At 43.7% G+C, this 72,089-nt stretch overlaps 4 non-coding genes across 4 annotated transcripts; all 4 read right to left on the reverse strand.

The window, feature by feature from the left end:
- Positions 1–18,488: 18,488 nt before the first annotated feature.
- TRNAF-GAA (transfer RNA phenylalanine (anticodon GAA)) lies at positions 18,489–18,561 on the reverse strand. The gene has a single exon. It is a non-coding gene; the product is annotated as a tRNA-Phe (tRNA).
- A 12,761-nt stretch (positions 18,562–31,322) lies between these two features.
- TRNAF-GAA (transfer RNA phenylalanine (anticodon GAA)) lies at positions 31,323–31,395 on the reverse strand. Its single transcript has one exon. It is a non-coding gene; the product is annotated as a tRNA-Phe (tRNA).
- Positions 31,396–58,466: 27,071 nt separating this feature from the next.
- TRNAF-GAA (transfer RNA phenylalanine (anticodon GAA)) lies at positions 58,467–58,539 on the reverse strand. The gene has a single exon. It is a non-coding gene; the product is annotated as a tRNA-Phe (tRNA).
- Positions 58,540–59,510: 971 nt separating this feature from the next.
- TRNAF-GAA (transfer RNA phenylalanine (anticodon GAA)) lies at positions 59,511–59,583 on the reverse strand. The gene has a single exon. It is a non-coding gene; the product is annotated as a tRNA-Phe (tRNA).
- Between the last annotated feature and the right edge of the window lie 12,506 nt (positions 59,584–72,089).

The raw sequence follows: 72,089 nt of genomic DNA on the forward strand, positions 1-72,089 counted from the left end.
TCCTTTCATGTTGTGATTGATGCCTGTCTGCTGGCCATCTATTTCCACAAGTTCCTAGATTTCCAGCATAGTTTTCAGTTTCTCCCCTGATTTTTACTTTCCGTTTCTATGGACTACACATCAAAAAAGTCATTTTTCTTTCAAATGCGGCTAGGTCTTGTTCCCACGGCTTTCATTGGTATATTGCAGGTGAGCACAGCAAAAATGAAACATGCTGGACTTTTCTTCCCAAGGCTCTGCAGAACTATGCGTTGGTGTACAAATGTCCTATGAAGAAGAAGGGATATTTTGACTTGTCCTTGCACATTGGCTGAGAAAAGCATAAACTGCGGGATGTTGCACAATTGCGTTTCTGCTGAGCCCCAGACCTTAGTCTGCTCTAAACAACTTTCTCAAACTCCTGCTTGGTCTTCCTTTTCTTGTCAGAAAGCGGTACACCAAAAGGAGCAGGTACAGTTGCTGAAACCCGGGATCGAACCAGGGACCTTTAGATCTTCAGTCTAACGCTCTCCCAACTGAGCTATTTCGGCCTTTTCTGCCTAATCTTGATGACAATTCTGGGGTACCATGTGCTGGTGTGAAGGAATGACAATGACGAGTGACATTTTTATGTCTATGCATTTAGCCGGAAAGGAAAACAGGCAGCAAGATACTTTACTTTGTTCCAGGTGAAACTAAGCAACCACTCTGTTAGGAACAACAGGCACATGAGAAGCGAAAGAATCAAACACGCACTGGCCTAATTCATGGGAAAGTCATATAATCAAAGGTAGGGTTATCCCTGTTAAGGATACAACAATTGCCGAAACCCAGGATCGAACCAGGGACCTTTAGATCTTCAGTCTAACGCTCTCCCAACTGAGCTATTTCGGCACTTTAGAAAGGGTTTGGCCAGGAGACACGTGGCACCGTGCGTCGACTCGAAGGGGTCATTGAGCCCTTAAAGGAGGTTTATAGTCACAGCATCCACTTTTATTTGATAACATCAGCATTGTACCCACAGTAAAAACAATAGTTATTTTGACAAGCTCGGTTCAAAAATCTCCTTTCATGTTGTGATTGATGCCTGTCTGCTGGCCATCTATTTCCACAACTTCATAGATTTCCAGCATAGTTTTCAGTTTCTCCCCTGATTTTTACTTTCCGTTTCTATGGACTACACATCAAAAAAGTCATTTTTCTTTCAAATGCGGCTAGGTCTTGTTCCCACGGCTTTCATTGGTATATTGCAGGTGAGCACAGCAAAAATGAAACATGCTGGACTTTTCTTCCCAAGGCTCTGCAGAACTATGCGTTGGTGTACAAATGTCCTATGAAGAAGAAGGGATATTTTGACTTGTCCTTGCACATTGGCTGAGAAAAGCATAAACTGCGGGATGTTGCACAATTGCGTTTCTGCTGAGCCCCAGACCTTAGTCTGCTCTAAACAACTTTCTCAAACTCCTGCTTGGTCTTCCTTTTCTTGTCAGAAAGCGGTACACCAAAAGGAGCAGGTACAGTTGCCGAAACCCGGGATCGAACCAGGGACCTTTAGATCTTCAGTCTAACGCTCTCCCAACTGAGATATTTCGGCCTTTTCTGCCTAATCTGGATGACAATTCTGGGGTACCATGTGCTGGTGTGAAGGAATGACAATGACGAGTGACATTTTTATGTCTATGCATTTAGCCGGAAAGGAAAACAGGCAGCAAGATACTTTACTTTGTTCCAGGTGAAACTAAGCAACCACTCTGTTAGGAACAACAGGCACATGAGAAGCGAAAGAATCAAACACGCACTGGCCTAATTCATGGGAAAGTCATATAATCAAAGGTAGGGTTATCCCTGTTAAGGATACAACAATTGCCGAAAACCCGGGATCGAACCAGGGACCTTTAGATCTTCAGTCTAACGCTCTCCCAACTGAGCTATTTCGGCACTTTAGAAAGGGTTTGGCCAGGAGACACGTGGCACCGTGCGTCGACTCGAAGGGGTCATTGAGCCCTTAAAGGAGGTTTATAGTCACAGCATCCACTTTTATTTGATAACATCAGCATTGTACCCACAGTAAAAACAATAGTTATTTTGACAAGCTCGGTTCAAAAATCTCCTTTCATGTTGTGATTGATGCCTGTCTGCTGGCCATCTATTTCCACAACTTCATAGATTTCCAGCATAGTTTTCAGTTTCTCCCCTGATTTTTACTTTCCGTTTCTATGGACTACACATCAAAAAAGTCATTTTTCTTTCAAATGCGGCTAGGTCTTGTTCCCACGGCTTTCATTGGTATATTGCAGGTGAGCACAGCAAAAATGAAACATGCTGGACTTTTCTTCCCAAGGCTCTGCAGAACTATGCGTTGGTGTACAAATGTCCTATGAAGAAGAAGGGATATTTTGACTTGTCCTTGCACATTGGCTGAGAAAAGCATAAACTGCGGGATGTTGCACAATTGCGTTTCTGCTGAGCCCCAGACCTTAGTCTGCTCTAAACAACTTTCTCAAACTCCTGCTTGGTCTTCCTTTTCTTGTCAGAAAGCGGTACACCAAAAGGAGCAGGTACAGTTGCCGAAACCCGGGATCGAACCAGGGACCTTTAGATCTTCAGTCTAACGCTCTCCCAACTGAGCTATTTTGGCCTTTTCTGCCTAATCTTGATGACAATTCTGGGGTACCATGTGCTGGTGTGAAGAAATGACAATGACGAGTGACATTTTTATGTCTATCCATTTAGCCGGAAAGGAAAACAGGCAGCAAGATACTTTACTTTGTTCCAGGTGAAACTAAGCAACCACTCTGTTAGGAACAACAGGCACATGAGAAGCGAAAGAATCAAACACGCACTGGCCTAATTCATGGGAAAGTCATATAATCAAAGGTAGGGTTATCCCTGTTAAGGATACAACAATTGCCGAAAACCCGGGATCGAACCAGGGACCTTTAGATCTTCAGTCTAACGCTCTCCCAACTGAGCTATTTCGGCACTTTAGAAAGGGTTTGGCCAGGAGACACGTGGCACCGTGCGTCGACTCGAAGGGGTCATTGAGCCCTTAAAGGAGGTTTATAGTCACAGCATCCACTTTTATTTGATAACATCAGCATTGTACCCACAGTAAAAACAATAGTTATTTTGACAAGCTCGGTTCAAAAATCTCCTTTCATGTTGTGATTGATGCCTGTCTGCTGGCCATCTATTTCCACAACTTCATAGATTTCCAGCATAGTTTTCAGTTTCTCCCCTGATTTTTACTTTCCGTTTCTATGGACTACACATCAAAAAAGTCATTTTTCTTTCAAATGCGGCTAGGTCTTGTTCCCACGGCTTTCATTGGTATATTGCAGGTGAGCACAGCAAAAATGAAACATGCTGGACTTTTCTTCCCAAGGCTCTGCAGAACTATGCGTTGGTGTACAAATGTCCTATGAAGAAGAAGGGATATTTTGACTTGTCCTTGCACATTGGCTGAGAAAAGCATAAACTGCGGGATGTTGCACAATTGCGTTTCTGCTGAGCCCCAGACCTTAGTCTGCTCTAAACAACTTTCTCAAACTCCTGCTTGGTCTTCCTTTTCTTGTCAGAAAGCGGTACACCATAAGGAGCAGGTACAGTTGCCGAAACCCGGTATCGAACCAGGGACCTTTAGATCTTCAGTCTAACGCTCTCCCAACTGAGATATTTCGGCCTTTTCTGCCTAATCTGGATGACAATTCTGGGGTACCATGTGCTGGTGTGAAGGAATGACAATGACGAGTGACATTTTTATGTCTATGCATTTAGCCGGAAAGGAAAACAGGCAGCAAGATACTTTACTTTGTTCCAGGTGAAACTAAGCAACCACTCTGTTAGGAACAACAGGCACATGAGAAGCGAAAGAATCAAACACGCACTGGCCTAATTCATGGGAAAGTCATATAATCAAAGGTAGGGTTATCCCTGTTAAGGATACAACAATTGCCGAAACCCGGGACCTTTAGATCTTCAGTCTAACGCTCTCCCAACTGAGCTATTTCAGCATTTTAGAAAGGGTTTGTCCAGGAGACACGTGGCACCGTGCGTCGACTCGAAGGGGTCATTGAGCCCTTAAAGGAGGTTTATAGTCACAGCATCCACTTTTCTTTGATAACATCAGCATTGTACCCACAGTAAAAACAATAGTTATTTTTGACAAGCTCGGTTCAAAAATCTCCTTTCATGTTGTGATTGATGCCTGTCTGCTGGCCATCTATTTCCACAACTTCCTAGATTTCCAGCATAGTTTTCAGTTTCTCCCCTGATTTTTACTTTCCGTTTCTATGGACTACACATCAAAAAAGTCATTTTTCTTTCAAATGCGGCTAGGTCTTGTTCCCACGGCTTTCATTGGTATATTGCAGGTGAGCACAGCAAAAATGAAACATGCTGGACTTTTCTTCCCAAGGCTCTGCAGAACTATGCGTTGGTGTACAAATGTCCTATGAAGAAGAAGGGATATTTTGACTTGTCCTTGCACATTGGCTGAGAAAAGCATAAACTGCGGGATGTTGCACAATTGCGTTTCTGCTGAGCCCCAGACCTTAGTCTGCTCTAAACAACTTTCTCAAACTCCTGCTTGGTCTTCCTTTTCTTGTCAGAAAGCGGTACACCAAAAGGAGCAGGTACAGTTGCCGAAACCCGGGATCGAACCAGGGACCTTTAGATCTTCAGTCTAACGCTCTCCCAACTGAGCTATTTCGGCCTTTTCTGCCTAATCTTGATGACAATTCTGGGGTACCATGTGCTGGTGTGAAGGAATGACAATGACGAGTGACATTTTTATGTCTATGCATTTAGCCGGAAAGGAAAACAGGCAGCAAGATACTTTACTTTGTTCCAGGTGAAACTAAGCAACCACTCTGTTAGGAACAACAGGCACATGAGAAGCGAAAGAATCAAACACGCACTGGCCTAATTCATGGGAAAGTCATATAATCAAAGGTAGGGTTATCCCTGTTAAGGATACAACAATTGCCGAAAACCCGGGATCGAACCAGGGACCTTTAGATCTTCAGTCTAACGCTCTCCCAACTGAGCTATTTCGGCACTTTAGAAAGGGTTTGGCCAGGAGACACGTGGCACCGTGCGTCGACTCGAAGGGGTCATTGAGCCCTTAAAGGAGGTTTATAGTCACAGCATCCACTTTTCTTTGATAACATCAGCATTGTACCCACAGTAAAAACAATAGTTATTTTTGACAAGCTCGGTTCAAAAATCTCCTTTCATGTTGTGATTGATGCCTGTCTGCTGGCCATCTATTTCCACAACTTCCTAGATTTCCAGCATAGTTTTCAGTTTCTCCCCTGATTTTTACTTTCCGTTTCTATGGACTACACATCAAAAAAGTCATTTTTCTTTCAAATGCGGCTAGGTCTTGTTCCCACGGCTTTCATTGGTATATTGCAGGTGAGCACAGCAAAAATGAAACATGCTGGACTTTTCTTCCCAAGGCTCTGCAGAACTATGCGTTGGTGTACAAATGTCCTATGAAGAAGAAGGGATATTTTGACTTGTCCTTGCACATTGGCTGAGAAAAGCATAAACTGCGGGATGTTGCACAATTGCGTTTCTGCTGAGCCCCAGACCTTAGTCTGCTCTAAACAACTTTCTCAAACTCCTGCTTGGTCTTCCTTTTCTTGTCAGAAAGCGGTACACCAAAAGGAGCAGGTACAGTTGCCGAAACCCGGTATCGAACCAGGGACCTTTAGATCTTCAGTCTAACGCTCTCCCAACTGAGATATTTCGGCCTTTTCTGCCTAATCTGGATGACAATTCTGGGGTACCATGTGCTGGTGTGAAGGAATGACAATGACGAGTGACATTTTTATGTCTATGCATTTAGCCGGAAAGGAAAACAGGCAGCAAGATACTTTACTTTGTTCCAGGTGAAACTAAGCAACCACTCTGTTAGGAACAACAGGCACATGAGAAGCGAAAGAATCAAACACGCACTGGCCTAATTCATGGGAAAGTCATATAATCAAAGGTAGGGTTATCCCTGTTAAGGATACAACAATTGCCGAAACCCGGGACCTTTAGATCTTCAGTCTAACGCTCTCCCAACTGAGCTATTTCAGCATTTTAGAAAGGGTTTGTCCAGGAGACACGTGGCACCGTGCGTCGACTCAAAGGGGTCATTGAGCCCTTAAAGGAGGTTTATAGTCACAGCATCCACTTTTCTTTGATAACATCAGCATTGTACCCACAGTAAAAACAATAGTTATTTTTGACAAGCTCGGTTCAAAAATCTCCTTTCATGTTGTGATTGATGCCTGTCTGCTGGCCATCTATTTCCACAACTTCCTAGATTTCCAGCATAGTTTTCAGTTTCTCCCCTGATTTTTACTTTCCGTTTCTATGGACTACACATCAAAAAAGTCATTTTTCTTTCAAATGCGGCTAGGTCTTGTTCCCACGGCTTTCATTGGTATATTGCAGGTGAGCACAGCAAAAATGAAACATGCTGGACTTTTCTTCCCAAGGCTCTGCAGAACTATGCGTTGGTGTACAAATGTCCTATGAAGAAGAAGGGATATTTTGACTTGTCCTTGCACATTGGCTGAGAAAAGCATAAACTGCGGGATGTTGCACAATTGCGTTTCTGCTGAGCCCCAGACCTTAGTCTGCTCTAAACAACTTTCTCAAACTCCTGCTTGGTCTTCCTTTTCTTGTCAGAAAGCGGTACACCAAAAGGAGCAGGTACAGTTGCCGAAACCCGGGATCGAACCAGGGACCTTTAGATCTTCAGTCTAACGCTCTCCCAACTGAGCTATTTCGGCCTTTTCTGCCTAATCTTGATGACAATTCTGGGGTACCATGTGCTGGTGTGAAGGAATGACAATGACGAGTGACATTTTTATGTCTATGCATTTAGCCGGAAAGGAAAACAGGCAGCAAGATACTTTACTTTGTTCCAGGTGAAACTAAGCAACCACTCTGTTAGGAACAACAGGCACATGAGAAGCGAAAGAATCAAACACGCACTGGCCTAATTCATGGGAAAGTCATATAATCAAAGGTAGGGTTATCCCTGTTAAGGATACAACAATTGCCGAAACCCGGGATCGAACCAGGGACTTTTAGATCTTCAGTCTAACGCTCTCCCAACTGAGCTATTTCGGCACTTTAGAAAGGGTTTGTCCAGGAGACACGTGGCACCGTGCGTCGACTCGAAGGGGTCATTGAGCCCTTAAAGGAGGTTTATAGTCACAGCATCCACTTTTCTTTGATAACATCAGCATTGTACCCACAGTAAAAACAATAGTTATTTTTGACAAGCTCGGTTCAAAAATCTCCTTTCATGTTGTGATTGATGCCTGTCTGCTGGCCATCTATTTCCACAACTTCCTAGATTTCCAGCATAGTTTTCAGTTTCTCCCCTGATTTTTACTTTCCGTTTCTATGGACTACACATCAAAAAAGTCATTTTTCTTTCAAATGCGGCTAGGTCTTGTTCCCACGGCTTTCATTGGTATATTGCAGGTGAGCACAGCAAAAATGAAACATGCTGGACTTTTCTTCCCAAGGCTCTGCAGAACTATGCGTTGGTGTACAAATGTCCTATGAAGAAGAAGGGATATTTTGACTTGTCCTTGCACATTGGCTGAGAAAAGCATAAACTGCGGGATGTTGCACAATTGCGTTTCTGCTGAGCCCCAGACCTTAGTCTGCTCTAAACAACTTTCTCAAACTCCTGCTTGGTCTTCCTTTTCTTGTCAGAAAGCGGTACACCAAAAGGAGCAGGTACAGTTGCCGAAACCCGGTATCGAACCAGGGACCTTTAGATCTTCAGTCTAACGCTCTCCCAACTGAGATATTTCGGCCTTTTCTGCCTAATCTGGATGACAATTCTGGGGTACCATGTGCTGGTGTGAAGGAATGACAATGACGAGTGACATTTTTATGTCTATGCATTTAGCCGGAAAGGAAAACAGGCAGCAAGATACTTTACTTTGTTCCAGGTGAAACTAAGCAACCACTCTGTTAGGAACAACAGGCACATGAGAAGCGAAAGAATCAAACACGCACTGGCCTAATTCATGGGAAAGTCATATAATCAAAGGTAGGGTTATCCCTGTTAAGGATACAACAATTGCCGAAACCCGGGACCTTTAGATCTTCAGTCTAACGCTCTCCCAACTGAGCTATTTCAGCATTTTAGAAAGGGTTTGTCCAGGAGACACGTGGCACCGTGCGTCGACTCAAAGGGGTCATTGAGCCCTTAAAGGAGGTTTATAGTCACAGCATCCACTTTTCTTTGATAACATCAGCATTGTACCCACAGTAAAAACAATAGTTATTTTTGACAAGCTCGGTTCAAAAATCTCCTTTCATGTTGTGATTGATGCCTGTCTGCTGGCCATCTATTTCCACAACTTCCTAGATTTCCAGCATAGTTTTCAGTTTCTCCCCTGATTTTTACTTTCCGTTTCTATGGACTACACATCAAAAAAGTCATTTTTCTTTCAAATGCGGCTAGGTCTTGTTCCCACGGCTTTCATTGGTATATTGCAGGTGAGCACAGCAAAAATGAAACATGCTGGACTTTTCTTCCCAAGGCTCTGCAGAACTATGCGTTGGTGTACAAATGTCCTATGAAGAAGAAGGGATATTTTGACTTGTCCTTGCACATTGGCTGAGAAAAGCATAAACTGCGGGATGTTGCACAATTGCGTTTCTGCTGAGCCCCAGACCTTAGTCTGCTCTAAACAACTTTCTCAAACTCCTGCTTGGTCTTCCTTTTCTTGTCAGAAAGCGGTACACCAAAAGGAGCAGGTACAGTTGCCGAAACCCGGGATCGAACCAGGGACCTTTAGATCTTCAGTCTAACGCTCTCCCAACTGAGCTATTTCGGCCTTTTCTGCCTAATCTTGATGACAATTCTGGGGTACCATGTGCTGGTGTGAAGGAATGACAATGACGAGTGACATTTTTATGTCTATGCATTTAGCCGGAAAGGAAAACAGGCAGCAAGATACTTTACTTTGTTCCAGGTGAAACTAAGCAACCACTCTGTTAGGAACAACAGGCACATGAGAAGCGAAAGAATCAAACACGCACTGGCCTAATTCATGGGAAAGTCATATAATCAAAGGTAGGGTTATCCCTGTTAAGGATACAACAATTGCCGAAACCCGGGATCGAACCAGGGACTTTTAGATCTTCAGTCTAACGCTCTCCCAACTGAGCTATTTCGGCACTTTAGAAAGGGTTTGTCCAGGAGACACGTGGCACCGTGCGTCGACTCGAAGGGGTCATTGAGCCCTTAAAGGAGGTTTATAGTCACAGCATCCACTTTTCTTTGATAACATCAGCATTGTACCCACAGTAAAAACAATAGTTATTTTTGACAAGCTCGGTTCAAAAATCTCCTTTCATGTTGTGATTGATGCCTGTCTGCTGGCCATCTATTTCCACAACTTCCTAGATTTCCAGCATAGTTTTCAGTTTCTCCCCTGATTTTTACTTTCCGTTTCTATGGACTACACATCAAAAAAGTCATTTTTCTTTCAAATGCGGCTAGGTCTTGTTCCCACGGCTTTCATTGGTATATTGCAGGTGAGCACAGCAAAAATGAAACATGCTGGACTTTTCTTCCCAAGGCTCTGCAGAACTATGCGTTGGTGTACAAATGTCCTATGAAGAAGAAGGGATATTTTGACTTGTCCTTGCACATTGGCTGAGAAAAGCATAAACTGCGGGATGTTGCACAATTGCGTTTCTGCTGAGCCCCAGACCTTAGTCTGCTCTAAACAACTTTCTCAAACTCCTGCTTGGTCTTCCTTTTCTTGTCAGAAAGCGGTACACCAAAAGGAGCAGGTACAGTTGCCGAAACCCGGGATCGAACCAGGGACCTTTAGATCTTCAGTCTAACGCTCTCCCAACTGAGCTATTTCGGCCTTTTCTGCCTAATCTTGATGACAATTCTGGGGTACCATGTGCTGGTGTGAAGGAATGACAATGACGAGTGACATTTTTATGTCTATGCATTTAGCCGGAAAGGAAAACAGGCAGCAAGATACTTTACTTTGTTCCAGGTGAAACTAAGCAACCACTCTGTTAGGAACAACAGGCACATGAGAAGCGAAAGAATCAAACACGCACTGGCCTAATTCATGGGAAAGTCATATAATCAAAGGTAGGGTTATCCCTGTTAAGGATACAACAATTGCCGAAACCCGGGATCGAACCAGGGACTTTTAGATCTTCAGTCTAACGCTCTCCCAACTGAGCTATTTCGGCACTTTAGAAAGGGTTTGTCCAGGAGACACGTGGCACCGTGCGTCGACTCGAAGGGGTCATTGAGCCCTTAAAGGAGGTTTATAGTCACAGCATCCACTTTTCTTTGATAACATCAGCATTGTACCCACAGTAAAAACAATAGTTATTTTTGACAAGCTCGGTTCAAAAATCTCCTTTCATGTTGTGATTGATGCCTGTCTGCTGGCCATCTATTTCCACAACTTCCTAGATTTCCAGCATAGTTTTCAGTTTCTCCCCTGATTTTTACTTTCCGTTTCTATGGACTACACATCAAAAAAGTCATTTTTCTTTCAAATGCGGCTAGGTCTTGTTCCCACGGCTTTCATTGGTATATTGCAGGTGAGCACAGCAAAAATGAAACATGCTGGACTTTTCTTCCCAAGGCTCTGCAGAACTATGCGTTGGTGTACAAATGTCCTATGAAGAAGAAGGGATATTTTGACTTGTCCTTGCACATTGGCTGAGAAAAGCATAAACTGCGGGATGTTGCACAATTGCGTTTCTGCTGAGCCCCAGACCTTAGTCTGCTCTAAACAACTTTCTCAAACTCCTGCTTGGTCTTCCTTTTCTTGTCAGAAAGCGGTACACCAAAAGGAGCAGGTACAGTTGCCGAAACCCGGTATCGAACCAGGGACCTTTAGATCTTCAGTCTAACGCTCTCCCAACTGAGATATTTCGGCCTTTTCTGCCTAATCTGGATGACAATTCTGGGGTACCATGTGCTGGTGTGAAGGAATGACAATGACGAGTGACATTTTTATGTCTATGCATTTAGCCGGAAAAGAAAACAGGCAGCAAGATACTTTACTTTGTTCCAGGTGAAACTAAGCAACCACTCTGTTAGGAACAACAGGCACATGAGAAGCGAAAGAATCAAACACGCACTGGCCTAATTCATGGGAAAGTCATATAATCAAAGGTAGGGTTATCCCTGTTAAGGATACAACAATTGCCGAAACCCGGGACCTTTAGATCTTCAGTCTAACGCTCTCCCAACTGAGCTATTTCAGCATTTTAGAAAGGGTTTGTCCAGGAGACACGTGGCACCGTGCGTCGACTCAAAGGGGTCATTGAGCCCTTAAAGGAGGTTTATAGTCACAGCATCCACTTTTCTTTGATAACATCAGCATTGTACCCACAGTAAAAACAATAGTTATTTTTGACAAGCTCGGTTCAAAAATCTCCTTTCATGTTGTGATTGATGCCTGTCTGCTGGCCATCTATTTCCACAACTTCCTAGATTTCCAGCATAGTTTTCAGTTTCTCCCCTGATTTTTACTTTCCGTTTCTATGGACTACACATCAAAAAAGTCATTTTTCTTTCAAATGCGGCTAGGTCTTGTTCCCACGGCTTTCATTGGTATATTGCAGGTGAGCACAGCAAAAATGAAACATGCTGGACTTTTCTTCCCAAGGCTCTGCAGAACTATGCGTTGGTGTACAAATGTCCTATGAAGAAGAAGGGATATTTTGACTTGTCCTTGCACATTGGCTGAGAAAAGCATAAACTGCGGGATGTTGCACAATTGCGTTTCTGCTGAGCCCCAGACCTTAGTCTGCTCTAAACAACTTTCTCAAACTCCTGCTTGGTCTTCCTTTTCTTGTCAGAAAGCGGTACACCAAAAGGAGCAGGTACAGTTGCCGAAACCCGGGATCGAACCAGGGACCTTTAGATCTTCAGTCTAACGCTCTCCCAACTGAGCTATTTCGGCCTTTTCTGCCTAATCTTGATGACAATTCTGGGGTACCATGTGCTGGTGTGAAGGAATGACAATGATGAGTGACATTTTTATGTCTATGCATTTAGCCGGAAAGGAAAACAGGCAGCAAGATACTTTACTTTGTTCCAGGTGAAACTAAGCAACCACTCTGTTATTAACAACAGGCACATGAGAAGCGAAAGAATCAAACACGCACTGGCCTAATTCATGGGAAAGTCATATAATCAAAGGTAGGGTTATCCCTGTTAAGGATACAACAATTGCCGAAACACGGGATCGAACCAGGGACCTTTAGATCTTCAGTCTAACGCTCTCCCAACTGAGCTATTTCGGCACTTTAGAAAGGGTTTGTCCAGGAGACACGTGGCACCGTGCGTCGACTCGAAGGGGTCATTGAGCCCTTAAAGGAGGTTTATAGTCACAGCATCCACTTTTCTTTGATAACATCAGCATTGTACCCACAGTAAAAACAATAGTTATTTTTGACAAGCTCGGTTCAAAAATCTCCTTTCATGTTGTGATTGATGCCTGTCTGCTGGCCATCTATTTCCACAACTTCCTAGATTTCCAGCATAGTTTTCAGTTTCTCCCCTGATTTTTACTTTCCGTTTCTATGGACTACACATCAAAAAAGTCATTTTTCTTTCAAATGCGGCTAGGTCTTGTTCCCACGGCTTTCATTGGTATATTGCAGGTGAGCACAGCAAAAATGAAACATGCTGGACTTTTCTTCCCAAGGCTCTGCAGAACTATGCGTTGGTGTACAAATGTCCTATGAAGAAGTAGGGATATTTTGACTTGTCCTTGCACATTGGCTGAGAAAAGCATAAACTGCGGGATGTTGCACAATTGCGTTTCTGCTGAGCCCCAGACCTTAGTCTGCTCTAAACAACTTTCTCAAACTCCTGCTTGGTCTTCCTTTTCTTGTCAGAAAGCGGTACACCAAAAGGAGCAGGTACAGTTGCCGAAACCCGGGATCGAACCAGGGACCTTTAGATCTTCAGTCTAACGCTCTCCCAACTGAGCTATTTCGGCCTTTTCTGCCTAATCTTGATGACAATTCTGGGGTACCATGTGCTGGTGTGAAGGAATGACAATGACGAGTGACATTTTTATGTCTATGCATTTAGCCGGAAAGGAAAACAGGCAGCAAGATACTTTACTTTGTTCCAGGTGAAACTAAGCAACCACTCTGTTAGGAACAACAGGCACATGAGAAGCGAAAGAATCAAACACGCACTGGCCTAATTCATGGGAAAGTCATATAATCAAAGGTAGGGTTATCCCTGTTAAGGATACAACAATTGCCAAAACCCAGGATCGAACCAGGGACCTTTAGATCTTCAGTCTAACGCTCTCCCAACTGAGCTATTTCGGCACTTTAGAAAGGGTTTGGCCAGGAGACACGTGGCACCGTGCGTCGACTCGAAGGGGTCATTGAGCCCTTAAAGGAGGTTTATAGTCACAGCATCCACTTTTCTTTGATAACATCAGCATTGTACCCACAGTAAAAACAATAGTTATTTTTGACAAGCTCGGTTCAAAAATCTCCTTTCATGTTGTGATTGATGCCTGTCTGCTGGCCATCTATTTCCACAACTTCCTAGATTTCCAGCATAGTTTTCAGTTTCTCCCCTGATTTTTACTTTCCGTTTCTATGGACTACACATCAAAAAAGTCATTTTTCTTTCAAATGCGGCTAGGTCTTGTTCCCACGGCTTTCATTGGTATATTGCAGGTGAGCACAGCAAAAATGAAACATGCTGGACTTTTCTTCCCAAGGCTCTGCAGAACTATGCGTTGGTGTACAAATGTCCTATGAAGAAGAAGGGATATTTTGACTTGTCCTTGCACATTGGCTGAGAAAAGCATAAACTGCGGGATGTTGCACAATTGCGTTTCTGCTGAGCCCCAGACCTTAGTCTGCTCTAAACAACTTTCTCAAACTCCTGCTTGGTCTTCCTTTTCTTGTCAGAAAGCGGTACACCAAAAGGAGCAGGTACAGTTGCCGAAACCCGGGATCGAACCAGGGACCTTTAGATCTTCAGTCTAACGCTCTCCCAACTGAGCTATTTCGGCCTTTTCTGCCTAATCTTGATGACAATTCTGGGGTACCATGTGCTGGTGTGAAGGAATGACAATGACGAGTGACATTTTTATGTCTATGCATTTAGCCGGAAAGGAAAACAGGCAGCAAGATACTTTACTTTGTTCCAGGTGAAACTAAGCAACCACTCTGTTAGGAACAACAGGCACATGAGAAGCGAAAGAATCAAACACGCACTGGCCTAATTCATGGGAAAGTCATATAATCAAAGGTAGGGTTATCCCTGTTAAGGATACAACAATTGCCGAAACCCGGGATCGAACCAGGGACTTTTAGATCTTCAGTCTAACGCTCTCCCAACTGAGCTATTTCGGCACTTTAGAAAGGGTTTGTCCAGGAGACACGTGGCACCGTGCGTCGACTCGAAGGGGTCATTGAGCCCTTAAAGGAGGTTTATAGTCACAGCATCCACTTTTCTTTGATAACATCAGCATTGTACCCACAGTAAAAACAATAGTTATTTTTGACAAGCTCGGTTCAAAAATCTCCTTTCATGTTGTGATTGATGCCTGTCTGCTGGCCATCTATTTCCACAACTTCCTAGATTTCCAGCATAGTTTTCAGTTTCTCCCCTGATTTTTACTTTCCGTTTCTATGGACTACACATCAAAAAAGTCATTTTTCTTTCAAATGCGGCTAGGTCTTGTTCCCACGGCTTTCATTGGTATATTGCAGGTGAGCACAGCAAAAATGAAACATGCTGGACTTTTCTTCCCAAGGCTCTGCAGAACTATGCGTTGGTGTACAAATGTCCTATGAAGAAGAAGGGATATTTTGACTTGTCCTTGCACATTGGCTGAGAAAAGCATAAACTGCGGGATGTTGCACAATTGCGTTTCTGCTGAGCCCCAGACCTTAGTCTGCTCTAAACAACTTTCTCAAACTCCTGCTTGGTCTTCCTTTTCTTGTCAGAAAGCGGTACACCAAAAGGAGCAGGTACAGTTGCCGAAACCCGGTATCGAACCAGGGACCTTTAGATCTTCAGTCTAACGCTCTCCCAACTGAGATATTTCGGCCTTTTCTGCCTAATCTGGATGACAATTCTGGGGTACCATGTGCTGGTGTGAAGGAATGACAATGACGAGTGACATTTTTATGTCTATGCATTTAGCCGGAAAGGAAAACAGGCAGCAAGATACTTTACTTTGTTCCAGGTGAAACTAAGCAACCACTCTGTTAGGAACAACAGGCACATGAGAAGCGAAAGAATCAAACACGCACTGGCCTAATTCATGGGAAAGTCATATAATCAAAGGTAGGGTTATCCCTGTTAAGGATACAACAATTGCCGAAACCCGGGACCTTTAGATCTTCAGTCTAACGCTCTCCCAACTGAGCTATTTCAGCATTTTAGAAAGGGTTTGTCCAGGAGACACGTGGCACCGTGCGTCGACTCAAAGGGGTCATTGAGCCCTTAAAGGAGGTTTATAGTCACAGCATCCACTTTTCTTTGATAACATCAGCATTGTACCCACAGTAAAAACAATAGTTATTTTTGACAAGCTCGGTTCAAAAATCTCCTTTCATGTTGTGATTGATGCCTGTCTGCTGGCCATCTATTTCCACAACTTCCTAGATTTCCAGCATAGTTTTCAGTTTCTCCCCTGATTTTTACTTTCCGTTTCTATGGACTACACATCAAAAAAGTCATTTTTCTTTCAAATGCGGCTAGGTCTTGTTCCCACGGCTTTCATTGGTATATTGCAGGTGAGCACAGCAAAAATGAAACATGCTGGACTTTTCTTCCCAAGGCTCTGCAGAACTATGCGTTGGTGTACAAATGTCCTATGAAGAAGAAGGGATATTTTGACTTGTCCTTGCACATTGGCTGAGAAAAGCATAAACTGCGGGATGTTGCACAATTGCGTTTCTGCTGAGCCCCAGACCTTAGTCTGCTCTAAACAACTTTCTCAAACTCCTGCTTGGTCTTCCTTTTCTTGTCAGAAAGCGGTACACCAAAAGGAGCAGGTACAGTTGCCGAAACCCGGGATCGAACCAGGGACCTTTAGATCTTCAGTCTAACGCTCTCCCAACTGAGCTATTTCGGCCTTTTCTGCCTAATCTTGATGACAATTCTGGGGTACCATGTGCTGGTGTGAAGGAATGACAATGATGAGTGACATTTTTATGTCTATGCATTTAGCCGGAAAGGAAAACAGGCAGCAAGATACTTTACTTTGTTCCAGGTGAAACTAAGCAACCACTCTGTTATTAACAACAGGCACATGAGAAGCGAAAGAATCAAACACGCACTGGCCTAATTCATGGGAAAGTCATATAATCAAAGGTAGGGTTATCCCTGTTAAGGATACAACAATTGCCGAAACACGGGATCGAACCAGGGACCTTTAGATCTTCAGTCTAACGCTCTCCCAACTGAGCTATTTCGGCACTTTAGAAAGGGTTTGGCCAGGAGACACGTGGCACCGTGCGTCGACTCGAAGGGGTCATTGAGCCCTTAAAGGAGGTTTATAGTCACAGCATCCACTTTTCTTTGATAACATCAGCATTGTACCCACAGTAAAAACAATAGTTATTTTTGACAAGCTCGGTTCAAAAATCTCCTTTCATGTTGTGATTGATGCCTGTCTGCTGGCCATCTATTTCCACAACTTCCTAGATTTCCAGCATAGTTTTCAGTTTCTCCCCTGATTTTTACTTTCCGTTTCTATGGACTACACATCAAAAAAGTCATTTTTCTTTCAAATGCGGCTAGGTCTTGTTCCCACGGCTTTCATTGGTATATTGCAGGTGAGCACAGCAAAAATGAAACATGCTGGACTTTTCTTCCCAAGGCTCTGCAGAACTATGCGTTGGTGTACAAATGTCCTATGAAGAAGTAGGGATATTTTGACTTGTCCTTGCACATTGGCTGAGAAAAGCATAAACTGCGGGATGTTGCACAATTGCGTTTCTGCTGAGCCCCAGACCTTAGTCTGCTCTAAACAACTTTCTCAAACTCCTGCTTGGTCTTCCTTTTCTTGTCAGAAAGCGGTACACCAAAAGGAGCAGGTACAGTTGCCGAAACCCGGGATCGAACCAGGGACCTTTAGATCTTCAGTCTAACGCTCTCCCAACTGAGCTATTTCGGCCTTTTCTGCCTAATCTTGATGACAATTCTGGGGTACCATGTGCTGGTGTGAAGGAATGACAATGACGAGTGACATTTTTATGTCTATGCATTTAGCCGGAAAGGAAAACAGGCAGCAAGATACTTTACTTTGTTCCAGGTGAAACTAAGCAACCACTCTGTTAGGAACAACAGGCACATGAGAAGCGAAAGAATCAAACACGCACTGGCCTAATTCATGGGAAAGTCATATAATCAAAGGTAGGGTTATCCCTGTTAAGGATACAACAATTGCCAAAACCCAGGATCGAACCAGGGACCTTTAGATCTTCAGTCTAACGCTCTCCCAACTGAGCTATTTCGGCACTTTAGAAAGGGTTTGGCCAGGAGACACGTGGCACCGTGCGTCGACTCGAAGGGGTCATTGAGCCCTTAAAGGAGGTTTATAGTCACAGCATCCACTTTTCTTTGATAACATCAGCATTGTACCCACAGTAAAAACAATAGTTATTTTTGACAAGCTCGGTTCAAAAATCTCCTTTCATGTTGTGATTGATGCCTGTCTGCTGGCCATCTATTTCCACAACTTCCTAGATTTCCAGCATAGTTTTCAGTTTCTCCCCTGATTTTTACTTTCCGTTTCTATGGACTACACATCAAAAAAGTCATTTTTCTTTCAAATGCGGCTAGGTCTTGTTCCCACGGCTTTCATTGGTATATTGCAGGTGAGCACAGCAAAAATGAAACATGCTGGACTTTTCTTCCCAAGGCTCTGCAGAACTATGCGTTGGTGTACAAATGTCCTATGAAGAAGAAGGGATATTTTGACTTGTCCTTGCACATTGGCTGAGAAAAGCATAAACTGCGGGATGTTGCACAATTGCGTTTCTGCTGAGCCCCAGACCTTAGTCTGCTCTAAACAACTTTCTCAAACTCCTGCTTGGTCTTCCTTTTCTTGTCAGAAAGCGGTACACCAAAAGGAGCAGGTACAGTTGCCGAAACCCGGGATCGAACCAGGGACCTTTAGATCTTCAGTCTAACGCTCTCCCAACTGAGCTATTTCGGCCTTTTCTGCCTAATCTTGATGACAATTCTGGGGTACCATGTGCTGGTGTGAAGGAATGACAAAGACGAGTGACATTTTTATGTCTATGCATTTAGCCGGAAAGGAAAACAGGCAGCAAGATACTTTACTTTGTTCCAGGTGAAACTAAGCAACCACTCTGTTAGGAACAACAGGCACATGAGAAGCGAAAGAATCAAACACGCACTGGCCTAATTCATGGGAAAGTCATATAATCAAAGGTAGGGTTATCCCTGTTAAGGATACAACAATTGCCGAAACCCGGAATCGAACCAGGGACCTTTAGATCTTCAGTCTAACGCTCTCCCAACTGAGCTATTTCGGCACTTTAGAAAGGGTTTGTCCAGGAGACACGTGGCACCGTGCGTCGACTCGAAGGGGTCATTGAGCCCTTAAAGGAGGTTTATAGTCACAGCATCCACTTTTCTTTGATAACATCAGCATTGTACCCACAGTAAAAACAATAGTTATTTTTGACAAGCTCGGTTCAAAAATCTCCTTTCATGTTGTGATTGATGCCTGTCTGCTGGCCATCTATTTCCACAAGTTCCTAGATTTCCAGCATAGTTTTCAGTTTCTCCCCTGATTTTTACTTTCCGTTTCTATGGACTACACATCAAAAAAGTCATTTTTCTTTCAAATGCGGCTAGGTCTTGTTCCCACGGCTTTCATTGGTATATTGCAGGTGAGCACAGCAAAAATGAAACATGCTGGACTTTTCTTCCCAAGGCTCTGCAGAACTATGCGTTGGTGTACAAATGTCCTATGAAGAAGAAGGGATATTTTGACTTGTCCTTGCACATTGGCTGAGAAAAGCATAAACTGCGGGATGTTGCACAATTGCGTTTCTGCTGAGCCCCAGACCTTAGTCTGCTCTAAACAACTTTCTCAAACTCCTGCTTGGTCTTCCTTTTCTTGTCAGAAAGCGGTACACCAAAAGGAGCAGGTACAGTTGCTGAAACCCGGGATCGAACCAGGGACCTTTAGATCTTCAGTCTAACGCTCTCCCAACTGAGCTATTTCGGCCTTTTCTGCCTAATCTTGATGACAATTCTGGGGTACCATGTGCTGGTGTGAAGGAATGACAATGACGAGTGACATTTTTATGTCTATGCATTTAGCCGGAAAGGAAAACAGGCAGCAAGATACTTTACTTTGTTCCAGGTGAAACTAAGCAACCACTCTGTTAGGAACAACAGGCACATGAGAAGCGAAAGAATCAAACACGCACTGGCCTAATTCATGGGAAAGTCATATAATCAAAGGTAGGGTTATCCCTGTTAAGGATACAACAATTGCCGAAACCCAGGATCGAACCAGGGACCTTTAGATCTTCAGTCTAACGCTCTCCCAACTGAGCTATTTCGGCACTTTAGAAAGGGTTTGGCCAGGAGACACGTGGCACCGTGCGTCGACTCGAAGGGGTCATTGAGCCCTTAAAGGAGGTTTATAGTCACAGCATCCACTTTTATTTGATAACATCAGCATTGTACCCACAGTAAAAACAATAGTTATTTTGACAAGCTCGGTTCAAAAATCTCCTTTCATGTTGTGATTGATGCCTGTCTGCTGGCCATCTATTTCCACAACTTCATAGATTTCCAGCATAGTTTTCAGTTTCTCCCCTGATTTTTACTTTCCGTTTCTATGGACTACACATCAAAAAAGTCATTTTTCTTTCAAATGCGGCTAGGTCTTGTTCCCACGGCTTTCATTGGTATATTGCAGGTGAGCACAGCAAAAATGAAACATGCTGGACTTTTCTTCCCAAGGCTCTGCAGAACTATGCGTTGGTGTACAAATGTCCTATGAAGAAGAAGGGATATTTTGACTTGTCCTTGCACATTGGCTGAGAAAAGCATAAACTGCGGGATGTTGCACAATTGCGTTTCTGCTGAGCCCCAGACCTTAGTCTGCTCTAAACAACTTTCTCAAACTCCTGCTTGGTCTTCCTTTTCTTGTCAGAAAGCGGTACACCAAAAGGAGCAGGTACAGTTGCCGAAACCCGGGATCGAACCAGGGACCTTTAGATCTTCAGTCTAACGCTCTCCCAACTGAGATATTTCGGCCTTTTCTGCCTAATCTGGATGACAATTCTGGGGTACCATGTGCTGGTGTGAAGGAATGACAATGACGAGTGACATTTTTATGTCTATGCATTTAGCCGGAAAGGAAAACAGGCAGCAAGATACTTTACTTTGTTCCAGGTGAAACTAAGCAACCACTCTGTTAGGAACAACAGGCACATGAGAAGCGAAAGAATCAAACACGCACTGGCCTAATTCATGGGAAAGTCATATAATCAAAGGTAGGGTTATCCCTGTTAAGGATACAACAATTGCCGAAAACCCGGGATCGAACCAGGGACCTTTAGATCTTCAGTCTAACGCTCTCCCAACTGAGCTATTTCGGCACTTTAGAAAGGGTTTGGCCAGGAGACACGTGGCACCGTGCGTCGACTCGAAGGGGTCATTGAGCCCTTAAAGGAGGTTTATAGTCACAGCATCCACTTTTATTTGATAACATCAGCATTGTACCCACAGTAAAAACAATAGTTATTTTGACAAGCTCGGTTCAAAAATCTCCTTTCATGTTGTGATTGATGCCTGTCTGCTGGCCATCTATTTCCACAACTTCATAGATTTCCAGCATAGTTTTCAGTTTCTCCCCTGATTTTTACTTTCCGTTTCTATGGACTACACATCAAAAAAGTCATTTTTCTTTCAAATGCGGCTAGGTCTTGTTCCCACGGCTTTCATTGGTATATTGCAGGTGAGCACAGCAAAAATGAAACATGCTGGACTTTTCTTCCCAAGGCTCTGCAGAACTATGCGTTGGTGTACAAATGTCCTATGAAGAAGAAGGGATATTTTGACTTGTCCTTGCACATTGGCTGAGAAAAGCATAAACTGCGGGATGTTGCACAATTGCGTTTCTGCTGAGCCCCAGACCTTAGTCTGCTCTAAACAACTTTCTCAAACTCCTGCTTGGTCTTCCTTTTCTTGTCAGAAAGCGGTACACCAAAAGGAGCAGGTACAGTTGCCGAAACCCGGGATCGAACCAGGGACCTTTAGATCTTCAGTCTAACGCTCTCCCAACTGAGCTATTTTGGCCTTTTCTGCCTAATCTTGATGACAATTCTGGGGTACCATGTGCTGGTGTGAAGAAATGACAATGACGAGTGACATTTTTATGTCTATCCATTTAGCCGGAAAGGAAAACAGGCAGCAAGATACTTTACTTTGTTCCAGGTGAAACTAAGCAACCACTCTGTTAGGAACAACAGGCACATGAGAAGCGAAAGAATCAAACACGCACTGGCCTAATTCATGGGAAAGTCATATAATCAAAGGTAGGGTTATCCCTGTTAAGGATACAACAATTGCCGAAACCCAGGATCGAACCAGGAACCTTTAGATCTTCAGTCTAACGCTCTCCCAACTGAGCTATTTCGGCCTTTTCTGCCTAATCTTGATGACAATTCTGGGGTACCATGTGCTGGTGTGAAGGAATGACAATGACGAGTGACATTTTTATGTCTATGCATTTAGCCGGAAAGGAAAACAGGCAGCAAGATACTTTACTTTGTTCCAGGTGAAACTAAGCAACCACTCTGTTAGGAACAACAGGCACATGAGAAGCGAAAGAATCAAACACGCACTGGCCTAATTCATGGGAAAGTCATATAATCAAAGGTAGGGTTATCCCTGTTAAGGATACAACAATTGCCGAAAACCCGGGATCGAACCAGGGACCTTTAGATCTTCAGTCTAACGCTCTCCCAACTGAGCTATTTCGGCACTTTAGAAAGGGTTTGGCCAGGAGACACGTGGCACCGTGCGTCGACTCGAAGGGGTCATTGAGCCCTTAAAGGAGGTTTATAGTCACAGCATCCACTTTTATTTGATAACATCAGCATTGTACCCACAGTAAAAACAATAGTTATTTTGACAAGCTCGGTTCAAAAATCTCCTTTCATGTTGTGATTGATGCCTGTCTGCTGGCCATCTATTTCCACAACTTCATAGATTTCCAGCATAGTTTTCAGTTTCTCCCCTGATTTTTACTTTCCGTTTCTATGGACTACACATCAAAAAAGTCATTTTTCTTTCAAATGCGGCTAGGTCTTGTTCCCACGGCTTTCATTGGTATATTGCAGGTGAGCACAGCAAAAATGAAACATGCTGGACTTTTCTTCCCAAGGCTCTGCAGAACTATGCGTTGGTGTACAAATGTCCTATGAAGAAGAAGGGATATTTTGACTTGTCCTTGCACATTGGCTGAGAAAAGCATAAACTGCGGGATGTTGCACAATTGCGTTTCTGCTGAGCCCCAGACCTTAGTCTGCTCTAAACAACTTTCTCAAACTCCTGCTTGGTCTTCCTTTTCTTGTCAGAAAGCGGTACACCATAAGGAGCAGGTACAGTTGCCGAAACCCGGTATCGAACCAGGGACCTTTAGATCTTCAGTCTAACGCTCTCCCAACTGAGATATTTCGGCCTTTTCTGCCTAATCTGGATGACAATTCTGGGGTACCATGTGCTGGTGTGAAGGAATGACAATGACGAGTGACATTTTTATGTCTATGCATTTAGCCGGAAAGGAAAACAGGCAGCAAGATACTTTACTTTGTTCCAGGTGAAACTAAGCAACCACTCTGTTAGGAACAACAGGCACATGAGAAGCGAAAGAATCAAACACGCACTGGCCTAATTCATGGGAAAGTCATATAATCAAAGGTAGGGTTATCCCTGTTAAGGATACAACAATTGCCGAAACCCGGGACCTTTAGATCTTCAGTCTAACGCTCTCCCAACTGAGCTATTTCAGCATTTTAGAAAGGGTTTGTCCAGGAGACACGTGGCACCGTGCGTCGACTCGAAGGGGTCATTGAGCCCTTAAAGGAGGTTTATAGTCACAGCATCCACTTTTCTTTGATAACATCAGCATTGTACCCACAGTAAAAACAATAGTTATTTTTGACAAGCTCGGTTCAAAAATCTCCTTTCATGTTGTGATTGATGCCTGTCTGCTGGCCATCTATTTCCACAACTTCCTAGATTTCCAGCATAGTTTTCAGTTTCTCCCCTGATTTTTACTTTCCGTTTCTATGGACTACACATCAAAAAAGTCATTTTTCTTTCAAATGCGGCTAGGTCTTGTTCCCACGGCTTTCATTGGTATATTGCAGGTGAGCACAGCAAAAATGAAACATGCTGGACTTTTCTTCCCAAGGCTCTGCAGAACTATGCGTTGGTGTACAAATGTCCTATGAAGAAGAAGGGATATTTTGACTTGTCCTTGCACATTGGCTGAGAAAAGCATAAACTGCGGGATGTTGCACAATTGCGTTTCTGCTGAGCCCCAGACCTTAGTCTGCTCTAAACAACTTTCTCAAACTCCTGCTTGGTCTTCCTTTTCTTGTCAGAAAGCGGTACACCAAAAGGAGCAGGTACAGTTGCCGAAACCCGGGATCGAACCAGGGACCTTTAGATCTTCAGTCTAACGCTCTCCCAACTGAGCTATTTCGGCCTTTTCTGCCTAATCTTGATGACAATTCTGGGGTACCATGTGCTGGTGTGAAGGAATGACAATGACGAGTGACATTTTTATGTCTATGCATTTAGCCGGAAAGGAAAACAGGCAGCAAGATACTTTACTTTGTTCCAGGTGAAACTAAGCAACCACTCTGTTAGGAACAACAGGCACATGAGAAGCGAAAGAATCAAACACGCACTGGCCTAATTCATGGGAAAGTCATATAATCAAAGGTAGGGTTATCCCTGTTAAGGATACAACAATTGCCGAAAACCCAGGATCGAACCAGGGACCTTTAGATCTTCAGTCTAACGCTCTCCCAACTGAGCTATTTCGGCACTTTAGAAAGGGTTTGGCCAGGAGACACGTGGCACCGTGCGTCGACTCGAAGGGGTCATTGAGCCCTTAAAGGAGGTTTATAGTCACAGCATCCACTTTTATTTGATAACATCAGCATTGTACCCACAGTAAAAACAATAGTTATTTTGACAAGCTCGGTTCAAAAATCTCCTTTCATGTTGTGATTGATGCCTGTCTGCTGGCCATCTATTTCCACAACTTCATAGATTTCCAGCATAGTTTTCAGTTTCTCCCCTGATTTTTACTTTCCGTTTCTATGGACTACACATCAAAAAAGTCATTTTTCTTTCAAATGCGGCTAGGTCTTGTTCCCACGGCTTTCATTGGTATATTGCAGGTGAGCACAGCAAAAATGAAACATGCTGGACTTTTCTTCCCAAGGCTCTGCAGAACTATGCGTTGGTGTACAAATGTCCTATGAAGAAGAAGGGATATTTTGACTTGTCCTTGCACATTGGCTGAGAAAAGCATAAACTGCGGGATGTTGCACAATTGCGTTTCTGCTGAGCCCCAGACCTTAGTCTGCTCTAAACAACTTTCTCAAACTCCTGCTTGGTCTTCCTTTTCTTGTCAGAAAGCGGTACACCAAAAGGAGCAGGTACAGTTGCCAAAACCCGGGATCGAACCAGGGACCTTTAGATCTTCAGTCTAACGCTCTCCCAACTGAGCTATTTTGGCCTTTTCTGCCTAATCTTGATGACAATTCTGGGGTACCATGTGCTGGTGTGAAGGTATGACAAAGACGACTGACATTTTTATGTCTATGCATTTAGCCGGAAAGGAAAACAGGCAGCAAGATACTTTACTTTGTTCCAGGTGAAACTAAGCAACCACTCTGTTAGGAACAACAGGCACATGAGAAGCGAAAGAATCAAACACGCACTGGCCTAATTCATGGGAAAGTCATATAATCAAAGGTAGGGTTATCCCTGTTAAGGATACAACAATTGCCAAAACCCGGGATCGAACCAGGGACCTTTAGATCTTCAGTCTAACGCTCTCACAACTGAGCTATTTCGGCACTTTAGAAAGGGTTTGTCCAGGAGACACGTGGCACCGTGCGTCGACTCGAAGGGGTCATTGAGCCCTTAAAGGAGGTTTATAGTCACAGCATCCACTTTTCTTTGATAACATCAGCATTGTACCCACAGTAAAAACAATAGTTATTTTTGACAAGCTCGGTTCAAAAATCTCCTTTCATGTTGTGATTGATGCCTGTCTGCTGGCCATCTATTTCCACAACTTCCTAGATTTCCAGCATAGTTTTCAGTTTCTCCCCTGATTTTTACTTTCCGTTTCTATGGACTACACATCAAAAAAGTCATTTTTCTTTCAAATGCGGCTAGGTCTTGTTCCCACGGCTTTCATTGGTATATTGCAGGTGAGCACAGCAAAAATGAAACATGCTGGACTTTTCTTCCCAAGGCTCTGCAGAACTATGCGTTGGTGTACAAATGTCCTATGAAGAAGAAGGGATATTTTGACTTGTCCTTGCACATTGGCTGAGAAAAGCATAAACTGCGGGATGTTGCACAATTGCGTTTCTGCTGAGCCCCAGACCTTAGTCTGCTCTAAACAACTTTCTCAAACTCCTGCTTGGTCTTCCTTTTCTTGTCAGAAAGCGGTACACCAAAAGGAGCAGGTACAGTTGCCGAAACCCGGTATCGAACCAGGGACCTTTAGATCTTCAGTCTAACGCTCTCCCAACTGAGATATTTCGGCCTTTTCTGCCTAATCTGGATGACAATTCTGGGGTACCATGTGCTGGTGTGAAGGAATGACAATGACGAGTGACATTTTTATGTCTATGCATTTAGCCGGAAAGGAAAACAGGCAGCAAGATACTTTACTTTGTTCCAGGTGAAACTAAGCAACCACTCTGTTAGGAACAACAGGCACATGAGAAGCGAAAGAATCAAACACGCACTGGCCTAATTCATGGGAAAGTCATATAATCAAAGGTAGGGTTATCCCTGTTAAGGATACAACAATTGCCGAAACCCGGGACCTTTAGATCTTCAGTCTAACGCTCTCCCAACTGAGCTATTTCAGCATTTTAGAAAGGGTTTGTCCAGGAGACACGTGGCACCGTGCGTCGACTCAAAGGGGTCATTGAGCCCTTAAAGGAGGTTTATAGTCACAGCATCCACTTTTCTTTGATAACATCAGCATTGTACCCACAGTAAAAACAATAGTTATTTTTGACAAGCTCGGTTCAAAAATCTCCTTTCATGTTGTGATTGATGCCTGTCTGCTGGCCATCTATTTCCACAACTTCCTAGATTTCCAGCATAGTTTTCAGTTTCTCCCCTGATTTTTACTTTCCGTTTCTATGGACTACACATCAAAAAAGTCATTTTTCTTTCAAATGCGGCTAGGTCTTGTTCCCACGGCTTTCATTGGTATATTGCAGGTGAGCACAGCAAAAATGAAACATGCTGGACTTTTCTTCCCAAGGCTCTGCAGAACTATGCGTTGGTGTACAAATGTCCTATGAAGAAGAAGGGATATTTTGACTTGTCCTTGCACATTGGCTGAGAAAAGCATAAACTGCGGGATGTTGCACAATTGCGTTTCTGCTGAGCCCCAGACCTTAGTCTGCTCTAAACAACTTTCTCAAACTCCTGCTTGGTCTTCCTTTTCTTGTCAGAAAGCGGTACACCAAAAGGAGCAGGTACAGTTGCCGAAACCCGGGATCGAACCAGGGACCTTTAGATCTTCAGTCTAACGCTCTCCCAACTGAGCTATTTCGGCCTTTTCTGCCTAATCTTGATGACAATTCTGGGGTACCATGTGCTGGTGTGAAGGAATGACAATGACGAGTGACATTTTTATGTCTATGCATTTAGCCGGAAAGGAAAACAGGCAGCAAGATACTTTACTTTGTTCCAGGTGAAACTAAGCAACCACTCTGTTAGGAACAACAGGCACATGAGAAGCGAAAGAATCAAACACGCACTGGCCTAATTCATGGGAAAGTCATATAATCAAAGGTAGGGTTATCCCTGTTAAGGATACAACAATTGCCGAAACCCGGGATCGAACCAGGGACTTTTAGATCTTCAGTCTAACGCTCTCCCAACTGAGCTATTTCGGCACTTTAGAAAGGGTTTGTCCAGGAGACACGTGGCACCGTGCGTCGACTCGAAGGGGTCATTGAGCCCTTAAAGGAGGTTTATAGTCACAGCATCCACTTTTCTTTGATAACATCAGCATTGTACCCACAGTAAAAACAATAGTTATTTTTGACAAGCTCGGTTCAAAAATCTCCTTTCATGTTGTGATTGATGCCTGTCTGCTGGCCATCTATTTCCACAACTTCCTAGATTTCCAGCATAGTTTTCAGTTTCTCCCCTGATTTTTACTTTCCGTTTCTATGGACTACACATCAAAAAAGTCATTTTTCTTTCAAATGCGGCTAGGTCTTGTTCCCACGGCTTTCATTGGTATATTGCAGGTGAGCACAGCAAAAATGAAACATGCTGGACTTTTCTTCCCAAGGCTCTGCAGAACTATGCGTTGGTGTACAAATGTCCTATGAAGAAGAAGGGATATTTTGACTTGTCCTTGCACATTGGCTGAGAAAAGCATAAACTGCGGGATGTTGCACAATTGCGTTTCTGCTGAGCCCCAGACCTTAGTCTGCTCTAAACAACTTTCTCAAACTCCTGCTTGGTCTTCCTTTTCTTGTCAGAAAGCGGTACACCAAAAGGAGCAGGTACAGTTGCCGAAACCCGGTATCGAACCAGGGACCTTTAGATCTTCAGTCTAACGCTCTCCCAACTGAGATATTTCGGCCTTTTCTGCCTAATCTGGATGACAATTCTGGGGTACCATGTGCTGGTGTGAAGGAATGACAATGACGAGTGACATTTTTATGTCTATGCATTTAGCCGGAAAGGAAAACAGGCAGCAAGATACTTTACTTTGTTCCAGGTGAAACTAAGCAACCACTCTGTTAGGAACAACAGGCACATGAGAAGCGAAAGAATCAAACACGCACTGGCCTAATTCATGGGAAAGTCATATAATCAAAGGTAGGGTTATCCCTGTTAAGGATACAACAATTGCCGAAACCCGGGACCTTTAGATCTTCAGTCTAACGCTCTCCCAACTGAGCTATTTCAGCATTTTAGAAAGGGTTTGTCCAGGAGACACGTGGCACCGTGCGTCGACTCAAAGGGGTCATTGAGCCCTTAAAGGAGGTTTATAGTCACAGCATCCACTTTTCTTTGATAACATCAGCATTGTACCCACAGTAAAAACAATAGTTATTTTTGACAAGCTCGGTTCAAAAATCTCCTTTCATGTTGTGATTGATGCCTGTCTGCTGGCCATCTATTTCCACAACTTCCTAGATTTCCAGCATAGTTTTCAGTTTCTCCCCTGATTTTTACTTTCCGTTTCTATGGACTACACATCAAAAAAGTCATTTTTCTTTCAAATGCGGCTAGGTCTTGTTCCCACGGCTTTCATTGGTATATTGCAGGTGAGCACAGCAAAAATGAAACATGCTGGACTTTTCTTCCCAAGGCTCTGCAGAACTATGCGTTGGTGTACAAATGTCCTATGAAGAAGAAGGGATATTTTGACTTGTCCTTGCACATTGGCTGAGAAAAGCATAAACTGCGGGATGTTGCACAATTGCGTTTCTGCTGAGCCCCAGACCTTAGTCTGCTCTAAACAACTTTCTCAAACTCCTGCTTGGTCTTCCTTTTCTTGTCAGAAAGCGGTACACCAAAAGGAGCAGGTACAGTTGCCGAAACCCGGGATCGAACCAGGGACCTTTAGATCTTCAGTCTAACGCTCTCCCAACTGAGCTATTTCGGCCTTTTCTGCCTAATCTTGATGACAATTCTGGGGTACCATGTGCTGGTGTGAAGGAATGACAATGATGAGTGACATTTTTATGTCTATGCATTTAGCCGGAAAGGAAAACAGGCAGCAAGATACTTTACTTTGTTCCAGGTGAAACTAAGCAACCACTCTGTTATTAACAACAGGCACATGAGAAGCGAAAGAATCAAACACGCACTGGCCTAATTCATGGGAAAGTCATATAATCAAAGGTAGGGTTATCCCTGTTAAGGATACAACAATTGCCGAAACACGGGATCGAACCAGGGACCTTTAGATCTTCAGTCTAACGCTCTCCCAACTGAGCTATTTCGGCACTTTAGAAAGGGTTTGTCCAGGAGACACGTGGCACCGTGCGTCGACTCGAAGGGGTCATTGAGCCCTTAAAGGAGGTTTATAGTCACAGCATCCACTTTTCTTTGATAACATCAGCATTGTACCCACAGTAAAAACAATAGTTATTTTTGACAAGCTCGGTTCAAAAATCTCCTTTCATGTTGTGATTGATGCCTGTCTGCTGGCCATCTATTTCCACAACTTCCTAGATTTCCAGCATAGTTTTCAGTTTCTCCCCTGATTTTTACTTTCCGTTTCTATGGACTACACATCAAAAAAGTCATTTTTCTTTCAAATGCGGCTAGGTCTTGTTCCCACGGCTTTCATTGGTATATTGCAGGTGAGCACAGCAAAAATGAAACATGCTGGACTTTTCTTCCCAAGGCTCTGCAGAACTATGCGTTGGTGTACAAATGTCCTATGAAGAAGTAGGGATATTTTGACTTGTCCTTGCACATTGGCTGAGAAAAGCATAAACTGCGGGATGTTGCACAATTGCGTTTCTGCTGAGCCCCAGACCTTAGTCTGCTCTAAACAACTTTCTCAAACTCCTGCTTGGTCTTCCTTTTCTTGTCAGAAAGCGGTACACCAAAAGGAGCAGGTACAGTTGCCGAAACCCGGGATCGAACCAGGGACCTTTAGATCTTCAGTCTAACGCTCTCCCAACTGAGCTATTTCGGCCTTTTCTGCCTAATCTTGATGACAATTCTGGGGTACCATGTGCTGGTGTGAAGGAATGACAATGACGAGTGACATTTTTATGTCTATGCATTTAGCCGGAAAGGAAAACAGGCAGCAAGATACTTTACTTTGTTCCAGGTGAAACTAAGCAACCACTCTGTTAGGAACAACAGGCACATGAGAAGCGAAAGAATCAAACACGCACTGGCCTAATTCATGGGAAAGTCATATAATCAAAGGTAGGGTTATCCCTGTTAAGGATACAACAATTGCCAAAACCCAGGATCGAACCAGGGACCTTTAGATCTTCAGTCTAACGCTCTCCCAACTGAGCTATTTCGGCACTTTAGAAAGGGTTTGGCCAGGAGACACGTGGCACCGTGCGTCGACTCGAAGGGGTCATTGAGCCCTTAAAGGAGGTTTATAGTCACAGCATCCACTTTTCTTTGATAACATCAGCATTGTACCCACAGTAAAAACAATAGTTATTTTTGACAAGCTCGGTTCAAAAATCTCCTTTCATGTTGTGATTGATGCCTGTCTGCTGGCCATCTATTTCCACAACTTCCTAGATTTCCAGCATAGTTTTCAGTTTCTCCCCTGATTTTTACTTTCCGTTTCTATGGACTACACATCAAAAAAGTCATTTTTCTTTCAAATGCGGCTAGGTCTTGTTCCCACGGCTTTCATTGGTATATTGCAGGTGAGCACAGCAAAAATGAAACATGCTGGACTTTTCTTCCCAAGGCTCTGCAGAACTATGCGTTGGTGTACAAATGTCCTATGAAGAAGAAGGGATATTTTGACTTGTCCTTGCACATTGGCTGAGAAAAGCATAAACTGCGGGATGTTGCACAATTGCGTTTCTGCTGAGCCCCAGACCTTAGTCTGCTCTAAACAACTTTCTCAAACTCCTGCTTGGTCTTCCTTTTCTTGTCAGAAAGCGGTACACCAAAAGGAGCAGGTACAGTTGCCGAAACCCGGGATCGAACCAGGGACCTTTAGATCTTCAGTCTAACGCTCTCCCAACTGAGCTATTTCGGCCTTTTCTGCCTAATCTTGATGACAATTCTGGGGTACCATGTGCTGGTGTGAAGGAATGACAAAGACGAGTGACATTTTTATGTCTATGCATTTAGCCGGAAAGGAAAACAGGCAGCAAGATACTTTACTTTGTTCCAGGTGAAACTAAGCAACCACTCTGTTAGGAACAACAGGCACATGAGAAGCGAAAGAATCAAACACGCACTGGCCTAATTCATGGGAAAGTCATATAATCAAAGGTAGGGTTATCCCTGTTAAGGATACAACAATTGCCGAAACCCGGAATCGAACCAGGGACCTTTAGATCTTCAGTCTAACGCTCTCCCAACTGAGCTATTTCGGCACTTTAGAAAGGGTTTGTCCAGGAGACACGTGGCACCGTGCGTCGACTCGAAGGGGTCATTGAGCCCTTAAAGGAGGTTTATAGTCACAGCATCCACTTTTCTTTGATAACATCAGCATTGTACCCACAGTAAAAACAATAGTTATTTTTGACAAGCTCGGTTCAAAAATCTCCTTTCATGTTGTGATTGATGCCTGTCTGCTGGCCATCTATTTCCACAACTTCCTAGATTTCCAGCATAGTTTTCAGTTTCTCCCCTGATTTTTACTTTCCGTTTCTATGGACTACACATCAAAAAAGTCATTTTTCTTTCAAATGCGGCTAGGTCTTGTTCCCACGGCTTTCATTGGTATATTGCAGGTGAGCACAGCAAAAATGAAACATGCTGGACTTTTCTTCCCAAGGCTCTGCAGAACTATGCGTTGGTGTACAAATGTCCTATGAAGAAGAAGGGATATTTTGACTTGTCCTTGCACATTGGCTGAGAAAAGCATAAACTGCGGGATGTTGCACAATTGCATTTCTGCTGAGCCCCAGACCTTAGTCTGCTCTAAACAACTTTCTCAAACTCCTGCTTGGTCTTCCTTTTCTTGTCAGAAAGCGGTACACCAAAAGGAGCAGGTACAGTTGCCGAAACCCGGGATCGAACCAGGGACCTTTAGATCTTCAGTCTAACGCTCTCCCAACTGAGCTATTTCGGCCTTTTCTGCCTAATCTTGATGACAATTCTGGGGTACCATGTGCTGGTGTGAAGGAATGACAAAGACGAGTGACATTTTTATGTCTATGCATTTAGCCGGAAAGGAAAACAGGCAGCAAGATACTTTACTTTGTTCCAGGTGAAACTAAGCAACCACTCTGTTAGGAACAACAGGCACATGAGAAGCGAAAGAATCAAACACGCACTGGCCTAATTCATGGGAAAGTCATATAATCAAAGGTAGGGTTATCCCTGTTAAGGATACAACAATTGCCGAAACCCGGGATCGAACCAGGGACCTTTAGATGTTCAGTCTAACGCTCTCCCAACTGAGCTATTACAGCATTTTAGAAAGGGTTTGTCCAGGAGACACGTGGCACCGTGCGTCGACTCGAAGGGGTCATTGAGCCCTTAAAGGAGGTTTATAGTCACAGCATCCACTTTTCTTTGATAACATCAGCATTGTACCCACAGTAAAAACAATAGTTATTTTTGACAAGCTCGGTTCAAAAATCTCCTTTCATGTTGTGATTGATGCCTGTCTGCTGGCCATCTATTTCCACAACTTCCTAGATTTCCAGCATAGTTTTCAGTTTCTCCCCTGATTTTTACTTTCCGTTTCTATGGACTACACATCAAAAAAGTCATTTTTCTTTCAAATGCGGCTAGGTCTTGTTCCCACGGCTTTCATTGGTATATTGCAGGTGAGCACAGCAAAAATGAAACATGCTGGACTTTTCTTCCCAAGGCTCTGCAGAACTATGCGTTGGTGTACAAATGTCCTATGAAGAAGAAGGGATATTTTGACTTGTCCTTGCACATTGGCTGAGAAAAGCATAAACTGCGGGATGTTGCACAATTGCGTTTCTGCTGAGCCCCAGACCTTAGTCTGCTCTAAACAACTTTCTCAAACTCCTGCTTGGTCTTCCTTTTCTTGTCAGAAAGCGGTACACCAAAAGGAGCAGGTACAGTTGCCAAAACCCAGGATCGAACCAGGGACCTTTAGATCTTCAGTCTAACGCTCTCCCAACTGAGCTATTTTGGCCTTTTCTGCCTAATCTTGATGACAATTCTGGGGTACCATGTGCTGGTGTGAAGGTATGACAAAGACGACTGACATTTTTATGTCTATGCATTTAGCCGGAAAGGAAAACAGGCAGCAAGATACTTTACTTTGTTCCAGGTGAAACTAAGCAACCACTCTGTTAGGAACAACAGGCACATGAGAAGCGAAAGAATCAAACACGCACTGGCCTAATTCATGGGAAAGTCATATAATCAAAGGTAGGGTTATCCCTGTTAAGGATACAACAATTGCCGAAACCCGGGATCAATCCAGGGACCTTTAGATCTTCAGTCTAACGCTCTTACAACTGAGCTATTTCGGCACTTTAGAAAGGGTTTGTCCAGGAGACACGTGGCACCGTGCGTCGACTCGAAGGGGTCATTGAGCCCTTAAAGGAGGTTTATAGTCACAGCATCCACTTTTCTTTGATAACATCAGCATTGTACCCACAGTAAAAACAATAGTTATTTTTGACAAGCTCGGTTCAAAAATCTCCTTTCATGTTGTGATTGATGCCTGTCTGCTGGCCATCTATTTCCACAACTTCCTAGATTTCCAGCATAGTTTTCAGTTTCTCCCCTGATTTTTACTTTCCGTTTCTATGGACTACACATCAAAAAAGTCATTTTTCTTTCAAATGCGGCTAGGTCTTGTTCCCACGGCTTTCATTGGTATATTGCAGGTGAGCACAGCAAAAATGAAACATGCTGGACTTTTCTTCCCAAGGCTCTGCAGAACTATGCGTTGGTGTACAAATGTCCTATGAAGAAGAAGGGATATTTTGACTTGTCCTTGCACATTGGCTGAGAAAAGCATAAACTGCGGGATGTTGCACAATTGCGTTTCTGCTGAGCCCCAGACCTTAGTCTGCTCTAAACAACTTTCTCAAACTCCTGCTTGGTCTTCCTTTTCTTGTCAGAAAGCGGTACACCAAAAGGAGCAGGTACAGTTGCCGAAACCCGGGATCGAACCAGGGACCTTTAGATCTTCAGTCTAATGCTCTCCCAACTGAGCTATTTCGGCCTTTTCTGCCTAATCTTGATGACAATTCTGGGGTACCATGTGCTGGTGTGAAGGAATGACAATGACGAGTGACATTTTTATGTCTATGCATTTAGCCGGAAAGGAAAACAGGCAGCAAGATACTTTACTTTGTTCCAGGTGAACCTAAGCAACCACTCTGTTAGGAACAACAGGCACATGAGAAGCGAAAGAATCAAACACGCACTGGCCTAATTCATGGGAAAGTCATATAATCAAAGGTAGGGTTATCCCTGTTAAGGATACAACAATTGCCGAAACCCGGGATCGAACGAGGGACCTTTAGATCTTCAGTCTAACGCTCTCCCAACTGAGCTATTTCGGCACTTTAGAAAGGGTTTGTCCAGGAGACACGTGGCACCGTGCGTCGACTCGAAGGGGTCATTGAGCCCTTAAAGGAGGTTTATAGTCACAGCATCCACTTTTCTTTGATAACATCAGCATTGTACCCACAGTAAAAACAATAGTTATTTTTGACAAGCTCGGTTCAAAAATCTCCTTTCATGTTGTGATTGATGCCTGTCTGCTGGCCATCTATTTCCACAACTTCCTAGATTTCCAGCATAGTTTTCAGTTTCTCCCCTGATTTTTACTTTCCGTTTCTATGGACTACACATCAAAAAAGTCATTTTTCTTTCAAATGCGGCTAGGTCTTGTTCCCACGGCTTTCATTGGTATATTGCAGGTGAGCACAGCAAAAATGAAACATGCTGGACTTTTCTTCCCAAGGCTCTGCAGAACTATGCGTTGGTGTACAAATGTCCTATGAAGAAGAAGGGATATTTTGACTTGTCCTTGCACATTGGCTGAGAAAAGCATAAACTGCGGGATGTTGCACTATTGCGTTTCTGCTGAGCCCCAGACCTTAGTCTGCTCTAAACAACTTTCACAAACTCCTGCTTGGTCTTCCTTTTCTTGTCAGAAAGCGGTACACCAAAAGGAGCAGATACAGTTGCCGAAACCCGGGATCGAACCAGGGACCTTTAGATCTTCAGTCTAACGCTCTCCCAACTGAGCTATTTCGGCCTTTTCTGCCTTATCTTGATGACAATTCTGGGGTACCATGTGCTGGTGTGAAGGAATGACAATGACGAGTGACATTTTTATGTCTATGCATTTAGCCGGAAAGGAAAACAGGCAGCAAGATACTTTACTTTGTTCCAGGTGAAACTAAGCAACCACTCTGTTAGGAACAACAGGCACATGAGAAGCGAAAGAATCAAACACGCACTGGCCTAATTCATGGGAAAGTCATATAATCAAAGGTAGGGTTATCCCTGTTAAGGATACAACAATTGCCGAAACCCGGGATCAATCCAGGGACCTTTAGATCTTCAGTCTAACGCTCTCCCAACTGAGCTATTTCGGCACTTTAGAAAGGGTTTGGCCAGGAGACACGTGGCACCGTGCGTCGACTCGAAGGGGTCATTGAGCCCTTAAAGGAGGTTTATAGTCACAGCATCCACTTTTCTTTGATAACATCAGCATTGTACCCACAGTAAAAACAATAGTTATTTTTGACAAGCTCGGTTCAAAAATCTCCTTTCATGTTGTGATTGATGCCTGTCTGCTGGCCATCTATTTCCACAACTTCCTAGATTTCCAGCATAGTTTTCAGTTTCTCCCCTGATTTTTACTTTCCGTTTCTATGGACTACACATCAAAAAAGTCATTTTTCTTTCAAATGCGGCTAGGTCTTGTTCCCACGGCTTTCATTGGTATATTGCAGGTGAGCACAGCAAAAATGAAACATGCTGGACTTTTCTTCCCAAGGCTCTGCAGAACTATGCGTTGGTGTACAAATGTCCTATGAAGAAGAAGGGATATTTTGACTTGTCCTTGCACATTGGCTGAGAAAAGCATAAACTGCGGGATGTTGCACAATTGCGTTTCTGCTGAGCCCCAGACCTTAGTCTGCTCTAAACAACTTTCTCAAACTCCTGCTTGGTCTTCCTTTTCTTGTCAGAAAGCGGTACACCAAAAGGAGCAGGTACAGTTGCCAAAACCCGGGATCGAACCAGGGACCTTTAGATCTTCAGTCTAACGCTCTCCCAACTGAGCTATTTTGGCCTTTTCTGCCTAATCTTGATGACAATTCTGGGGTACCATGTGCTGGTGTGAAGGTATGACAAAGACGACTGACATTTTTATGTCTATGCATTTAGCCGGAAAGGAAAACAGGCAGCAAGATACTTTACTTTGTTCCAGGTGAAACTAAGCAACCACTCTGTTAGGAACAACAGGCACATGAGAAGCGAAAGAATCAAACACGCACTGGCCTAATTCATGGGAAAGTCATATAATCAAAGGTAGGGTTATCCCTGTTAAGGATACAACAATTGCCGAAACCCAGGATCGAACCAGGGACCTTTAGATCTTCAGTCTAACGCTCTCCCAACTGAGCTATTTCGGCACTTTAGAAAGGGTTTGTCCAGGAGACACGTGGCACCGTGCGTCGACTCGAAGGGGTCATTGAGCCCTTAAAGGAGGTTTATAGTCACAGCATCCACTTTTCTTTGATAACATCAGCATTGTACCCACAGTAAAAACAATAGTTATTTTTGACAAGCTCGGTTCAAAAATCTCCTTTCATGTTGTGATTGATGCCTGTCTGCTGGCCATCTATTTCCACAACTTCCTAGATTTCCAGCATAGTTTTCAGTTTCTCCCCTGATTTTTACTTTCCGTTTCTATGGACTACACATCAAAAAAGTCATTTTTCTTTCAAATGCGGCTAGGTCTTGTTCCCACGGCTTTCATTGGTATATTGCAGGTGAGCACAGCAAAAATGAAACATGCTGGACTTTTCTTCCCAAGGCTCTGCAGAACTATGCGTTGGTGTACAAATGTCCTATGAAGAAGAAGGGATATTTTGACTTGTCCTTGCACATTGGCTGAGAAAAGCATAAACTGCGGGATGTTGCACAATTGCGTTTCTGCTGAGCCCCAGACCTTAGTCTGCTCTAAACAACTTTCTCAAACTCCTGCTTGGTCTTCCTTTTCTTGTCAGAAAGCGGTACACCAAAAGGAGCAGGTACAGTTGCCGAAACCCGGGATCGAACCAGGGACCTTTAGATCTTCAGTCTAACGCTCTCCCAACTGAGCTATTTCGGCCTTTTCTGCCTAATCTTGATGACAATTCTGGGGTACCATGTGCTGGTGTGAAGGAATGACAAAGACGAGTGACATTTTTATGTCTATGCATTTAGCCGGAAAGGAAAACAGGCAGCAAGATACTTTACTTTGTTCCAGGTGAAACTAAGCAACCACTCTGTTAGGAACAACAGGCACATGAGAAGCGAAAGAATCAAACACGCACTGGCCTAATTCATGGGAAAGTCATATAATCAAAGGTAGGGTTATCCCTGTTAAGGATACAACAATTGCCGAAACCCGGGATCGAACCAGGGACCTTTAGATGTTCAGTCTAACGCTCTCCCAACTGAGCTATTACAGCATTTTAGAAAGGGTTTGTCCAGGAGACACGTGGCACCGTGCGTCGACTCGAAGGGGTCATTGAGCCCTTAAAGGAGGTTTATAGTCACAGCATCCACTTTTCTTTGATAACATCAGCATTGTACCCACAGTAAAAACAATAGTTATTTTTGACAAGCTCGGTTCAAAAATCTCCTTTCATGTTGTGATTGATGCCTGTCTGCTGGCCATCTATTTCCACAACTTCCTAGATTTCCAGCATAGTTTTCAGTTTCTCCCCTGATTTTTACTTTCCGTTTCTATGGACTACACATCAAAAAAGTCATTTTTCTTTCAAATGCGGCTAGGTCTTGTTCCCACGGCTTTCATTGGTATATTGCAGGTGAGCACAGCAAAAATGAAACATGCTGGACTTTTCTTCCCAAGGCTCTGCAGAACTATGCGTTGGTGTACAAATGTCCTATGAAGAAGAAGGGATATTTTGACTTGTCCTTGCACATTGGCTGAGAAAAGCATAAACTGCGGGATGTTGCACAATTGCGTTTCTGCTGAGCCCCAGACCTTAGTCTGCTCTAAACAACTTTCTCAAACTCCTGCTTGGTCTTCCTTTTCTTGTCAGAAAGCGGTACACCAAAAGGAGCAGGTACAGTTGCCAAAACCCGGGATCGAACCAGGGACCTTTAGATCTTCAGTCTAACGCTCTCCCAACTGAGCTATTTTGGCCTTTTCTGCCTAATCTTGATGACAATTCTGGGGTACCATGTGCTGGTGTGAAGGTATGACAAAGACGACTGACATTTTTATGTCTATGCATTTAGCCGGAAAGGAAAACAGGCAGCAAGATACTTTACTTTGTTCCAGGTGAAACTAAGCAACCACTCTGTTAGGAACAACAGGCACATGAGAAGCGAAAGAATCAAACACGCACTGGCCTAATTCATGGGAAAGTCATATAATCAAAGGTAGGGTTATCCCTGTTAAGGATACAACAATTGCCGAAACCCGGGATCAATCCAGGGACCTTTAGATCTTCAGTCTAACGCTCTCACAACTGAGCTATTTCGGCACTTTAGAAAGGGTTTGTCCAGGAGACACGTGGCACCGTGCGTCGACTCGAAGGGGTCATTGAGCCCTTAAAGGAGGTTTATAGTCACAGCATCCACTTTTCTTTGATAACATCAGCATTGTACCCACAGTAAAAACAATAGTTATTTTTGACAAGCTCGGTTCAAAAATCTCCTTTCATGTTGTGATTGATGCCTGTCTGCTGGCCATCTATTTCCACAACTTCCTAGATTTCCAGCATAGTTTTCAGTTTCTCCCCTGATTTTTACTTTCCGTTTCTATGGACTACACATCAAAAAAGTCATTTTTCTTTCAAATGCGGCTAGGTCTTGTTCCCACGGCTTTCATTGGTATATTGCAGGTGAGCACAGCAAAAATGAAACATGCTGGACTTTTCTTCCCAAGGCTCTGCAGAACTATGCGTTGGTGTACAAATGTCCTATGAAGAAGAAGGGATATTTTGACTTGTCCTTGCACATTGGCTGAGAAAAGCATAAACTGCGGGATGTTGCACAATTGCGTTTCTGCTGAGCCCCAGACCTTAGTCTGCTCTAAACAACTTTCTCAAACTCCTGCTTGGTCTTCCTTTTCTTGTCAGAAAGCGGTACACCAAAAGGAGCAGGTACAGTTGCCGAAACCCGGGATCGAACCAGGGACCTTTAGATCTTCAGTCTAATGCTCTCCCAACTGAGCTATTTCGGCCTTTTCTGCCTAATCTTGATGACAATTCTGGGGTACCATGTGCTGGTGTGAAGGAATGACAATGACGAGTGACATTTTTATGTCTATGCATTTAGCCGGAAAGGAAAACAGGCAGCAAGATACTTTACTTTGTTCCAGGTGAACCTAAGCAACCACTCTGTTAGGAACAACAGGCACATGAGAAGCGAAAGAATCAAACACGCACTGGCCTAATTCATGGGAAAGTCATATAATCAAAGGTAGGGTTATCCCTGTTAAGGATACAACAATTGCCGAAACCCGGGATCGAACGAGGGACCTTTAGATCTTCAGTCTAACGCTCTCCCAACTGAGCTATTTCGGCACTTTAGAAAGGGTTTGTCCAGGAGACACGTGGCACCGTGCGTCGACTCGAAGGGGTCATTGAGCCCTTAAAGGAGGTTTATAGTCACAGCATCCACTTTTCTTTGATAACATCAGCATTGTACCCACAGTAAAAACAATAGTTATTTTTGACAAGCTCGGTTCAAAAATCTCCTTTCATGTTGTGATTGATGCCTGTCTGCTGGCCATCTATTTCCACAACTTCCTAGATTTCCAGCATAGTTTTCAGTTTCTCCCCTGATTTTTACTTTCCGTTTCTATGGACTACACATCAAAAAAGTCATTTTTCTTTCAAATGCGGCTAGGTCTTGTTCCCACGGCTTTCATTGGTATATTGCAGGTGAGCACAGCAAAAATGAAACATGCTGGACTTTTCTTCCCAAGGCTCTGCAGAACTATGCGTTGGTGTACAAATGTCCTATGAAGAAGAAGGGATATTTTGACTTGTCCTTGCACATTGGCTGAGAAAAGCATAAACTGCGGGATGTTGCACTATTGCGTTTCTGCTGAGCCCCAGACCTTAGTCTGCTCTAAACAACTTTCACAAACTCCTGCTTGGTCTTCCTTTTCTTGTCAGAAAGCGGTACACCAAAAGGAGCAGATACAGTTGCCGAAACCCGGGATCGAACCAGGGACCTTTAGATCTTCAGTCTAACGCTCTCCCAACTGAGCTATTTCGGCCTTTTCTGCCTTATCTTGATGACAATTCTGGGGTACCATGTGCTGGTGTGAAGGAATGACAATGACGAGTGACATTTTTATGTCTATGCATTTAGCCGGAAAGGAAAACAGGCAGCAAGATACTTTACTTTGTTCCAGGTGAAACTAAGCAACCACTCTGTTAGGAACAACAGGCACATGAGAAGCGAAAGAATCAAACACGCACTGGCCTAATTCATGGGAAAGTCATATAATCAAAGGTAGGGTTATCCCTGTTAAGGATACAACAATTGCCGAAACCCGGGATCGAACCAGGGACCTTTAGATCTTCAGTCTAACGCTCTCCCAACTGAGCTATTTCGGCACTTTAGAAAGGGTTTGGCCAGGAGACACGTGGCACCGTGCGTCGACTCGAAGGGGTCATTGAGCCCTTAAAGGAGGTTTATAGTCACAGCATCCACTTTTCTTTGATAACATCAGCATTGTACCCACAGTAAAAACAATAGTTATTTTTGACAAGCTCGGTTCAAAAATCTCCTTTCATGTTGTGATTGATGCCTGTCTGCTGGCCATCTATTTCCACAACTTCCTAGATTTCCAGCATAGTTTTCAGTTTCTCCCCTGATTTTTACTTTCCGTTTCTATGGACTACACATCAAAAAAGTCATTTTTCTTTCAAATGCGGCTAGGTCTTGTTCCCACGGCTTTCATTGGTATATTGCAGGTGAGCACAGCAAAAATGAAACATGCTGGACTTTTCTTCCCAAGGCTCTGCAGAACTATGCGTTGGTGTACAAATGTCCTATGAAGAAGAAGGGATATTTTGACTTGTCCTTGCACATTGGCTGAGAAAAGCATAAACTGCGGGATGTTGCACAATTGCGTTTCTGCTGAGCCCCAGACCTTAGTCTGCTCTAAACAACTTTCTCAAACTCCTGCTTGGTCTTCCTTTTCTTGTCAGAAAGCGGTACACCAAAAGGAGCAGGTACAGTTGCCAAAACCCGGGATCGAACCAGGGACCTTTAGATCTTCAGTCTAACGCTCTCCCAACTGAGCTATTTTGGCCTTTTCTGCCTAATCTTGATGACAATTCTGGGGTACCATGTGCTGGTGTGAAGGTATGACAAAGACGACTGACATTTTTATGTCTATGCATTTAGCCGGAAAGGAAAACAGGCAGCAAGATACTTTACTTTGTTCCAGGTGAAACTAAGCAACCACTCTGTTAGGAACAACAGGCACATGAGAAGCGAAAGAATCAAACACGCACTGGCCTAATTCATGGGAAAGTCATATAATCAAAGGTAGGGTTATCCCTGTTAAGGATACAACAATTGCCGAAACCCAGGATCGAACCAGGGACCTTTAGATCTTCAGTCTAACGCTCTCCCAACTGAGCTATTTCGGCACTTTAGAAAGGGTTTGTCCAGGAGACACGTGGCACCGTGCGTCGACTCGAAGGGGTCATTGAGCCCTTAAAGGAGGTTTATAGTCACAGCATCCACTTTTCTTTGATAACATCAGCATTGTACCCACAGTAAAAACAATAGTTATTTTTGACAAGCTCGGTTCAAAAATCTCCTTTCATGTTGTGATTGATGCCTGTCTGCTGGCCATCTATTTCCACAACTTCCTAGATTTCCAGCATAGTTTTCAGTTTCTCCCCTGATTTTTACTTTCCGTTTCTATGGACTACACATCAAAAAAGTCATTTTTCTTTCAAATGCGGCTAGGTCTTGTTCCCACGGCTTTCATTGGTATATTGCAGGTGAGCACAGCAAAAATGAAACATGCTGGACTTTTCTTCCCAAGGCTCTGCAGAACTATGCGTTGGTGTACAAATGTCCTATGAAGAAGAAGGGATATTTTGACTTGTCCTTGCACATTGGCTGAGAAAAGCATAAACTGCGGGATGTTGCACAATTGCGTTTCTGCTGAGCCCCAGACCTTAGTCTGCTCTAAACAACTTTCTCAAACTCCTGCTTGGTCTTCCTTTTCTTGTCAGAAAGCGGTACACCAAAAGGAGCAGGTACAGTTGCCGAAACCCGGGATCGAACCAGGGACCTTTAGATCTTCAGTCTAACGCTCTCCCAACTGAGCTATTTCGGCCTTTTCTGCCTAATCTTGATGACAATTCTGGGGTACCATGTGCTGGTGTGAAGGAATGACAATGACGAGTGACATTTTTATGTCTATGCATTTAGCCGGAAAGGAAAACAGGCAGCAAGATACTTTACTTTGTTCCAGGTGAACCTAAGCAACCACTCTGTTAGGAACAACAGGCACATGAGAAGCGAAAGAATCAAACACGCACTGGCCTAATTCATGGGAAAGTCATATAATCAAAGGTAGGGTTATCCCTGTTAAGGATACAACAATTGCCGAAACCCGGGATCGAACCAGGGACCTTTAGATCTTCAGTCTAACGCTCTCCCAACTGAGCTATTTCGGCACTTTAGAAAGGGTTTGTCCAGGAGACACGTGGCACCGTGCGTCGACTCGAAGGGGTCATTGAGCCCTTAAAGGAGGTTTATAGTCACAGCATCCACTTTTCTTTGATAACATCAGCATTGTACCCACAGTAAAAACAATAGTTATTTTTGACAAGCTCGGTTCAAAAATCTCCTTTCATGTTGTGATTGATGCCTGTCTGCTGGCCATCTATTTCCACAACTTCCTAGATTTCCAGCATAGTTTTCAGTTTCTCCCCTGATTTTTACTTTCCGTTTCTATGGACTACACATCAAAAAAGTCATTTTTCTTTCAAATGCGGCTAGGTCTTGTTCCCACGGCTTTCATTGGTATATTGCAGGTGAGCACAGCAAAAATGAAACATGCTGGACTTTTCTTCCCAAGGCTCTGCAGAACTATGCGTTGGTGTACAAATGTCCTATGAAGAAGAAGGGATATTTTGACTTGTCCTTGCACATTGGCTGAGAAAAGCATAAACTGCGGGATGTTGCACAATTGCGTTTCTGCTGAGCCCCAGACCTTAGTCTGCTCTAAACAACTTTCACAAACTCCTGCTTGGTCTTCCTTTTCTTGTCAGAAAGCGGTACACCAAAAGGAGCAGGTACAGTTGCCGAAACCCGGGATCGAACCAGGGACCTTTAGATCTTCAGTCTAACGCTCTCCCAACTGAGCTATTTCGGCCTTTTTTGCCTAATCTTGATGACAATTCTGGGGTACCATGTGCTGGTGTGAAGGAATGACAATGACGAGTGACATTTTTATGTCTATGCATTTAGCCGGAAAGGAAAACAGGCAGCAAGATACTTTACTTTGTTCCAGGTGAAACTAAGCAACCACTCTGTTAGGAACAACAGGCACATGAGAAGCGAAAGAATCAAACACGCACTGGCCTAATTCATGGGAAAGTCATATAATCAAAGGTAGGGTTATCCCTGTTAAGGATACAACAATTGCCGAAACCCGGGATCGAACCAGGGACCTTTAGATCTTCAGTCTAACGCTCTCCCAACTGAGCTATTTCGGCACTTTAGAAAGGGTTTGTCCAGGAGACACGTGGCACCGTGCGTCGACTCGAAGGGGTCATTGAGCCCTTAAAGGAGGTTTATAGTCACAGCATCCACTTTTCTTTGATAACATCAGCATTGTACCCACAGTAAAAACAATAGTTATTTTTGACAAGCTCGGTTCAAAAATCTCCTTTCATGTTGTGATTGATGCCTGTCTGCTGGCCATCTATTTCCACAACTTCCTAGATTTCCAGCATAGTTTTCAGTTTCTCCCCTGATTTTTACTTTCCGTTTCTATGGACTACACATCAAAAAAGTCATTTTTCTTTCAAATGCGGCTAGGTCTTGTTCCCACGGCTTTCATTGGTATATTGCAGGTGAGCACAGCAAAAATGAAACATGCTGGACTTTTCTTCCCAAGGCTCTGCAGAACTATGCGTTGGTGTACAAATGTCCTATGAAGAAGAAGGGATATTTTGACTTGTCCTTGCACATTGGCTGAGAAAAGCATAAACTGCGGGATGTTGCACAATTGCGTTTCTGCTGAGCCCCAGACCTTAGTCTGCTCTAAACAACTTTCTCAAACTCCTGCTTGGTCTTCCTTTTCTTGTCAGAAAGCGGTACACCAAAAGGAGCAGGTACAGTTGCCAAAACCCGGGATCGAACCAGGGACCTTTAGATCTTCAGTCTAACGCTCTCCCAACTGAGCTATTTTGGCCTTTTCTGCCTAATCTTGATGACAATTCTGGGGTACCATGTGCTGGTGTGAAGGTATGACAAAGACGACTGACATTTTTATGTCTATGCATTTAGCCGGAAAGGAAAACAGGCAGCAAGATACTTTACTTTGTTCCAGGTGAAACTAAGCAACCACTCTGTTAGGAACAACAGGCACATGAGAAGCGAAAGAATCAAACATGCACTGGCCTAATTCATGGGAAAGTCATATAATCAAAGGTAGGGTTATCCCTGTTAAGGATACAACAATTGCCGAAACCCGGGATCGAACCAGGGACCTTTAGATCTTCAGTCTAACGCTCTCCCAACTGAGCTATTTCGGCACTTTAGAAAGGGTTTGTCCAGGAGACACGTGGCACCGTGCGTCGACTCGAAGGGGTCATTGAGCCCTTAAAGGAGGTTTATAGTCACAGCATCCACTTTTCTTTGATAACATCAGCATTGTACCCACAGTAAAAACAATAGTTATTTTTGACAAGCTCGGTTCAAAAATCTCCTTTCATGTTGTGATTGATGCCTGTCTGCTGGCCATCTATTTCCACAACTTCCTAGATTTCCAGCATAGTTTTCAGTTTCTCCCCTGATTTTTACTTTCCGTTTCTATGGACTACACATCAAAAAAGTCATTTTTCTTTCAAATGCGGCTAGGTCTTGTTCCCACGGCTTTCATTGGTATATTGCAGGTGAGCACAGCAAAAATGAAACATGCTGGACTTTTCTTCCCAAGGCTCTGCAGAACTATGCGTTGGTGTACAAATGTCCTATGAAGAAGAAGGGATATTTTGACTTGTCCTTGCACATTGGCTGAGAAAAGCATAAACTGCGGGATGTTGCACAATTGCGTTTCTGCTGAGCCCCAGACCTTAGTCTGCTCTAAACAACTTTCTCAAACTCCTGCTTGGTCTTCCTTTTCTTGTCAGAAAGCGGTACACCAAAAGGAGCAGGTACAGTTGCCGAAACCCGGGATCGAACCAGGGACCTTTAGATCTTCAGTCTAACGCTCTCCCAACTGAGCTATTTCGGCCTTTTCTGCCTAATCTTGATGACAATTCTGGGGTACCATGTGCTGGTGTGAAGGAATGACAATGACGAGTGACATTTTTATGTCTATGCATTTAGCCGGAAAGGAAAACAGGCAGCAAGATACTTTACTTTGTTCCAGGTGAACCTAAGCAACCACTCTGTTAGGAACAACAGGCACATGAGAAGCGAAAGAATCAAACACGCACTGGCCTAATTCATGGGAAAGTCATATAATCAAAGGTAGGGTTATCCCTGTTAAGGATACAACAATTGCCGAAACCCGGGATCGAACCAGGGACCTTTAGATCTTCAGTCTAATGCTCTCCCAACTGAGCTATTTCGGCACTTTAGAAAGGGTTTGTCCAGGAGACACGTGGCACCGTGCGTCGACTCGAAGGGGTCATTGAGCCCTTAAAGGAGGTTTATAGTCACAGCATCCACTTTTCTTTGATAACATCAGCATTGTACCCACAGTAAAAACAATAGTTATTTTTGACAAGCTCGGTTCAAAAATCTCCTTTCATGTTGTGATTGATGCCTGTCTGCTGGCCATCTATTTCCACAACTTCCTAGATTTCCAGCATAGTTTTCAGTTTCTCCCCTGATTTTTACTTTCCGTTTCTATGGACTACACATCAAAAAAGTCATTTTTCTTTCAAATGCGGCTAGGTCTTGTTCCCACGGCTTTCATTGGTATATTGCAGGTGAGCACAGCAAAAATGAAACATGCTGGACTTTTCTTCCCAAGGCTCTGCAGAACTATGCGTTGGTGTACAAATGTCCTATGAAGAAGAAGGGATATTTTGACTTGTCCTTGCACATTGGCTGAGAAAAGCATAAACTGCGGGATGTTGCACAATTGCGTTTCTGCTGAGCCCCAGACCTTAGTCTGCTCTAAACAACTTTCACAAACTCCTGCTTGGTCTTCCTTTTCTTGTCAGAAAGCGGTACACCAAAAGGAGCAGGTACAGTTGCCGAAACCCGGGATCGAACCAGGGACCTTTAGATCTTCAGTCTAACGCTCTCCCAACTGAGCTATTTCGGCCTTTTTTGCCTAATCTTGATGACAATTCTGGGGTACCATGTGCTGGTGTGAAGGAATGACAATGACGAGTGACATTTTTATGTCTATGCATTTAGCCGGAAAGGAAAACAGGCAGCAAGATACTTTACTTTGTTCCAGGTGAAACTAAGCAACCACTCTGTTAGGAACAACAGGCACATGAGAAGCGAAAGAATCAAACACGCACTGGCCTAATTCATGGGAAAGTCATATAATCAAAGGTAGGGTTATCCCTGTTAAGGATACAACAATTGCCGAAACCCGGGATCGAACCAGGGACCTTTAGATCTTCAGTCTAACGCTCTCCCAACTGAGCTATTTCGGCACTTTAGAAAGGGTTTGTCCAGGAGACACGTGGCACCGTGCGTCGACTCGAAGGGGTCATTGAGCCCTTAAAGGAGGTTTATAGTCACAGCATCCACTTTTCTTTGATAACATCAGCATTGTACCCACAGTAAAAACAATAGTTATTTTTGACAAGCTCGGTTCAAAAATCTCCTTTCATGTTGTGATTGATGCCTGTCTGCTGGCCATCTATTTCCACAACTTCCTAGATTTCCAGCATAGTTTTCAGTTTCTCCCCTGATTTTTACTTTCCGTTTCTATGGACTACACATCAAAAAAGTCATTTTTCTTTCAAATGCGGCTAGGTCTTGTTCCCACGGCTTTCATTGGTATATTGCAGGTGAGCACAGCAAAAATGAAACATGCTGGACTTTTCTTCCCAAGGCTCTGCAGAACTATGCGTTGGTGTACAAATGTCCTATGAAGAAGAAGGGATATTTTGACTTGTCCTTGCACATTGGCTGAGAAAAGCATAAACTGCGGGATGTTGCACAATTGCGTTTCTGCTGAGCCCCAGACCTTAGTCTGCTCTAAACAACTTTCTCAAACTCCTGCTTGGTCTTCCTTTTCTTGTCAGAAAGCGGTACACCAAAAGGAGCAGGTACAGTTGCCGAAACCCGGGATCGAACCAGGGACCTTTAGATCTTCAGTCTAATGCTCTCCCAACTGAGCTATTTCGGCCTTTTCTGCCTAATCTTGATGACAATTCTGGGGTACCATGTGCTGGTGTGAAGGAATGACAATGACGAGTGACATTTTTATGTCTATGCATTTAGCCGGAAAGGAAAACAGGCAGCAAGATACTTTACTTTGTTCCAGGTGAACCTAAGCAACCACTCTGTTAGGAACAACAGGCACATGAGAAGCGAAAGAATCAAACACGCACTGGCCTAATTCATGGGAAAGTCATATAATCAAAGGTAGGGTTATCCCTGTTAAGGATACAACAATTGCCGAAACCCGGGATCGAACGAGGGACCTTTAGATCTTCAGTCTAACGCTCTCCCAACTGAGCTATTTCGGCACTTTAGAAAGGGTTTGTCCAGGAGACACGTGGCACCGTGCGTCGACTCGAAGGGGTCATTGAGCCCTTAAAGGAGGTTTATAGTCACAGCATCCACTTTTCTTTGATAACATCAGCATTGTACCCACAGTAAAAACAATAGTTATTTTTGACAAGCTCGGTTCAAAAATCTCCTTTCATGTTGTGATTGATGCCTGTCTGCTGGCCATCTATTTCCACAACTTCCTAGATTTCCAGCATAGTTTTCAGTTTCTCCCCTGATTTTTACTTTCCGTTTCTATGGACTACACATCAAAAAAGTCATTTTTCTTTCAAATGCGGCTAGGTCTTGTTCCCACGGCTTTCATTGGTATATTGCAGGTGAGCACAGCAAAAATGAAACATGCTGGACTTTTCTTCCCAAGGCTCTGCAGAACTATGCGTTGGTGTACAAATGTCCTATGAAGAAGAAGGGATATTTTGACTTGTCCTTGCACATTGGCTGAGAAAAGCATAAACTGCGGGATGTTGCACAATTGCGTTTCTGCTGAGCCCCAGACCTTAGTCTGCTCTAAACAACTTTCACAAACTCCTGCTTGGTCTTCCTTTTCTTGTCAGAAAGCGGTACACCAAAAGGAGCAGATACAGTTGCCGAAACCCAGGATCGAACCAGGGACCTTTAGATCTTCAGTCTAACGCTCTCCCAACTGAGCTATTTCGGCCTTTTCTGCCTTATCTTGATGACAATTCTGGGGTACCATGTGCTGGTGTGAAGGAATGACAATGACGAGTGACATTTTTATGTCTATGCATTTAGCCGGAAAGGAAAACAGGCAGCAAGATACTTTACTTTGTTCCAGGTGAAACTAAGCAACCACTCTGTTAGGAACAACAGGCACATGAGAAGCGAAAGAATCAAACACGCACTGGCCTAATTCATGGGAAAGTCATATAATCAAAGGTAGGGTTATCCCTGTTAAGGATACAACAATTGCCGAAACCCGGGATCGAACCAGGGACCTTTAGATCTTCAGTCTAACGCTCTCCCAACTGAGCTATTTCGGCACTTTAGAAAGGGTTTGTCCAGGAGACACGTGGCACCGTGCGTCGACTCGAAGGGGTCATTGAGCCCTTAAAGGAGGTTTATAGTCACAGCATCCACTTTTCTTTGATAACATCAGCATTGTACCCACAGTAAAAACAATAGTTATTTTTGACAAGCTCGGTTCAAAAATCTCCTTTCATGTTGTGATTGATGCCTGTCTGCTGGCCATCTATTTCCACAACTTCCTAGATTTCCAGCATAGTTTTCAGTTTCTCCCCTGATTTTTACTTTCCGTTTCTATGGACTACACATCAAAAAAGTCATTTTTCTTTCAAATGCGGCTAGGTCTTGTTCCCACGGCTTTCATTGGTATATTGCAGGTGAGCACAGCAAAAATGAAACATGCTGGACTTTTCTTCCCAAGGCTCTGCAGAACTATGCGTTGGTGTACAAATGTCCTATGAAGAAGAAGGGATATTTTGACTTGTCCTTGCACATTGGCTGAGAAAAGCATAAACTGCGGGATGTTGCACAATTGCGTTTCTGCTGAGCCCCAGACCTTAGTCTGCTCTAAACAACTTTCTCAAACTCCTGCTTGGTCTTCCTTTTCTTGTCAGAAAGCGGTACACCAAAAGGAGCAGGTACAGTTGCCAAAACCCGGGATCGAACCAGGGACCTTTAGATCTTCAGTCTAACGCTCTCCCAACTGAGCTATTTTGGCCTTTTCTGCCTAATCTTGATGACAATTCTGGGGTACCATGTGCTGGTGTGAAGGTATGACAAAGACGACTGACATTTTTATGTCTATGCATTTAGCCGGAAAGGAAAACAGGCAGCAAGATACTTTACTTTGTTCCAGGTGAACCTAAGCAACCACTCTGTTAGGAACAACAGGCACATGAGAAGCGAAAGAATCAAACACGCACTGGCCTAATTCATGGGAAAGTCATATAATCAAAGGTAGGGTTATCCCTGTTAAGGATACAACAATTGCCGAAACCCGGGATCGAACCAGGGACCTTTAGATCTTCAGTCTAACGCTCTCCCAACTGAGCTATTTCGGCACTTTAGAAAGGGTTTGTCCAGGAGACACGTGGCACCGTGCGTCGACTCGAAGGGGTCATTGAGCCCTTAAAGGAGGTTTATAGTCACAGCATCCACTTTTCTTTGATAACATCAGCATTGTACCCACAGTAAAAACAATAGTTATTTTTGACAAGCTCGGTTCAAAAATCTCCTTTCATGTTGTGATTGATGCCTGTCTGCTGGCCATCTATTTCCACAACTTCCTAGATTTCCAGCATAGTTTTCAGTTTCTCCCCTGATTTTTACTTTCCGTTTCTATGGACTACACATCAAAAAAGTCATTTTTCTTTCAAATGCGGCTAGGTCTTGTTCCCACGGCTTTCATTGGTATATTGCAGGTGAGCACAGCAAAAATGAAACATGCTGGACTTTTCTTCCCAAGGCTCTGCAGAACTATGCGTTGGTGTACAAATGTCCTATGAAGAAGAAGGGATATTTTGACTTGTCCTTGCACATTGGCTGAGAAAAGCATAAACTGCGGGATGTTGCACAATTGCGTTTCTGCTGAGCCCCAGACCTTAGTCTGCTCTAAACAACTTTCACAAACTCCTGCTTGGTCTTCCTTTTCTTGTCAGAAAGCGGTACACCAAAAGGAGCAGATACAGTTGCCGAAACCCGGGATCGAACCAGGGACCTTTAGATCTTCAGTCTAACGCTCTCCCAACTGAGCTATTTCGGCCTTTTCTGCCTTATCTTGATGACAATTCTGGGGTACCATGTGCTGGTGTGAAGGAATGACAATGACGAGTGACATTTTTATGTCTATGCATTTAGCCGGAAAGGAAAACAGGCAGCAAGATACTTTACTTTGTTCCAGGTGAAACTAAGCAACCACTCTGTTAGGAACAACAGGCACATGAGAAGCGAAAGAATCAAACACGCACTGGCCTAATTCATGGGAAAGTCATATAATCAAAGGTAGGGTTATCCCTGTTAAGGATACAACAATTGCCGAAACCCGGGATCGAACCAGGGACCTTTAGATCTTCAGTCATAACGCTCTCCCAACTGAGCTATTTCGGCACTTTACAAAGGGTTTGTCCAGGAGACACGTGGCACCGTGCGTCGACTCGAAGGGGTCATTGAGCCCTTAAAGGAGGTTTATAGTCACAGCATCCACTTTTCTTTGATAACATCAGCATTGTACCCACAGTAAAAACAATAGTTATTTTTGACAAGCTCGGTTCAAAAATCTCCTTTCATGTTGTGATTGATGCCTGTCTGCTGGCCATCTATTTCCACAACTTCCTAGATTTCCAGCATAGTTTTCAGTTTCTCCCCTGATTTTTACTTTCCGTTTCTATGGACTACACATCAAAAAAGTCATTTTTCTTTCAAATGCGGCTAGGTCTTGTTCCCACGGCTTTCATTGGTATATTGCAGGTGAGCACAGCAAAAATGAAACATGCTGGACTTTTCTTCCCAAGGCTCTGCAGAACTATGCGTTGGTGTACAAATGTCCTATGAAGAAGAAGGGATATTTTGACTTGTCCTTGCACATTGGCTGAGAAAAGCATAAACTGCGGGATGTTGCACAATTGCGTTTCTGCTGAGCCCCAGACCTTAGTCTGCTCTAAACAACTTTCACAAACTCCTGCTTGGTCTTCCTTTTCTTGTCAGAAAGCGGTACACCAAAAGGAGCAGGTACAGTTGCCGAAACCCGGGATCGAACCAGGGACCTTTAGATCTTCAGTCTAACGCTCTCCCAACTGAGCTATTTCGGCCTTTTTTGCCTAATCTTGATGACAATTCTGGGGTACCATGTGCTGGTGTGAAGGAATGACAATGACGAGTGACATTTTTATGTCTATGCATTTAGCCGGAAAGGAAAACAGGCAGCAAGATACTTTACTTTGTTCCAGGTGAAACTAAGCAACCACTCTGTTAGGAACAACAGGCACATGAGAAGCGAAAGAATCAAACACGCACTGGCCTAATTCATGGGAAAGTCATATAATCAAAGGTAGGGTTATCCCTGTTAAGGATACAACAATTGCCGAAACCCGGGATCGAACCAGGGACCTTTAGATCTTCAGTCTAACGCTCTCCCAACTGAGCTATTTCGGCACTTTAGAAAGGGTTTGTCCAGGAGACACGTGGCACCGTGCGTCGACTCGAAGGGGTCATTGAGCCCTTAAAGGAGGTTTATAGTCACAGCATCCACTTTTCTTTGATAACATCAGCATTGTACCCACAGTAAAAACAATAGTTATTTTTGACAAGCTCGGTTCAAAAATCTCCTTTCATGTTGTGATTGATGCCTGTCTGCTGGCCATCTATTTCCACAACTTCCTAGATTTCCAGCATAGTTTTCAGTTTCTCCCCTGATTTTTACTTTCCGTTTCTATGGACTACACATCAAAAAAGTCATTTTTCTTTCAAATGCGGCTAGGTCTTGTTCCCACGGCTTTCATTGGTATATTGCAGGTGAGCACAGCAAAAATGAAACATGCTGGACTTTTCTTCCCAAGGCTCTGCAGAACTATGCGTTGGTGTACAAATGTCCTATGAAGAAGAAGGGATATTTTGACTTGTCCTTGCACATTGGCTGAGAAAAGCATAAACTGCGGGATGTTGCACAATTGCGTTTCTGCTGAGCCCCAGACCTTAGTCTGCTCTAAACAACTTTCTCAAACTCCTGCTTGGTCTTCCTTTTCTTGTCAGAAAGCGGTACACCAAAAGGAGCAGGTACAGTTGCCAAAACCCGGGATCGAACCAGGGACCTTTAGATCTTCAGTCTAACGCTCTCCCAACTGAGCTATTTTGGCCTTTTCTGCCTAATCTTGATGACAATTCTGGGGTACCATGTGCTGGTGTGAAGGTATGACAAAGACGACTGACATTTTTATGTCTATGCATTTAGCCGGAAAGGAAAACAGGCAGCAAGATACTTTACTTTGTTCCAGGTGAAACTAAGCAACCACCCTGTTAGGACAACAGGCACATGAGAAGCGAAAGAATCAAACACGCACTGGCCTAATTCATGGGAAAGTCATATAATCAAAGGTAGGGTTATCCCTGTTAAGGATACAACAATTGCCGAAACCCGGGATCGAACCAGGGACCTTTAGATCTTCAGTCTAACGCTCTCCCAACTGAGCTATTTCGGCACTTTAGAAAGGGTTTGTCCAGGAGACACGTGGCACCGTGCGTCGACTCGAAGGGGTCATTGAGCCCTTAAAGGAGGTTTATAGTCACAGCATCCACTTTTCTTTGATAACATCAGCATTGTACCCACAGTAAAAACAATAGTTATTTTTGACAAGCTCGGTTCAAAAATCTCCTTTCATGTTGTGATTGATGCCTGTCTGCTGGCCATCTATTTCCACAACTTCCTAGATTTCCAGCATAGTTTTCAGTTTCTCCCCTGATTTTTACTTTCCGTTTCTATGGACTACACATCAAAAAAGTCATTTTTCTTTCAAATGCGGCTAGGTCTTGTTCCCACGGCTTTCATTGGTATATTGCAGGTGAGCACAGCAAAAATGAAACATGCTGGACTTTTCTTCCCAAGGCTCTGCAGAACTATGCGTTGGTGTACAAATGTCCTATGAAGAAGAAGGGATATTTTGACTTGTCCTTGCACATTGGCTGAGAAAAGTATAAACTGCGGGATGTTGCACAATTGCGTTTCTGCTGAGCCCCAGACCTTAGTCTGCTCTAAACAACTTTCTCAAACTCCTGCTTGGTCTTCCTTTTCTTGTCAGAAAGCGGTACACCAAAAGGAGCAGGTACAGTTGCCGAAACCCGGGATCGAACCAGGGACCTTTAGATCTTCAGTCTAACGCTCTCCCAACTGAGCTATTTCGGCCTTTTCTGCCTAATCTTGATGACAATTCTGGGGTACCATGTGCTGGTGTGAAGGAATGACAATGACGAGTGACATTTTTATGTCTATGCATTTAGCCGGAAAGGAAAACAGGCAGCAAGATACTTTACTTTGTTCCAGGTGAACCTAAGCAACCACTCTGTTAGGAACAACAGGCACATGAGAAGCGAAAGAATCAAACACGCACTGGCCTAATTCATGGGAAAGTCATATAATCAAAGGTAGGGTTATCCCTGTTAAGGATACAACAATTGCCGAAACCCGGGATCGAACCAGGGACCTTTAGATCTTCAGTCTAACGCTCTCCCAACTGAGCTATTTCGGCACTTTAGAAAGGGTTTGTCCAGGAGACACGTGGCACCGTGCGTCGACTCGAAGGGGTCATTGAGCCCTTAAAGGAGGTTTATAGTCACAGCATCCACTTTTCTTTGATAACATCAGCATTGTACCCACAGTAAAAACAATAGTTATTTTTGACAAGCTCGGTTCAAAAATCTCCTTTCATGTTGTGATTGATGCCTGTCTGCTGGCCATCTATTTCCACAACTTCCTAGATTTCCAGCATAGTTTTCAGTTTCTCCCCTGATTTTTACTTTCCGTTTCTATGGACTACACATCAAAAAAGTCATTTTTCTTTCAAATGCGGCTAGGTCTTGTTCCCACGGCTTTCATTGGTATATTGCAGGTGAGCACAGCAAAAATGAAACATGCTGGACTTTTCTTCCCAAGGCTCTGCAGAACTATGCGTTGGTGTACAAATGTCCTATGAAGAAGAAGGGATATTTTGACTTGTCCTTGCACATTGGCTGAGAAAAGCATAAACTGCGGGATGTTGCACAATTGCGTTTCTGCTGAGCCCCAGACCTTAGTCTGCTCTAAACAACTTTCACAAACTCCTGCTTGGTCTTCCTTTTCTTGTCAGAAAGCGGTACACCAAAAGGAGCAGGTACAGTTGCCGAAACCCGGGATCGAACCAGGGACCTTTAGATCTTCAGTCTAACGCTCTCCCAACTGAGCTATTTCGGCCTTTTTTGCCTAATCTTGATGACAATTCTGGGGTACCATGTGCTGGTGTGAAGGAATGACAATGACGAGTGACATTTTTATGTCTATGCATTTAGCCGGAAAGGAAAACAGGCAGCAAGATACTTTACTTTGTTCCAGGTGAAACTAAGCAACCACTCTGTTAGGAACAACAGGCACATGAGAAGCGAAAGAATCAAACACGCACTGGCCTAATTCATGGGAAAGTCATATAATCAAAGGTAGGGTTATCCCTGTTAAGGATACAACAATTGCCGAAACCCGGGATCGAACCAGGGACCTTTAGATCTTCAGTCTAACGCTCTCCCAACTGAGCTATTTCGGCACTTTAGAAAGGGTTTGTCCAGGAGACACGTGGCACCGTGCGTCGACTCGAAGGGGTCATTGAGCCCTTAAAGGAGGTTTATAGTCACAGCATCCACTTTTCTTTGATAACATCAGCATTGTACCCACAGTAAAAACAATAGTTATTTTTGACAAGCTCGGTTCAAAAATCTCCTTTCATGTTGTGATTGATGCCTGTCTGCTGGCCATCTATTTCCACAACTTCCTAGATTTCCAGCATAGTTTTCAGTTTCTCCCCTGATTTTTACTTTCCGTTTCTATGGACTACACATCAAAAAAGTCATTTTTCTTTCAAATGCGGCTAGGTCTTGTTCCCACGGCTTTCATTGGTATATTGCAGGTGAGCACAGCAAAAATGAAACATGCTGGACTTTTCTTCCCAAGGCTCTGCAGAACTATGCGTTGGTGTACAAATGTCCTATGAAGAAGAAGGGATATTTTGACTTGTCCTTGCACATTGGCTGAGAAAAGCATAAACTGCGGGATGTTGCACAATTGCGTTTCTGCTGAGCCCCAGACCTTAGTCTGCTCTAAACAACTTTCTCAAACTCCTGCTTGGTCTTCCTTTTCTTGTCAGAAAGCGGTACCCCAAAAGGAGCAGGTACAGTTGCCGAAACCCGGGATCGAACCAGGGAAATTTAGATCTTCAGTCTAACGCTCTCCCAACTGAGCTATTTCGGCCTTTTCTGCCTAATCTTGATGACAATTCTGGGGTACCATGTGCTGGTGTGAAGGAATGACAAAGACGAGTGACATTTTTATGTCTATGCATTTAGCCGGAAAGGAAAACAGGCAGCAAGATACTTTACTTTGTTCCAGGTGAAACTAAGCAACCACTCTGTTAGGAACAACAGGCACATGAGAAGCGAAAGAATCAAACACGCACTGGCCTAATTCATGGGAAAGTCATATAATCAAAGGTAGGGTTATCCCTGTTAAGGATACAACAATTGCCGAAACCCGGGATCAAACCAGGGACCTTTAGATCTTCAGTCTAACGCTCTCCCAACTGAGCTATTTCGGCACTTTAGAAAGGGTTTGTCCAGGAGACACGTGGCACCGTGCGTCGACTCGAAGGGGTCATTGAGCCCTTAAAGGAGGTTTATAGTCACAGCATCCACTTTTCTTTGATAACATCAGCATTGTACCCACAGTAAAAACAATAGTTATTTTTGACAAGCTCGGTTCAAAAATCTCCTTTCATGTTGTGATTGATGCCTGTCTGCTGGCCATCTATTTCCACAACTTCCTAGATTTCCAGCATAGTTTTCAGTTTCTCCCCTGATTTTTACTTTCCGTTTCTATGGACTACACATCAAAAAAGTCATTTTTCTTTCAAATGCGGCTAGGTCTTGTTCCCACGGCTTTCATTGGTATATTGCAGGTGAGCACAGCAAAAATGAAACATGCTGGACTTTTCTTCCCAAGGCTCTGCAGAACTATGCGTTGGTGTACAAATGTCCTATGAAGAAGAAGGGATATTTTGACTTGTCCTTGCACATTGGCTGAGAAAAGCATAAACTGCGGGATGTTGCACAATTGCGTTTCTGCTGAGCCCCAGACCTTAGTCTGCTCTAAACAACTTTCTCAAACTCCTGCTTGGTCTTCCTTTTCTTGTCAGAAAGCGGTACACCAAAAGGAGCAGGTACAGTTGCCGAAACCCGGGATCGAACCAGGGACCTTTAGATCTTCAGTCTAACGCTCTCCCAACTGAGCTATTTCGGCCTTTTCTGCCTAATCTTGATGACAATTCTGGGGTACCATGTGCTGGTGTGAAGGAATGACAATGACAAGTGACATTTTTATGTCTATGCATTTAGCCGGAAAGGAAAACAGGCAGCAAGATACTTTACTTTGTTCCAGGTGAAACTAAGCAACCACTCTGTTAGGAACAACAGGCACATGAGAAGCGAAAGAATCAAACACGCACTGGCCTAATTCATGGGAAAGTCATATAATCAAAGGTAGGGTTATCCCTGTTAAGGATACAACAATTGCCGAAACCCGGAATCGAACCAGGGACCTTTAGATCTTCAGTCTAACGCTCTCACAACTGAGCTATTTCGGCACTTTAGAAAGGGTTTGTCCAGGAGACACGTGGCACCGTGCGTCGACTCGAAGGGGTCATTGAGCCCTTAAAGGAGGTTTATAGTCACAGCATCCACTTTTCTTTGATAACATCAGCATTGTACCCACAGTAAAAACAATAGTTATTTTTGACAAGCTCGGTTCAAAAATCTCCTTTCATGTTGTGATTGATGCCTGTCTGCTGGCCATCTATTTCCACAACTTCCTAGATTTCCAGCATAGTTTTCAGTTTCTCCCCTGATTTTTACTTTCCGTTTCTATGGACTACACATCAAAAAAGTCATTTTTCTTTCAAATGCGGCTAGGTCTTGTTCCCACGGCTTTCATTGGTATATTGCAGGTGAGCACAGCAAAAATGAAACATGCTGGACTTTTCTTCCCAAGGCTCTGCAGAACTATGCGTTGGTGTACAAATGTCCTATGAAGAAGAAGGGATATTTTGACTTGTCCTTGCACATTGGCTGAGAAAAGCATAAACTGCGGGATGTTGCACAATTGCGTTTCTGCTGAGCCCCAGACCTTAGTCTGCTCTAAACAACTTTCTCAAACTCCTGCTTGGTCTTCCTTTTCTTGTCAGAAAGCGGTACACCAAAAGGAGCAGGTACAGTTGCCGAAACCCGGGATCGAACCAGGGACCTTTAGATCTTCAGTCTAACGCTCTCCCAACTGAGCTATTTCGGCCTTTTCTGCCTAATCTTGATGACAATTCTGGGGTACCATGTGCTGGTGTGAAGGAATGACAAAGACGAGTGACATTTTTATGTCTATGCATTTAGCCGGAAAGGAAAACAGGCAGCAAGATACTTTACTTTGTTCCAGGTGAAACTAAGCAACCACTCTGTTAGGAACAACAGGCACATGAGAAGCGAAAGAATCAAACACGCACTGGCCTAATTCATGGGAAAGTCATATAATCAAAGGTAGGGTTATCCCTGTTAAGGATACAACAATTGCCGAAACCCGGAATCGAACCAGGGACCTTTAGATCTTCAGTCTAACGCTCTCCCAACTGAGCTATTTCGGCACTTTAGAAAGGGTTTGTCCAGGAGACACGTGGCACCGTGCGTCGACTCGAAGGGGTCATTGAGCCCTTAAAGGAGGTTTATAGTCACAGCATCCACTTTTCTTTGATAACATCAGCATTGTACCCACAGTAAAAACAATAGTTATTTTTGACAAGCTCGGTTCAAAAATCTCCTTTCATGTTGTGATTGATGCCTGTCTGCTGGCCATCTATTTCCACAACTTCCTAGATTTCCAGCATAGTTTTCAGTTTCTCCCCTGATTTTTACTTTCCGTTTCTATGGACTACACATCAAAAAAGTCATTTTTCTTTCAAATGCGGCTAGGTCTTGTTCCCACGGCTTTCATTGGTATATTGCAGGTGAGCACAGCAAAAATGAAACATGCTGGACTTTTCTTCCCAAGGCTCTGCAGAACTATGCGTTGGTGTACAAATGTCCTATGAAGAAGAAGGGATATTTTGACTTGTCCTTGCACATTGGCTGAGAAAAGCATAAACTGCGGGATGTTGCACAATTGCGTTTCTGCTGAGCCCCAGACCTTAGTCTGCTCTAAACAACTTTCTCAAACTCCTGCTTGGTCTTCCTTTTCTTGTCAGAAAGCGGTACACCAAAAGGAGCAGGTACAGTTGCCGAAACCCGGGATCGAACCAGGGACCTTTAGATCTTCAGTCTAACGCTCTCCCAACTGAGCTATTTCGGCCTTTTCTGCCTAATCTTGATGACAATTCTGGGGTACCATGTGCTGGTGTGAAGGAATGACAAAGACGAGTGACATTTTTATGTCTATGCATTTAGCCGGAAAGGAAAACAGGCAGCAAGATACTTTACTTTGTTCCAGGTGAAACTAAGCAACCACTCTGTTAGGAACAACAGGCACATGAGAAGCGAAAGAATCAAACACGCACTGGCCTAATTCATGGGAAAGTCATATAATCAAAGGTAGGGTTATCCCTGTTAAGGATACAACAATTGCCGAAACCCGGAATCGAACCAGGGACCTTTAGATCTTCAGTCTAACGCTCTCCCAACTGAGCTATTTCGGCACTTTAGAAAGGGTTTGTCCAGGAGACACGTGGCACCGTGCGTCGACTCGAAGGGGTCATTGAGCCCTTAAAGGAGGTTTATAGTCACAGCATCCACTTTTCTTTGATAACATCAGCATTGTACCCACAGTAAAAACAATAGTTATTTTTGACAAGCTCGGTTCAAAAATCTCCTTTCATGTTGTGATTGATGCCTGTCTGCTGGCCATCTATTTCCACAACTTCCTAGATTTCCAGCATAGTTTTCAGTTTCTCCCCTGATTTTTACTTTCCGTTTCTATGGACTACACATCAAAAAAGTCATTTTTCTTTCAAATGCGGCTAGGTCTTGTTCCCACGGCTTTCATTGGTATATTGCAGGTGAGCACAGCAAAAATGAAACATGCTGGACTTTTCTTCCCAAGGCTCTGCAGAACTATGCGTTGGTGTACAAATGTCCTATGAAGAAGAAGGGATATTTTGACTTGTCCTTGCACATTGGCTGAGAAAAGCATAAACTGCGGGATGTTGCACAATTGCATTTCTGCTGAGCCCCAGACCTTAGTCTGCTCTAAACAACTTTCTCAAACTCCTGCTTGGTCTTCCTTTTCTTGTCAGAAAGCGGTACACCAAAAGGAGCAGGTACAGTTGCCGAAACCTGGGATCGAACCAGGGACCTTTAGATCTTCAGTCTAACGCTCTCCCAACTGAGCTATTTCGGCCTTTTCTGCCTAATCTTGATGACAATTCTGGGGTACCATGTGCTGGTGTGAAGGAATGACAATGACGAGTGACATTTTTATGTCTATGCATTTAGCCGGAAAGGAAAACAGGCAGCAAGATACTTTACTTTGTTCCAGGTGAAACTAAGCAACCACTCTGTTAGGAACAACAGGCACATGAGAAGCGAAAGAATCAAACACGCACTGGCCTAATTCATGGGAAAGTCATATAATCAAAGGTAGGGTTATCCCTGTTAAGGATACAACAATTGCCAAAACCCAGGATCGAACCAGGGACCTTTAGATCTTCAGTCTAACGCTCTCCCAACTGAGCTATTTCGGCACTTTAGAAAGGGTTTGGCCAGGAGACACGTGGCACCGTGCGTCGACTCGAAGGGGTCATTGAGCCCTTAAAGGAGGTTTATAGTCACAGCATCCACTTTTCTTTGATAACATCAGCATTGTACCCACAGTAAAAACAATAGTTATTTTTGACAAGCTCGGTTCAAAAATCTCCTTTCATGTTGTGATTGATGCCTGTCTGCTGGCCATCTATTTCCACAACTTCCTAGATTTCCAGCATAGTTTTCAGTTTCTCCCCTGATTTTTACTTTCCGTTTCTATGGACTACACATCAAAAAAGTCATTTTTCTTTCAAATGCGGCTAGGTCTTGTTCCCACGGCTTTCATTGGTATATTGCAGGTGAGCACAGCAAAAATGAAACATGCTGGACTTTTCTTCCCAAGGCTCTGCAGAACTATGCGTTGGTGTACAAATGTCCTATGAAGAAGAAGGGATATTTTGACTTGTCCTTGCACATTGGCTGAGAAAAGCATAAACTGCGGGATGTTGCACAATTGCGTTTCTGCTGAGCCCCAGACCTTAGTCTGCTCTAAACAACTTTCTCAAACTCCTGCTTGGTCTTCCTTTTCTTGTCAGAAAGCGGTACACCAAAAGGAGCAGGTACAGTTGCCAAAACCCGGGATCGAACCAGGGACCTTTAGATCTTCAGTCTAACGCTCTCCCAACTGAGCTATTTTGGCCTTTTCTGCCTAATCTTGATGACAATTCTGGGGTACCATGTGCTGGTGTGAAGGTATGACAAAGACGACTGACATTTTTATGTCTATGCATTTAGCCGGAAAGGAAAACAGGCAGCAAGATACTTTACTTTGTTCCAGGTGAAACTAAGCAACCACTCTGTTAGGAACAACAGGCACATGAGAAGCGAAAGAATCAAACACGCACTGGCCTAATTCATGGGAAAGTCATATAATCAAAGGTAGGGTTATCCCTGTTAAGGATACAACAATTGCCGAAACCCGGGATCAATCCAGGGACCTTTAGATCTTCAGTCTAACGCTCTCACAACTGAGCTATTTCGGCACTTTAGAAAGGGTTTGTCCAGGAGACACGTGGCACCGTGCGTCGACTCGAAGGGGTCATTGAGCCCTTAAAGGAGGTTTATAGTCACAGCATCCACTTTTCTTTGATAACATCAGCATTGTACCCACAGTAAAAACAATAGTTATTTTTGACAAGCTCGGTTCAAAAATCTCCTTTCATGTTGTGATTGATGCCTGTCTGCTGGCCATCTATTTCCACAACTTCCTAGATTTCCAGCATAGTTTTCAGTTTCTCCCCTGATTTTTACTTTCCGTTTCTATGGACTACACATCAAAAAAGTCATTTTTCTTTCAAATGCGGCTAGGTCTTGTTCCCACGGCTTTCATTGGTATATTGCAGGTGAGCACAGCAAAAATGAAACATGCTGGACTTTTCTTCCCAAGGCTCTGCAGAACTATGCGTTGGTGTACAAATGTCCTATGAAGAAGAAGGGATATTTTGACTTGTCCTTGCACATTGGCTGAGAAAAGCATAAACTGCGGGATGTTGCACAATTGCGTTTCTGCTGAGCCCCAGACCTTAGTCTGCTCTAAACAACTTTCTCAAACTCCTGCTTGGTCTTCCTTTTCTTGTCAGAAAGCGGTACACCAAAAGGAGCAGGTACAGTTGCCGAAACCCGGGATCGAACCAGGGACCTTTAGATCTTCAGTCTAATGCTCTCCCAACTGAGCTATTTCGGCCTTTTCTGCCTAATCTTGATGACAATTCTGGGGTACCATGTGCTGGTGTGAAGGAATGACAATGACGAGTGACATTTTTATGTCTATGCATTTAGCCGGAAAGGAAAACAGGCAGCAAGATACTTTACTTTGTTCCAGGTGAACCTAAGCAACCACTCTGTTAGGAACAACAGGCACATGAGAAGCGAAAGAATCAAACACGCACTGGCCTAATTCATGGGAAAGTCATATAATCAAAGGTAGGGTTATCCCTGTTAAGGATACAACAATTGCCGAAACCCGGGATCAAACCAGGGACCTTTAGATCTTCAGTCTAACGCTCTCCCAACTGAGCTATTTCGGCACTTTAGAAAGGGTTTGGCCAGGAGACACGTGGCACCGTGCGTCGACTCGAAGGGGTCATTGAGCCCTTAAAGGAGGTTTATAGTCACAGCATCCACTTTTCTTTGATAACATCAGCATTGTACCCACAGTAAAAACAATAGTTATTTTTGACAAGCTCGGTTCAAAAATCTCCTTTCATGTTGTGATTGATGCCTGTCTGCTGGCCATCTATTTCCACAACTTCCTAGATTTCCAGCATAGTTTTCAGTTTCTCCCCTGATTTTTACTTTCCGTTTCTATGGACTACACATCAAAAAAGTCATTTTTCTTTCAAATGCGGCTAGGTCTTGTTCCCACGGCTTTCATTGGTATATTGCAGGTGAGCACAGCAAAAATGAAACATGCTGGACTTTTCTTCCCAAGGCTCTGCAGAACTATGCGTTGGTGTACAAATGTCCTATGAAGAAGAAGGGATATTTTGACTTGTCCTTGCACATTGGCTGAGAAAAGCATAAACTGCGGGATGTTGCACAATTGCGTTTCTGCTGAGCCCCAGACCTTAGTCTGCTCTAAACAACTTTCTCAAACTCCTGCTTGGTCTTCCTTTTCTTGTCAGAAAGCGGTACACCAAAAGGAGCAGGTACAGTTGCCAAAACCCGGGATCGAACCAGGGACCTTTAGATCTTCAGTCTAACGCTCTCCCAACTGAGCTATTTTGGCCTTTTCTGCCTAATCTTGATGACAATTCTGGGGTACCATGTGCTGGTGTGAAGGTATGACAAAGACGACTGACATTTTTATGTCTATGCATTTAGCCGGAAAGGAAAACAGGCAGCAAGATACTTTACTTTGTTCCAGGTGAAACTAAGCAACCACTCTGTTAGGAACAACAGGCACATGAGAAGCGAAAGAATCAAACACGCACTGGCCTAATTCATGGGAAAGTCATATAATCAAAGGTAGGGTTATCCCTGTTAAGGATACAACAATTGCCGAAACCCAGGATCGAACCAGGGACCTTTAGATCTTCAGTCTAACGCTCTCCCAACTGAGCTATTTCGGCACTTTAGAAAGGGTTTGTCCAGGAGACACGTGGCACCGTGCGTCGACTCGAAGGGGTCATTGAGCCCTTAAAGGAGGTTTATAGTCACAGCATCCACTTTTCTTTGATAACATCAGCATTGTACCCACAGTAAAAACAATAGTTATTTTTGACAAGCTCGGTTCAAAAATCTCCTTTCATGTTGTGATTGATGCCTGTCTGCTGGCCATCTATTTCCACAACTTCCTAGATTTCCAGCATAGTTTTCAGTTTCTCCCCTGATTTTTACTTTCCGTTTCTATGGACTACACATCAAAAAAGTCATTTTTCTTTCAAATGCGGCTAGGTCTTGTTCCCACGGCTTTCATTGGTATATTGCAGGTGAGCACAGCAAAAATGAAACATGCTGGACTTTTCTTCCCAAGGCTCTGCAGAACTATGCGTTGGTGTACAAATGTCCTATGAAGAAGAAGGGATATTTTGACTTGTCCTTGCACATTGGCTGAGAAAAGCATAAACTGCGGGATGTTGCACAATTGCGTTTCTGCTGAGCCCCAGACCTTAGTCTGCTCTAAACAACTTTCACAAACTCCTGCTTGGTCTTCCTTTTCTTGTCAGAAAGCGGTACACCAAAAGGAGCAGGTACAGTTGCCGAAACCCGGGATCGAACCAGGGACCTTTAGATCTTCAGTCTAACGCTCTCCCAACTGAGCTATTTCGGCCTTTTTTGCCTAATCTTGATGACAATTCTGGGGTACCATGTGCTGGTGTGAAGGAATGACAATGACGAGTGACATTTTTATGTCTATGCATTTAGCCGGAAAGGAAAACAGGCAGCAAGATACTTTACTTTGTTCCAGGTGAAACTAAGCAACCACTCTGTTAGGAACAACAGGCACATGAGAAGCGAAAGAATCAAACACGCACTGGCCTAATTCATGGGAAAGTCATATAATCAAAGGTAGGGTTATCCCTGTTAAGGATACAACAATTGCCGAAACCCGGGATCGAACCAGGGACCTTTAGATCTTCAGTCTAACGCTCTCCCAACTGAGCTATTTCGGCACTTTAGAAAGGGTTTGTCCAGGAGACACGTGGCACCGTGCGTCGACTCGAAGGGGTCATTGAGCCCTTAAAGGAGGTTTATAGTCACAGCATCCACTTTTCTTTGATAACATCAGCATTGTACCCACAGTAAAAACAATAGTTATTTTTGACAAGCTCGGTTCAAAAATCTCCTTTCATGTTGTGATTGATGCCTGTCTGCTGGCCATCTATTTCCACAACTTCCTAGATTTCCAGCATAGTTTTCAGTTTCTCCCCTGATTTTTACTTTCCGTTTCTATGGACTACACATCAAAAAAGTCATTTTTCTTTCAAATGCGGCTAGGTCTTGTTCCCACGGCTTTCATTGGTATATTGCAGGTGAGCACAGCAAAAATGAAACATGCTGGACTTTTCTTCCCAAGGCTCTGCAGAACTATGCGTTGGTGTACAAATGTCCTATGAAGAAGAAGGGATATTTTGACTTGTCCTTGCACATTGGCTGAGAAAAGCATAAACTGCGGGATGTTGCACAATTGCGTTTCTGCTGAGCCCCAGACCTTAGTCTGCTCTAAACAACTTTCTCAAACTCCTGCTTGGTCTTCCTTTTCTTGTCAGAAAGCGGTACACCAAAAGGAGCAGGTACAGTTGCCAAAACCCGGGATCGAACCAGGGACCTTTAGATCTTCAGTCTAACGCTCTCCCAACTGAGCTATTTTGGCCTTTTCTGCCTAATCTTGATGACAATTCTGGGGTACCATGTGCTGGTGTGAAGGTATGACAAAGACGACTGACATTTTTATGTCTATGCATTTAGCCGGAAAGGAAAACAGGCAGCAAGATACTTTACTTTGTTCCAGGTGAAACTAAGCAACCACTCTGTTAGGAACAACAGGCACATGAGAAGCGAAAGAATCAAACACGCACTGGCCTAATTCATGGGAAAGTCATATAATCAAAGGTAGGGTTATCCCTGTTAAGGATACAACAATTGCCGAAACCCGGGATCGAACCAGGGACCTTTAGATCTTCAGTCTAACGCTCTCCCAACTGAGCTATTTCGGCACTTTAGAAAGGGTTTGTCCAGGAGACACGTGGCACCGTGCGTCGACTCGAAGGGGTCATTGAGCCCTTAAAGGAGGTTTATAGTCACAGCATCCACTTTTCTTTGATAACATCAGCATTGTACCCACAGTAAAAACAATAGTTATTTTTGACAAGCTCGGTTCAAAAATCTCCTTTCATGTTGTGATTGATGCCTGTCTGCTGGCCATCTATTTCCACAACTTCCTAGATTTCCAGCATAGTTTTCAGTTTCTCCCCTGATTTTTACTTTCCGTTTCTATGGACTACACATCAAAAAAGTCATTTTTCTTTCAAATGCGGCTAGGTCTTGTTCCCACGGCTTTCATTGGTATATTGCAGGTGAGCACAGCAAAAATGAAACATGCTGGACTTTTCTTCCCAAGGCTCTGCAGAACTATGCGTTGGTGTACAAATGTCCTATGAAGAAGAAGGGATATTTTGACTTGTCCTTGCACATTGGCTGAGAAAAGCATAAACTGCGGGATGTTGCACAATTGCGTTTCTGCTGAGCCCCAGACCTTAGTCTGCTCTAAACAACTTTCTCAAACTCCTGCTTGGTCTTCCTTTTCTTGTCAGAAAGCGGTACACCAAAAGGAGCAGGTACAGTTGCCGAAACCCGGGATCGAACCAGGGACCTTTAGATCTTCAGTCTAACGCTCTCCCAACTGAGCTATTTCGGCCTTTTCTGCCTAATCTTGATGACAATTCTGGGGTACCATGTGCTGGTGTGAAGGAATGACAATGACGAGTGACATTTTTATGTCTATGCATTTAGCCGGAAAGGAAAACAGGCAGCAAGATACTTTACTTTGTTCCAGGTGAACCTAAGCAACCACTCTGTTAGGAACAACAGGCACATGAGAAGCGAAAGAATCAAACACGCACTGGCCTAATTCATGGGAAAGTCATATAATCAAAGGTAGGGTTATCCCTGTTAAGGATACAACAATTGCCGAAACCCGGGATCGAACCAGGGACCTTTAGATCTTCAGTCTAACGCTCTCCCAACTGAGCTATTTCGGCACTTTAGAAAGGGTTTGTCCAGGAGACACGTGGCACGTGGCACCGTGCGTCGACTCGAAGGGGTCATTGAGCCCTTAAAGGAGGTTTATAGTCACAGCATCCACTTTTCTTTGATAACATCAGCATTGTACCCACAGTAAAAACAATAGTTATTTTTGACAAGCTCGGTTCAAAAATCTCCTTTCATGTTGTGATTGATGCCTGTCTGCTGGCCATCTATTTCCACAACTTCCTAGATTTCCAGCATAGTTTTCAGTTTCTCCCCTGATTTTTACTTTCCGTTTCTATGGACTACACATCAAAAAAGTCATTTTTCTTTCAAATGCGGCTAGGTCTTGTTCCCACGGCTTTCATTGGTATATTGCAGGTGAGCACAGCAAAAATGAAACATGCTGGACTTTTCTTCCCAAGGCTCTGCAGAACTATGCGTTGGTGTACAAATGTCCTATGAAGAAGAAGGGATATTTTGACTTGTCCTTGCACATTGGCTGAGAAAAGCATAAACTGCGGGATGTTGCACAATTGCGTTTCTGCTGAGCCCCAGACCTTAGTCTGCTCTAAACAACTTTCACAAACTCCTGCTTGGTCTTCCTTTTCTTGTCAGAAAGCGGTACACCAAAAGGAGCAGGTACAGTTGCCGAAACCCGGGATCGAACCAGGGACCTTTAGATCTTCAGTCTAACGCTCTCCCAACTGAGCTATTTCGGCCTTTTTTGCCTAATCTTGATGACAATTCTGGGGTACCATGTGCTGGTGTGAAGGAATGACAATGACGAGTGACATTTTTATGTCTATGCATTTAGCCGGAAAGGAAAACAGGCAGCAAGATACTTTACTTTGTTCCAGGTGAAACTAAGCAACCACTCTGTTAGGAACAACAGGCACATGAGAAGCGAAAGAATCAAACACGCACTGGCCTAATTCATGGGAAAGTCATATAATCAAAGGTAGGGTTATCCCTGTTAAGGATACAACAATTGCCGAAACCCGGGATCGAACCAGGGACCTTTAGATCTTCAGTCTAACGCTCTCCCAACTGAGCTATTTCGGCACTTTAGAAAGGGTTTGTCCAGGAGACACGTGGCACCGTGCGTCGACTCGAAGGGGTCATTGAGCCCTTAAAGGAGGTTTATAGTCACAGCATCCACTTTTCTTTGATAACATCAGCATTGTACCCACAGTAAAAACAATAGTTATTTTTGACAAGCTCGGTTCAAAAATCTCCTTTCATGTTGTGATTGATGCCTGTCTGCTGGCCATCTATTTCCACAACTTCCTAGATTTCCAGCATAGTTTTCAGTTTCTCCCCTGATTTTTACTTTCCGTTTCTATGGACTACACATCAAAAAAGTCATTTTTCTTTCAAATGCGGCTAGGTCTTGTTCCCACGGCTTTCATTGGTATATTGCAGGTGAGCACAGCAAAAATGAAACATGCTGGACTTTTCTTCCCAAGGCTCTGCAGAACTATGCGTTGGTGTACAAATGTCCTATGAAGAAGAAGGGATATTTTGACTTGTCCTTGCACATTGGCTGAGAAAAGCATAAACTGCGGGATGTTGCACAATTGCGTTTCTGCTGAGCCCCAGACCTTAGTCTGCTCTAAACAACTTTCTCAAACTCCTGCTTGGTCTTCCTTTTCTTGTCAGAAAGCGGTACACCAAAAGGAGCAGGTACAGTTGCCAAAACCCGGGATCGAACCAGGGACCTTTAGATCTTCAGTCTAACGCTCTCCCAACTGAGCTATTTTGGCCTTTTCTGCCTAATCTTGATGACAATTCTGGGGTACCATGTGCTGGTGTGAAGGTATGACAAAGACGACTGACATTTTTATGTCTATGCATTTAGCCGGAAAGGAAAACAGGCAGCAAGATACTTTACTTTGTTCCAGGTGAAACTAAGCAACCACTCTGTTAGGAACAACAGGCACATGAGAAGCGAAAGAATCAAACACGCACTGGCCTAATTCATGGGAAAGTCATATAATCAAAGGTAGGGTTATCCCTGTTAAGGATACAACAATTGCCGAAACCCGGGATCGAACCAGGGACCTTTAGATCTTCAGTCTAACGCTCTCCCAACTGAGCTATTTCGGCACTTTAGAAAGGGTTTGTCCAGGAGACACGTGGCACCGTGCGTCGACTCGAAGGGGTCATTGAGCCCTTAAAGGAGGTTTATAGTCACAGCATCCACTTTTCTTTGATAACATCAGCATTGTACCCACAGTAAAAACAATAGTTATTTTTGACAAGCTCGGTTCAAAAATCTCCTTTCATGTTGTGATTGATGCCTGTCTGCTGGCCATCTATTTCCACAACTTCCTAGATTTCCAGCATAGTTTTCAGTTTCTCCCCTGATTTTTACTTTCCGTTTCTATGGACTACACATCAAAAAAGTCATTTTTCTTTCAAATGCGGCTAGGTCTTGTTCCCACGGCTTTCATTGGTATATTGCAGGTGAGCACAGCAAAAATGAAACATGCTGGACTTTTCTTCCCAAGGCTCTGCAGAACTATGCGTTGGTGTACAAATGTCCTATGAAGAAGAAGGGATATTTTGACTTGTCCTTGCACATTGGCTGAGAAAAGCATAAACTGCGGGATGTTGCACAATTGCGTTTCTGCTGAGCCCCAGACCTTAGTCTGCTCTAAACAACTTTCTCAAACTCCTGCTTGGTCTTCCTTTTCTTGTCAGAAAGCGGTACACCAAAAGGAGCAGGTACAGTTGCCGAAACCCGGGATCGAACCAGGGACCTTTAGATCTTCAGTCTAACGCTCTCCCAACTGAGCTATTTCGGCCTTTTCTGCCTAATCTTGATGACAATTCTGGGGTACCATGTGCTGGTGTGAAGGAATGACAATGACGAGTGACATTTTTATGTCTATGCATTTAGCCGGAAAGGAAAACAGGCAGCAAGATACTTTACTTTGTTCCAGGTGAACCTAAGCAACCACTCTGTTAGGAACAACAGGCACATGAGAAGCGAAAGAATCAAACACGCACTGGCCTAATTCATGGGAAAGTCATATAATCAAAGGTAGGGTTATCCCTGTTAAGGATACAACAATTGCCGAAACCCGGGATCGAACCAGGGACCTTTAGATCTTCAGTCTAACGCTCTCCCAACTGAGCTATTTCGGCACTTTAGAAAGGGTTTGTCCAGGAGACACGTGGCACGTGGCACCGTGCGTCGACTCGAAGGGGTCATTGAGCCCTTAAAGGAGGTTTATAGTCACAGCATCCACTTTTCTTTGATAACATCAGCATTGTACCCACAGTAAAAACAATAGTTATTTTTGACAAGCTCGGTTCAAAAATCTCCTTTCATGTTGTGATTGATGCCTGTCTGCTGGCCATCTATTTCCACAACTTCCTAGATTTCCAGCATAGTTTTCAGTTTCTCCCCTGATTTTTACTTTCCGTTTCTATGGACTACACATCAAAAAAGTCATTTTTCTTTCAAATGCGGCTAGGTCTTGTTCCCACGGCTTTCATTGGTATATTGCAGGTGAGCACAGCAAAAATGAAACATGCTGGACTTTTCTTCCCAAGGCTCTGCAGAACTATGCGTTGGTGTACAAATGTCCTATGAAGAAGAAGGGATATTTTGACTTGTCCTTGCACATTGGCTGAGAAAAGCATAAACTGCGGGATGTTGCACAATTGCGTTTCTGCTGAGCCCCAGACCTTAGTCTGCTCTAAACAACTTTCACAAACTCCTGCTTGGTCTTCCTTTTCTTGTCAGAAAGCGGTACACCAAAAGGAGCAGGTACAGTTGCCGAAACCCGGGATCGAACCAGGGACCTTTAGATCTTCAGTCTAACGCTCTCCCAACTGAGCTATTTCGGCCTTTTTTGCCTAATCTTGATGACAATTCTGGGGTACCATGTGCTGGTGTGAAGGAATGACAATGACGAGTGACATTTTTATGTCTATGCATTTAGCCGGAAAGGAAAACAGGCAGCAAGATACTTTACTTTGTTCCAGGTGAAACTAAGCAACCACTCTGTTAGGAACAACAGGCACATGAGAAGCGAAAGAATCAAACACGCACTGGCCTAATTCATGGGAAAGTCATATAATCAAAGGTAGGGTTATCCCTGTTAAGGATACAACAATTGCCGAAACCCGGGATCGAACCAGGGACCTTTAGATCTTCAGTCTAACGCTCTCCCAACTGAGCTATTTCGGCACTTTAGAAAGGGTTTGTCCAGGAGACACGTGGCACCGTGCGTCGACTCGAAGGGGTCATTGAGCCCTTAAAGGAGGTTTATAGTCACAGCATCCACTTTTCTTTGATAACATCAGCATTGTACCCACAGTAAAAACAATAGTTATTTTTGACAAGCTCGGTTCAAAAATCTCCTTTCATGTTGTGATTGATGCCTGTCTGCTGGCCATCTATTTCCACAACTTCCTAGATTTCCAGCATAGTTTTCAGTTTCTCCCCTGATTTTTACTTTCCGTTTCTATGGACTACACATCAAAAAAGTCATTTTTCTTTCAAATGCGGCTAGGTCTTGTTCCCACGGCTTTCATTGGTATATTGCAGGTGAGCACAGCAAAAATGAAACATGCTGGACTTTTCTTCCCAAGGCTCTGCAGAACTATGCGTTGGTGTACAAATGTCCTATGAAGAAGAAGGGATATTTTGACTTGTCCTTGCACATTGGCTGAGAAAAGCATAAACTGCGGGATGTTGCACAATTGCGTTTCTGCTGAGCCCCAGACCTTAGTCTGCTCTAAACAACTTTCTCAAACTCCTGCTTGGTCTTCCTTTTCTTGTCAGAAAGCGGTACACCAAAAGGAGCAGGTACAGTTGCCAAAACCCGGGATCGAACCAGGGACCTTTAGATCTTCAGTCTAACGCTCTCCCAACTGAGCTATTTTGGCCTTTTCTGCCTAATCTTGATGACAATTCTGGGGTACCATGTGCTGGTGTGAAGGTATGACAAAGACGACTGACATTTTTATGTCTATGCATTTAGCCGGAAAGGAAAACAGGCAGCAAGATACTTTACTTTGTTCCAGGTGAAACTAAGCAACCACTCTGTTAGGAACAACAGGCACATGAGAAGCGAAAGAATCAAACATGCACTGGCCTAATTCATGGGAAAGTCATATAATCAAAGGTAGGGTTATCCCTGTTAAGGATACAACAATTGCCGAAACCCGGGATCGAACCAGGGACCTTTAGATC

Source organism: Lithobates pipiens, unplaced genomic scaffold, assembly GCF_037356315.1.
Source record: "Lithobates pipiens isolate NorthernLeopardFrog02 unplaced genomic scaffold, aLitPip1_a1.2 Scaffold_18, whole genome shotgun sequence".
Taxonomy (NCBI): Eukaryota; Metazoa; Chordata; class Amphibia; order Anura; family Ranidae; genus Lithobates; species Lithobates pipiens.